The sequence below is a fragment of the Lepidochelys kempii genome, chromosome 7, assembly GCF_965140285.1.
Source record: "Lepidochelys kempii isolate rLepKem1 chromosome 7, rLepKem1.hap1, whole genome shotgun sequence".
Classification (NCBI taxonomy): domain Eukaryota; kingdom Metazoa; phylum Chordata; order Testudines; family Cheloniidae; genus Lepidochelys; species Lepidochelys kempii.
The window spans coordinates 97792931-97865019 of NC_136386.1; the positions used below are offsets into that span (position 1 = coordinate 97792931).

A 72089-nucleotide genomic window follows, 5' to 3' on the forward strand; every position below is an offset into this window, starting at 1 on the left:
GCGGGGCTCAAGCCAAGGGGTTGTTTAATGGTGGGGTAGATGTTCCGGCTTGGGGTGCAGGCTCTGCAACCCTCCCATAGTGCAGGGTCCGAGAGCCCCAGGCTCCAGCCTGAACCCAAATGGCTACACCGCAATTAAACAGCCCCTTAAGCACAACCCCTTTGAGCCTGAGTCAGTTGGCGTGGCGCAGCTGCAGGTGTCTAATGGCAGTGCAGACATACCCTTAGAGTCATTTCTTCCTTTGCACTTTGACTGGACAAACACCACAGAACAAATAAGACTGGCAACATTATTGGCAGAATCTTATGACTTTAAAAGATATCAGTGTCCTCTCAGTACACAGATGCACATAACAGCAAATTACAGCATATTGGTATTATTGCACAGTCTATATCTACATGGTCCCCAGCATTTGGGACCATAAAAGCACCTTAGCACATGCTTTTCATCTCTAGCTAAATCCACTACTGGATTTGCTTTTCTCCACACTGCAGCTTCTTGTGAGAAATACATAATGTACACTGATAATTCATCATCAGAACAAGCTGTCACTTTAATGATGTATTCATGTGATATATCATCATATATAGTGAAGCATACTGATGTAATCCAACGCCAATGCTGTCCAGGGAAGGAAAAATGGCGGAGCAGATTTAATAACCTGATCTAAAGCGGAGTCAGTTAATATTCAGCATCTGGAAAGCTACCTTTGCAGCATAAAACAGTGTAGAAATGTTGGCACATAATGACAGTAGCTTCTTGTAATATTTCTGGCATTTCATCACCAAGTAGTCAAACCAGTGCAGATTAATTCTACAGTCCAAAGCAGAAGCAAACAGTTAACTGGACAATAGACTTGAGAATTAAAGGAATAAGTTTTATGTCCAAGTTCATCTTTAGCAGTGTTCCAAATTTAAGCTGTTTAAAATAGACAAACCCAGCAAAATGTTTGTCACATTGGACATTAAAATGATTATAAAGTTATATATTAAAATTATTAGGCAGATTCCAATTATTAATAATACTTAAGAAGAAAGTATCTTCAAAGTATTCAGCATAAACTTATTCAGCTGAACTAAAAAAGGTACTTTGCCAAATATATGAAAAAGTACATGGGGCAAGTACATAGGCTCCTCAGTTGATAGATGTCTAAATAAATGTGGCCGGATGGGAGCTGGAGGTGTCCAGCATCCTGTAAAAATCCGGATTTTTATTTATGTGCCTAAATACGGATTTTAGAAGCCCAAGTTTGAAATTTCTGGAATTGATTATGTTTATAAATCTATGTCAGAGAATTCTTGTTGTTGTTGAGGCCTGATCCTGGGAGTTAGGCCACCAGGATTCAAAATGTTGGTCTATGAGTGATATTGAGTATATTTTATTTACTTGACTTTTATATATACCCCTGTGCTTTATGTACATTTGGTTTGTGTATTTCAGTCTGCAGTTGTACAGATACACAGGAAAAGACTGCTGGGACCTTTGCCCAGCCAGCTATTGAAAACCTGGAGACATTAAAAGGAAAGGTGGTTTATGCGATAATGAAATGGATTAGGCATCATACAAATCACATTTGTGATCCAAAAAAAGTCATAATCAGAAGACAGCCATGAAAATGTGCTCATTGTTTAGGAGGACATTTCTCTTTCATAAAGTGAGCTGTTAAATTAAATATGGACATGAATCACTTCATGTTGTTTCCAGTTCTGGAATCCTGTAGAGATAATTATCACCAAAGTAGTGTATGGCAGTTTAATCCTTGGCCCTTTAAATTCCAGGGATCCAAACATATGTCCAGGCTCAATGATGATAATTCCTCTGGATGCATCAAAACCAGCTGTTGCCAAAACTTCAGACGTCAAAGAGGGGAAATCATGCTTCCACAATATTCTTATTTATTTCATATCTATATAATGCATCTATTGATCAGCCTCATGGCATACTAACAATAAACAGCAATAAAACATCAGTACCACACAAACGATAATCCAATGTTAGCAGTACAACCAACTCGAATAAATAATAACACTGGGAGAGTTATATGCATCCCCTTTAGCAAAGTACATTTAGAGAGAAATACCGTAGGTTAAATATGACCGGTCAGATCCATGGGTCTGATTGAGCTGTGATTGGCATAGCATCCAAAGGGAGTGAGGGGAAAACATTGCTCTAAGCTATTTTACCACTCTTCTCATCTGAGTGCTAGCTGGAGGCTGTTTGGCCCTCAGTGTAAATTAGTGTAGCCTAAGGTCTGCTCTCAGTTACTCCAAGAGTAATAGTCCCTAGGGCAGGGGTCGGCAACCTTTCAGAAGTGGTGTGCCAAGTCTTCATTTATTCACTCTAATTTAAGATTTCGCGTGCCAGTAATACATTTTAATGTTTTTAGAAGGTCTCTTCCTATAAGTCTATAGTATATAACTAAACTATTGGTGTATGTAAAGTAAATAAGGTTTTTAAAATGTTTAAATAGCTTCATTTAAAATTAAATTAAAATGCAGAGCCCCCTGGACCAGTGTCCAGGACCCGGGCAGTGTAAGTGCCACTGAAAATCAGCTCGTGTGCTGCCTTTGGCATGCGTGCCATATGTTACCTACCCCTGCCCTAGGGATTGCTCTGCCAGAAAAGGATCACTGGAATGCCAAGTTCTCCTTCACCAACACACCCTCTATATTTGGGGTCCAAGAGCAAGAGGTGTAGAGCCAATTATACCAGATTTATGCCTCCTCGGGAATTCCTCTATGTTCCTGTTAGGGCAGCTTTCCAGCTGCTTTGCACCAGTTGAACAACAAAAAGCAGCCGGAAGAGGAGCTAAGAATTTGTTCCAGTATTTTCAAAACGACAAACAGAGTGAAATCCTGCCCTATTAAAATCAATAGTAAAACTCCCATTGACTTCAACAGGGCCAGGATTACCTGAGTTACTCAAAACCAAACAAACGTTACACTATTATTACAGTGAAATAATTTTAAAAATCTACTTTATTTTTTGTGTGCATTTTGTTATTTGTTTTTTTACTTCTGCTGTGGAGATATGTTTGTAGAAGATTATAATTTAGAGACACTCCTTCATAAGGGACTGTGTTGTGAGTATGGGAATTTGGAGATGTGTCCTGGAGGCAGGCAGGGAAGAGGAAGGGTAGTGGGAAGACCACATGTCTGTGTGCAGGAGCTCACTGCACAAGCTCTCCAGTTTGTTTTATTAAAGTTTTATTCCTTTCTCCTTCACTAGTTTGTTATTTAATGAACCCCAAGACTATTACATCTTCTACTTCATCTTTCACAGTGAAAGTAGATTAGTCAATTTCATCTTTCTGTTTAGTTTCACTTTCTGGCTTTCATGCACTACACATTCTTGCAATGACTGATTGCAAACAAACCATGTGGGGAACATTTATATCCCCAACAAACCATGCGATGTACGTTAAATAAGGCCTGGGCTATAAATTGAATGTTGAAGATGAAAGAAATCTTGACTAACCAGCTACAAAGTTACTGAATGAGGCAGGGTCCTGTGTAAAAATAGCATGTGATCATGTAATTAAAGATTGCATCGTAATGCATATGTACAAGTGGGCTGAATTAACCTTGCACAGAGAACCTTTAATCTGGCATTTCCTAACTTTTGAATGTTTTACTTTGCAACCTTAACATTCTTTTAACAGTTTTTCCAGATGTAATTATAATTATAATTATATTTGTAAAGAGACAGAAAACCTGAAACTTATATAGAAATTACAATAGAAATACCACAGGTAAGATTAAATATGGTAAAAAAAAAAAAAAAAGAGAGGTTTAATGAATGGATCAGAGCTTGTTTTATGCACAGTCATAAAAGACCTTGAAAGTCAAAGTGTAGTGTAGTCTGGTTCCTTAAGTACTTGTTTATCTTTGTGAGAGCGGTCAGGGATGCTGGAACAATTTGTATAGTGGGGGTGCTGAGAGCCATTGAACCAAACTGTAAATCCTGTATATGAAGGAACCACTTCAAGCCAGGGGGTACGACAGCATCCCTAGTTCCAGCACTTATGTCAGAGGTGCTACTTCTGTTTTGCCATATCCCCAGAAATGAGTATTTTTCAATTTGTAGGAATGAATTACAAGTCCAAAATGGTTATTAGTGCACCAAACTGCATCTCTGCTAACCATCATCACCGCCTGAACTGACCACTCTTTGCTGCCCGTACAAAGACAGAACATGATTCATTTTTGTGCTAGCACATCTTTCCCACAATCCCCCTTGGAGATTTGGTACTCCTGAAAAGGGAATAAGAGAATATGAATTCACTTCTGTTTAAGCAGAAAATGTCAGAGAAGATACAAATAGAACCCACACAGTAATAAATAATCTCATTTATATTTGTTCAAAATCAAATGAAAAACACTGCTGAGTCTCTACCTCCCATTAATCAGAATTATTGATCCAGAAGAGAACCACGCAAGACAAACCTCTCTTTGATAACTTTTAAAGCCTTTTAAGCTGCACATAACATGCAAGGCAAGAATGCCTAAAGTCCACCTACACCAGTCCACCTGAAAATGTAAGAAATAGATCTTGTGAGATATGTCATTTTGCACCTAATTTGTGATCCTGGCTCAGTGCTTCAAAGAAGGGGGAGGGCAAACAAACAAACAAACAAAAGACGAAGCTAGGTTCCTTTCTTAAATGTGCCCTAAAGAGAAGTTTTTTTTCCTAATCCAAATTTGTCAATCACTCTAACTCTGTACAATCTATTAGTAATCAATGCTATAGGGTTTTACATATTGAAAGAATAATAGAAACATTTGTTTATCCTCACCACACCTTGTGGTAGATAAGTACAGCTATCTCCATTTATAGAGAGAAGTGGCTGCAAAGTAACACATAGCAAGTTGGTGACAGAGCCAGAATTAGACTCTGGACTTCCTCACTCCCATGATGGCTTGCATCTGCATGTTGGATATGAGCAAGAACTTCTCAAAAGGCAGTTCACCCCCACATTTGGTGTTAATCAAACTCTACACTCTCATAATTCTGTTCTTTTCAATTCTATATTTACCTTACATTTTTCTAAATTTTGAAAAGTACCCACTGAAGTAAGACTTGTCTGAACTATTGATCACCCTTTACAAATATTAGGTATACTTTTAATAAGCTCATACCAGTTTATTCAAGATCACATTTAGACCTAATCTACACAGTTGAAAGTATGCTCATAATAAAGTTTCTTTGAAGGCAATGAGAACTTTGCTTCACTGAGGACTGCAGAATAGGGCTCTGACTTTCACTTTTTAAAGATTAAGGGCAGTTTCATGTAGAGACTTGCCCAAATAAAGTAGCAAAAGTTTACCTTCACTGCTCAAGGTTCTTCTCTGTTAATTTAAATGGCAAGATTTAAAATTGAAAAATTGAAAAAAATGGCATTGACCTGGTATTTATTTAGTGTGGAAACCACTTTATGTGCTAACCATAGTACCTAGAGGACAGTTTATAGATTTCAGACAATCAGCCTTGACTTTCCTGTTGATCTTCAGAACCTTGAAAATACATTGACAGCAATGTGAAAACATAAAGAAGAATATTGACACGATCAAGGACAGAGAAATCCAGAGTGAACTGCAGAAGGAAAACAACCTTCTGAAGTATCATTGAAAGCAAGACGTTCCACATTCACTGGAAGTCTACTTACAAGACTTGATATTTACATAATTCCTGGGACAACAAAAGTAAGAGACTATAAATTAAACAATGCTGATGTTATCTCACTGAAATTTGATGCAGAGGAAACATAAGTTTCAAGTATCAAGATATTTTATTCTTTTGTCCCCTTTTTATAAAATCCAAGCTTTCAAACAAATGATAAAAAAACAACCTCTACTTTCAGTTCCACTCATGTACATTCAAAGCAACTCTATGGACTTTATTTACACTGAATCTACATCAATGCAACTGACAGTAGATTGAGTGACATTTCTATTAAAAAGATGGACAAACAAGAGACAAATTTGGCCCATAATGTTTGTGCAAATTAAGACTGTGCAGAGTGGAAAGAGGGCACAAGGGGTTTTCCCCATTTGCACAAGGGGAGTGCTGGTATTGTGCTTGGCAGTAGCCAGTGTCACAACTGGTGCTAGCATCTTCAGAGAAGGCAGGGAAAGGCAGAATGATGGTGGAGCTGTGGCCTTTTCCCACCCTTGCACCAGCCAAAATAGTGACTGGGTGCAGAGGCAAGTGTATGCTGCACTGAGCAAAACAGCTTACAGTGCAGATTTTACAACAACAGTAAACTAGCCATTTAAATAATCTGGCCAGACCCAAACTCTTATACATCTTTATGCACTAATGCAATTTATTTAGGCAATGTCATTTAAGATTACAGTATGAACTATAAGTGTATTTAGAAGAACAAATTATTTTAATAATAGTCTTGAATTTAAAAATAACTAGTGCTCAGGTAAAAATAATTGTGTTGACTTTATATGATCACTTTATATTTAAGTGATTAGTATACAAGTGCTTTGTATTTTCTCTTCAATGTTAGCGTTTTTAACGGCTAACTGTACATTGCTACACATTTAGTATATATGGAAACAGTGAACAGAATGATTAAACAACATTTTACAGTGTTAGCAGTCATACAAAAAAATGGGCCAAATTACAATCTCATTTCCAACAGCGCCAATCCAGAGACATTCCATTGAAACTAAGCCCTGGTCTACACTGCAGGGGGATCGATCTAAGTTACGCAACTTCAGCTACGTGAATAACGTAGTTGAAGTCAATGTACTTAGACCTGTTCACCGCAGTGTCTTCACTACGGTGAGTCGACTGCTGCCGCTCCCTCGTCAACTCCACCTGTGCCTCTCATGGTGGAGGAATACAGGAGTCGAAGGGAGAGCACCGGGGTCGATTTATTACATCTAGACTGGATGTGATAAATCGACCTCCACTGGATCGATTGCTGCCCGCCGACCCAGCAGGTAGTGTAGACATACCCTAAGGGAGTTACTCTGGACTGTACACTTGTGTGAGAGCAGAACTTGACTCAGTAGGTATTGAATCCTTATTATTAATCAGTATTTGATTCCAAAATACGAACACGTAAAACTGTATGTATCCAGGAGCAGATTAAGACATGATCAAACTGGGCCACATATTCTGAAGTACCAGCAATACCAGCCACTCCTGGATTCTGTTTGCTAGCAACCCTTTCCTCTCTGTCCTCTCCATCCTCTTCCTCGAAAAAAAATTCCTCTACAGGATACCCCACAGGTTTGCACCTCATTTTCCCCACAGGAACCACTCCTCCCACCAACCGTGAATTCAACTCTTCCCCATCTAGCACCGCTTCCTGCCACCAGAGAGCTGTTTCATGACCCTGATTTTGTGCCCCAGTAGCAGGCCATATTTCAATCAAACTGTAATCACAGACATTTGGAGTTCAGGTAAGTTTTAAATTTACACCCTCAAGCTGGAGAAAGGTGAAAAACCCCAGAGAGGCATGGAGTGCAGCGGAAAGACAAATGACTCCAGAAACAAGGAGAGGAGGCTGAGAGGGGAGAAGCCAAAGACCAGACAGGGAGGGAAGACTTGTATTTCAATATATAAAATGAAATAACAGACATAATGTTCAGAAATTATTCACTGTTTCCTTCTGGGGTTCTCGTGATATTAAAGGGTCATTAGCACCATTTTAAATACTAAAGACTTCTACATTTAGGAGACTCCTGGGCATTAGTACAATAAATAATGGGGATTTTGCTTTGAAAAGAAAGGCAGAAGGTCTTCATACACTAGTGCGTGACTCCAGTGTTACATCTAGGTAACTCCACAGATTTCAATGGAGTAACACTCCTATACAATTGGTGTCACACTGTGGTGATTCAGGCTCAAGTGTTTTATTTTTACCTTTTCTCTTTCTCTCCTTTGGGAGGCCCCACTTTCTGGCTGCAGCCTGATATTGAAGGGATTAGATTTCAGAGGATGACAGCTCTGAAGGCATTTAGCAGCAGCCTGAGATAATCTGTCACTTGCTTCCCCTTCACTAGCAGGGTGATCCAGACCCTGACAAAGCAAGGGAGCTACTTAGAGGAATTTGCTGGGGTACTACAGACACAACTGCTGGGAGATTGGGGAAGGAATTGATTGATAATAGATCCCTTCAAAAGGACTGACTCCAGCCCTACTCCCTTCTTCCTTACCTCTCTACAGCTGGCTTGTTTGGTTGTCCCTTGTCCTCCCTATCCCAATCACTATCCCACCTATCTCCCATACAGAAGTGCTCTTCTCCCCTACTCTTGCTATACTCTTGGCTTCCTGCTCAGCTGCTTTCTATTCCTGGCTACAATGCTCTTTTAGAAGTCTTTCCTCCAGTCTTTTCCTGTCTCCTCTCCACTCATTCAAATGGGGGGAGGTGGGGGAGAGGGAAGAGGGGGGTCACTAGCTATAGCAGAATATTCCCAACACTTCTCCTTCTCCTGCTTCCTTCAGTGGTTCCCTTGCCTTGCCAACATCTGGATCTCCCTCCTGGACTAGAGGGCAGCAGGCAGCACATTCCCTCCAGCTGCAGCTGATCACTTTTGGAGCTGTTAGCTCCCACTGTCTGCAAACAGGATCCAAGCCCTATATCACTGTGCTGGAGACAGAAAGTGATGCCACCTAGGGGAAAGAAAGTTGAAAATAAAATACTTAAATGTTTTATTCATTGAAGAAAAACAAACAAACAATCATATTTCTAGTGCCCAGGATCTTCCTGCATTTGAAAAGTATCCTTAGATAGCAGAGCTGCACTATGACAATTACTCATGTGGTGGCTATGACACCAGAATCCCCTGATGCAACCGCAGCCTTAAGATACAGTGCGTAGTTGGGGATACATTATTCTTTACATTATTAATGTATATAGCACTGTAGGTGGTCATGGTATTTTAACTTCATAAACATACAAATAGAAAAAGTTTCTTGCCTCAAATAATGTACAACGTAAAGGATACATTCTGCAATTCCCACCTAGGCAAAACTTAAACTGAAGCATATTTCAACAGGCGGTTTGTTTGAGTAAAAATTGCAGAATGGGATCTTAAGAAGGTCAAAAAGAAATAGTAAAAGAAACACAATATAACACCCAAAACACTTTATAACCGTGTAACTATAAATCTACTGAAATTATGTTAGTTGAGTGGGCAAGATAGAATGATTTATTATCATTCTAATTTAAAACTTTGTTAAACACAATCAACAAAAATAGGTAATAAAAGGAGCACTTCTAAAGCCTACTGAAAAGGAGCTTTCCAATACAGATGGATACTGTAAGACAAATGTTCTTGAAAGAATTTCAGGCAATTAAAATTTCATGGTAGAAAAGATATTCTGAGGCTGCATTCTCGGTGAATCAGGAACAGGCTCGCCTGTGAAGGCAGTAAAACGATACTCCTGCTGAAGTTCTTGTTTGACTTGTGCTAGCTCAGCCTGAAGCTTTTCAGCCTATGATAAAAAATGAAATAAAATCACCAGAAAAAGTTTTTAAAAAGTCTAATTTATCTGAATTATATTATATATTTAACCGAAGAAGGAACTGCATAGATTTTTCGGGCCAGGTCTTCAGCAGGGTATCTAAACATTTTCCATTTGTGTGCATGCAAAACTGCATACACACATCCATGCACCTACACTTCGCAGGTAGAACACCTGTGTATACACTTTAAAAATGGCTTGTGTGCCAGTGTTCAGAGTTTGCAACCACAAAAGTCAAACATGGATTTGCAGATGTGAATTCTAATATTTAAGTTTGTGCTTGCATTAGGCAAGTTCAAACGAGTGCATACAGGTTTTTGCACCTGCAAAGTGTGGGTGCAAGTATGTGCATAGGCAATTTTGCATGCACACAAATAGAGGCTATGGCTGAGAATCAGGCCTATGATGATATGCATGATTCCTGTTAACAATAAACGTTATTTCTAGGTATTTTAATCCTCACACTGATACATACATTTACTCCTTTGCCAGTATAAGAAAAAGCAGGATTCATATTCCTACATATATATTATTCTTTAAATTGTAGTAAATCCTGAATTTTGAAGGAAATTCATGGTAGATGTTATAAATCTTCATAAAGTTTTTCATTCTTTAAAGATAGTACTTCACTTTTTGATAACATTTTCTTCCCTTTTGCTGTTAAGCACATCTTGAATTTTGTAAAGTGTAATGAAATGGATGGTTTTAATATGCCAGTGTAATACATCTGTAGGTTTCACAAATTCTTAGGTCTGGTCTACATTGGGGGGTGGGAGGGAAGATGCGATAAATCAACCCCTGCTGGATCGATCGCTCCAGAGGTAAGTGTAGACATGCCCTTAGACTCTCATCTTGCAAAGAATTATGCACTCACTTAATCTACAAAGTTTATAGTGAAGTATATGTGCAAATCTTTGCAGGATTGGGACCTTGGCAGTCTATTCCAAAATAGTCTTTTAAAAAATCTTATAAAAACCTATAAAAAATTAAACTAAATATATATAGAAACTTGGAAAATGAACTATTTGATTTAAATCAGCATATAGCAATCCCTCACATAAATGAACAAACAGACAATCTGGATTCGCCTAGCCTGCAGTTGCAGAATCAGTCACTGGTTAAAGAATTGATTTGGAACTGCTGGATTTTACTGAATACAGAAAACAAATTAAAAAATACAATAGTCTAAATGAAAAATAGAGGCCTATTTTATCATGAAGCATCTCATTCTGATTTTGGCTAAAATGTGATATTACCTAACCAATCAGGCCACTTATTTAGATGTCTAAATATGGACTTCTAAGTCCATATTTTAACTGTAGGTTCCCATTTCTGAAAATTTTGGATTTCACCTTTATAGCTACATGACAATCGAGGTGCCACAAGTACTCCTTTTCTTTTTGCAAATACAGACTAACACGGCTGTTACTCTGAAACATGACAATCATAGAGCAACTTGCACAGCACATGGTAGCTCTTATAATATTAAAATATCTGCATCACTTGTAGTTGCATTCACCTTTTACCATCTATTATGTCTTTCTTGGACTCTTTCCTCTATCTTGTTCAAGATTTTAGCATCAATCTTAATGAAACTGCAATTTTCTATACACAATCATTGAATTATGCAATAATAATCTTAATTAAAGTGACCAAAGTCAAATGTGAAATTAGTATTTTTAATATAAAGCGTTTGGTGCCTGAGGATTTGATCAAATTAATGAAAAATCAAATTAAACCAATGACTGAATTAAGTCAAAATGAAGCTATGACACTTACAATTTCAAAGTCTTGTTTTGCTCTCTGCATTTCCTCTTGGGGTGTCCCTTTTGACTTTTTTCTTCTTTCTTTCATCATTTGTGTATGTTGTTTGATGCGTTGTTCCAATTCTTTTACTCTGAAGGGTCTGAATAAACAGGATAAAAATAGATTGGAAGTGCAAAGGTTCAATTAATATAAAAGAACCAGAAAACTTTTTAAACCTTTGCTGCATCTAAACATAATCCAGGGGAACAAAAACAAAAGTTCAGTTCTCTTTGCATTGGTTAATATGGAGTTGTGCGACTGCATTATGTTATACTCTTCAATTACGTAATCACATACTATTTTATTCCACAGGGCCCCAGCTCATTCAGCACACAGGATGGATGGTCTCTGAGGATGAATCAGGGTTATGTAGGCTGTTGTCTGCAAAAGCCCTGTCTCCTTTGTTGCAGAAGTTGGAAAGTGTGCAGTGAATGAGGCAAAGGACTGCAGGAATAGAAAGGGTGGTTTCATAGTTCAAGCAGTTGAATGCTGCTCTAGAGAAATGAATTTGCCTCTGCCATAGAGTTCCTATGTAATGCTGGTCAAGTCACTTAAACCAAAACTTTTTAAAGCTGGCCTATAACTTTGTGTTTGTCATTTTCTGGGCTTGAGGCCTTGGGGTCTGATTGGGTAAGCGCTGACAGCTGCAACTGAAATCATAAGGAGCTGTGCTTTGAACATGTAAAGTGCCATGAAATGCTAAGTACTCTGAAAATTCAGGCTGTAGGTGCCTCAGATTGGACTCTCAAAATTAGTGGGCATTTTGATTTTAATCTTTCTGTGGCTCAGTTTTCTATCTGTTAAATGGAACTAATAATAACACTTCACCACACAATGGTGTTGAGAAAACAAATTCATTACGGGTTTGTGAAGCACTGAAATACTATAGTGATGAGCACCGAATAGCAGCCCATGAGGAAATCAATAATTCTATCTTCAGAGCAGGGTTGAATAGTGTGCAGTAGATAAGACATGGGACCACGCTCTGAACAACGAGGATAAAACAAACTATTAATTAGCTGATCATTTAGTGAGCACTGTCCATTCTGTGCACCAACTGAGGGAGGGGTTACATGGGGTAAAAAAAATGTGTGATTATGTAGTTGAAGGCTGTCATAATGCATATGCATAAGAGGGACAATTAAAGTTGCGCAGGCAATATTAATTCTGCCATTTCCTAATTTTTGAGTGCTTGACTTTGCAATGCAGTTTTTGGTGTGTAACTATATATAATTAAAATTATTTTGAAGAACTTTTAAATAAAGATAAAAGAACTGAAGGCTTTAGAACTCTGAGGACCTTAATGCTATAGGAGCTTAGTTTCATAGCACACTTTTAAAATGACACTGGTTTCATTGTTTTATTGTTTCTTTGTTTTATTATACAGGAGCATTAGAATATATGTGTATGTGGCTCAACCCCCTCTTGGGAGTAAATTACCATTTCAGTTGATGCTGCTGCAAGAGAGGGCAGCATAAACTGCCTGAACACAAAGGCCTGAATGCCCAGGGTAGAGTGGTGAATAACAGGAGAAACTGTATCTTCTTGAAGGCTTCCAGTAGTGAGGGAGGGAATTGAGAAGAAACACCCAGGTTCCCAGACCAAAGTAATTCAGATAAGCATGCAAACTTTTATCCCAGTTTAACCTTTTGAGAGTTGGCTATCAATTAGTTGGGATCCTTTCAGCCCAGATGACAGACGACAAGGACCACTTTCATTCAATCCCTGCCCAGTTCTCTGACCCACATTCATTGCCTTAACATGTACAAAGATAGGTTCATAAAGCTTGGTCTACACTAGGAACTTATGTCGATATAACTATGTTGCTCAGGGGTGTGGATTTTCCATGACCTAGTTATACCAACCTAACCCCCTGAGTAGACAGTGCTATGTTAACAGGAGGCTTTCTCCAGTGATCCTCGCTACCGCATCTTGGGGAGGTGGAGTACCTGCGGTGACTGGAGAAGCTCTCCCGTTGGTATAGGTAGTGTCTTCACTAAGTGCTAGAGCAGCACAACTGCATCAGTGCACTTGTGCTGCTGCAGCCCTGTAAGTGTACACAAGCCCTTAGTACAATATCATTATTATTATGACCACATGCTATTGCAGATGCACCATACATGAAGGATTCTGAAATGGATGCAGCTCAGATGCAGATCCAGTCTTGAAGAGAGAATAACTGTTCTTTTCATGAACCAATTTTAGCCGTTAAGAACTAGATTTTATTTTTTACTAGCTCGAGTTAATTTTGTTCTATAAAGATGAAAGATGTTTCTGTTATGTGGAACAGCAAAGCAATCTATTTATATCTTCACACTCATAAAACAGAAGCATGCCCCCACAGTGTTTTCTAAGAACAAATATTAAGGTTTATGGTATTTGTTACTAACCTTGCAGCTTCAGCATTTCTTATAGAATTTACTTTCAACATTCTTCTCACATGTTCATTTTTTTCAGGCGTGCGTTTCTTTAGGTTTTCACATCCTTCTCTCGTGTTGTGATAATTGATGTTATCAGTAGCATATGGTGCACTTTTTGATATCTATAAAAAAGTGCAACATAATATGGGACGGGCACATTTCATGGAAAGGCAACATCAATTAAAAACTATTTCAGTACTGAGATTAAGTGTCTGTGGAAAGCTATTTTTTAAAAATCATGCCCAGTGATCACCACTGCAAAATGTTTTTAAAATGGGTAAACATTTTTTGTTGAGTGGCTGGTGGTTATTTGAGACACCAGAAATGCAACAAAGTCTTTCCTACAAACAATATGCTTGATAGGGAGGGTTTCTCTAACAATCTTTAGGATTGATTTGATATTGTGGAGACATTTTCCATATTTTTAACTCCTCTTTTAATTTATTATGAAAATTATTCCATTACTACAAGAGGAGGATTATCTACAGTGTTCAGTGCACCAAGAATCAAGACTGTGAGAAGAAAGGTTTGGTTTAAACAACATCTCTTACGGATTATTTTGTCTATGATAAGGAAATTAAATAATTGCAAGGGAGATTTTCAAAGACACAAAAGGCACCCAACTCCCATTGTAAAGCAATTTCATGATACAACCAAGTCCCATGCGTGCACTGAAAATCTTCCTCTACATGTAGAGTATACAGTATACATATATCCATAAAAGAAAGCTCTTTCAGTCTCTAAAAATATAGGGAAGTTACTTACCATGTATAGTAACTGGAGTTCTTTGAGATGTATTGTCCACATGCAAATTCCACTGCTAGTGCGCAGGTTCCTTATGTACTAGAGATCTGAGTTATTTTGGTTAGCAGCACCTATAGGGTGTGCATACACTCTTTATCCTCTCTGAAGGCGTTCAGTTCCTTCTCACTGTTATAATAGGACTCCAAGGAAGAGGGGATGGAAGGGCAGGTTGCGGAACGTGCATATGGAGAACATATCTCAAAGAACTACAGTTACTGCACACAGTAAGGCCATATTTACACTAGTACTTATGTCAGCAAAACTTTTGTCGCTCAGAGGTGTGAAAAAAAACACAATGACCAAACGCGTGATGGCAGCCATTTCCATTGATCTGGCAGCCATATCTGCTGTACCAGGGCTGCTTGGAGGCTCATTCTGGCTATGAGCTGGCCCTCATTAACTAGTGACACAAAGTCCTCATAAGTGTTGTGGGAAAAGTTGTCGACAAAGGGAAGCAGCCTCGTATGTATGCAAAAGTCATATCCAGCTAATATGGCCTGATAACTGGCTACACAGAATTGCAGGCTTGCTGAGGAGTAGGCTTTCCAGCCAAATAAATCTGGGCTCGTTGGCTCTTTTTCCTGTGGTGTGGATCTGAATTGTTTTGCCTTTTCATTTTCTGCTGTGACTACAAGGGAGGATGGGATAGGATGCGTGTAAAATAATTTTGCACCCATAGAAGGCACTTGATATTTCTTGTCTGGATATCTGTGGGATGTAGGTGGTGCCAAAGCAGGTGTCTGCCACAAAATTCTGGCTGGATGTATAATGTCCTCATTAACTTGGAGGGCCATCTTCCCTACTGCGGAGCCTTGAAATATGTCTGTCAGTTTATATGTCTGTTCTTCCACTGCCTCAACAGGGATTTGGAGGATCTTGGCCATCCTTTTAATGGGTCTTATAGTTGTTCATTTGTGGGGCCAGTACCTCCTCCTCTACTGTGGTTGTGTAGGTACTGGAAAAGGGTGGTGGGGCATCTCAATGTGTGGTGCTCTGGAGGCGGCAGCTTTCTGGTGGCATGGTTGCTCTCTGGGGCTGAAGTTGCTCTGAGCTGACCAGGGTCCCCAGCAAGGCCACATGGGCATTGGTGGGTAAGACCCTGGTGGAGCCTGGATTCTGTAGGTCCCAATATCTTTCCTGTGAGGTGTGTCTGGATCCTCTATAAGAAGGCGACAGTCTGGGTAAGTATGTTGTGGGGTGGAATTTCTCATCCCCCAGTTCTGAAGATGATTCTGAGGAGAATGCATAGCTCAGATCCATGATGGTGCTGTAGCCTTCAGAGTGTTAGGGACTAATGGTGCCACACTACTAGATAGAGTCGGGGCTGACTGTAGTGCAGAAGTCAACAACAAGGAATATTGTGATTCTTGGTGAATCTGCAGGTCCACTGATGCCAAGCATGGCAGTGTGGATGGCTGCATGGGAACCAGGTTTTGTCAAGGTGGTGTAGGAATCTCTGCAACAGTGACAGTGCACTGTCCTGACTGGCTTGGTTCCAGAAGAGTTGGTACGGGGCCATTGAGGTAGACTGTGTTGGGGTTAGTGCCATTCTTTTTCCTAAGGTTCCAGTTTCAAGTACCAAATGCTTTGATGCTGTATGGTTGGAACAGGCTCAAGGCTGAGCTTCAGTGGGAACCATTCTGAACAGCGAAATCTGCGTCCAGTGCTATAAGGAGGTTTTCCTATTAGAGGATGCTTTGGTAGGTGACCTGCCCCTCAGACTTCTAGCTCCCTGTGGTCTATCTGGGGATGATGCCATCATTGTACTTGCAATTTGAGTCAGAGCTCTCAAAGGCAAAGAGCCCACACTCTGATTCAAGAGGTCCCTGTGCATGGGGGTCTAGTGAGCCCAGTTCAGAAGCAGGGCTCATTGACTTGGTCATTAGGAAGACCTGAAGGAGGGCCGCTCTATCCTTTCTAGCTCAGTAGCTGAAGGACTTGCAGATCACACCTTTACTGGGAATGTGCGATTCTCCCAGACAATAGAAGCACTTTGAGTTTCTGTCCGCCTCTGGGATGCTCCCTTACACGAGAGGCAGTGTTTAAACCCAGACAAACCAGATGATGCTATACTGAATGGACAAGTTCTCACAACTGAAGATTTAGACAGGCAACTAAACGACTAAAAAGACTAACTATACTATAAAACTAACTGTAAAACTATTAGCTAAAGCCATAAGGAGAGGATAGGCTCCATCTCTAACCCATGAGGCAGGAAGAGGAACTGAATGGTAGTGGGCGTGCCTTGTCCTTATATGCCCTTGCAGAGGAGCAAGAAGACTGAAGAGCACATGCACACACTAGGAGTACTGCTGGCCAAAAAGACTCTGACTGCTAATGCACAAGATGACTGTGCACCATCAGTGGAATGTACATCTGGTCAATTACTCAAAGAAGAAAGTAAGATTATTTCTTCCTTAGATTTGACCTGTATTAAATATAAATATTAATTTCCCACTTAAAATTAATCCAGGCTACAGATAAACCTTGTAAAGCAAATTATGAACGGAACATTTTTTTAAACGTAATCTGTTCATAAAGAGAGAAACAAACTTTTAGGGTGAAATCCTGGCTCCACTTCAGTCAAAGGCAAAGCCCCCATTGCCTTCAGTCAGGCCAGGATTTCACCCCTTATTCTCTTAACATCACTGATGATATACAAACATTTTTCAAATATTGCTTCTTTTTGAAAAAATGTATGTGAATTTAAGATTTATGAAGGTGGTATCTTGTCTGAATAGGAGACTCATGTACTCTTTGGTTTCATAACAGGTACAAAACAAGCAGTGGTAGTACAAGCTGTCTCACACAAAGTCATATTCCTCAAATCATGATTTGGAGTGTCCATATTTTACTAAGGAAGCACCCCTTCTCCTCTATTTTAGACAAGTGATACTCAGACAGAGGCTCAAGAGCTGCAAGTGTCTCTTTAATGTGTCTCCCGCAGTTCTTTGCAGTACATGATATTAAAACACTGTGTGAATTAGTTATTAACCAATCAGGATACTTTTACTATGTTCCTAACCAACTGCAGTTGATAAGATAATACCTGGTCAGTCATTTGGCTGTGAGAATAATATATACACATATAAAGAGATATATGTATATAAAAATGGTAAATGAAACTATGAATTCACACTATTGTGGCTCTTTTGGATAATGTTGATTGCTAATTGGGCTCCTGAACCACTGAGGTCTGAGTATCACTGTTTTAGAGGTTCACGGTGAAATTCTGGTCCCACTAAAGTCAATAGCAACTTTTGCCATTGACTTCAATGGGGCCAAACTCCTCTTGACTTCAGCAGGACCCGGATTTCACCCCAAGGGCTAGATTCACAAAGGGGATTTACACACTTACCTGCCAACATTTAGACACCACTAGGATTCACAAAACCACAACTCAGCTGCCTCCTAACCATGTACTGTAGTGCCTAAATTCATAGGCACCTAAGTTTCTACCGGTAAAGTCCCCGGTGGGCATACATACAGCTGCTTAAATCCTGATTTTGCCAAGCTGCTCAGTGCCTAAGCCCCAATGGTATTCACAAAGTAGGTGCTTCCCCCACCCAGCTCACCTATAGCCCTCATCCATTAGCATGCCTACCCACACAAAAGACAGCAAAGTGGTGGTGCTGCCCCTTCCAATCCACCAGTCAGAGCATTTCTCCCCAGGATGTGGGAGACCCAAGTTCAAATCCCCACTTTGCCTGATTAAGAGTAGGGACTTGAACTTGAATCTCCCACTTCCACAGAAGTGCCCTAACCACTGGCTTGTCTACATTACTCTCAGGCTCGACGGGCAGCCATCGATCCAGCAGGGGTCGATTTATCGCATCTAGTCTAGACACAATAAATCAACAGTTGAGTGCTCTCCCGTCGACTCCGGTACTTCAACAGAGCGAGAGGCACAGGCGGAGTCGACGGGAGAGAGTCAGCCATTGACTCACCGCAGTGAAGACATCGCGGTGAGTAGATCTAAGTATGTCGACTTCAGCTATGTTATTCATGTAGTTGAAGTTGCGTAACTTAGATTGATCCCCCCCAGTGTATACCAGGCCTTTAGGAGCATATTGTAGGGTGGGTTTCAGAGTAGTAGCTGTGTTAGTCTGTACCCGCAAAAAGAACAGGAGTACTTGTGGCACCTTAGAGACTAACAATTTTATTAGAGCATAAGCTTTTGTGGGCTACAGCCCACTTCATCGGATGCACAGAATGGAACATATAGTAAGAAGATATATATACATACAGAGAAGGTAGAAGTTGCCATACAAACTGTAAGAGGCTAATTAAGATGCGCTATTATCAGCAGGAGAAAAAAACTTTTGTAGTGATAATCAAGATGGCCCATTTAGAGAGTTGACAAGAAGGTGTGAAGATACTTAACATAGGGAAATAGATTCAATATGTGTAATGATCCAGCCACTCCCAGTCTCTATTCAAACCCAAGTTAATGGTATCCAGTCTGCATATTATGGTATCTAGTCCATTTATTCTTTTGCATAGAGACTGTCCGGTTTGGCCAATGTACACGTACAGTCTCTATGCAAAACAATAAATGGACACAAATCTGACATCAGGAATCATAACATTCAAAAACCGGTAGGAGAACACTTCAACCTCTCTGGCCACTCAGTAAAAGATTTAAGGGTGGCAATTTTGCAACAGAAAAGCTTCAAAAACAGACTCCAATGAGAAACTGCTGAGCTTGAATTAATATGCAAACTAGATACCATTAACTTGGGTTTCTTATTGTAGGGTGGGTCTTTCTCAATCTCTCCTGCTGAAGCTCTTCTACTTTCTATAAAATACTTAAAATAGTCATTGGGACAGAGAGAAAGTAAGAATGGCTTCATAGCCCAGTGGTTAGATTTTTTTGAGAAGGGCACCTAAGTCACTTCAGCCCTAATGCTAGAACATGGTTCACATCTGTGAATCCCAAACAGAGATAGGTGCCTCCCTCTAGCCTGAAATTAGGGGCCCAGCTCCCTTTTGAAGGGTAGGGCTTAGGCCACACCCTCCTCCTTGGAATTTCCTACTGTGTATTGTAGGTGGCTCCTAACTCAGCATGCTGCCTTCTGTGATTCCCCTTTTTAGAGACCTAAGTCTCCCCATGCATTGTATAGGGAGCCTGGCACCTAACTCAGAGTTTTGAATTTCACTAGGTGACGGGACACCCAAAAGTTATGTGTTGCAACACTGAGTGTGTGGCAACAAGTAAGGCCCCCTTGTAAATCTAGCCCTAAATGCTTGTAACTAGTACACTGATCCTAATGATTTTTTGTATATGATGTTAGAGAGAGCAAGTCTGTTTAAAAAAAAAAAAAAAGGAAAAAATATGGTACCAATGCTGGGAAACTGTTAAGAATTTACATCTCCTATAACATTTAACCCAGATAGGTAGTAATGTTAGTACATGTTCCTCATGTAAAATCCTCTCCAGAGAAAAATACACACTACTTCTGGAATGTTTCAGAGTAACAGCCGTGTTAGTCTGTATTTGCAAAAAGAAAAGGAGTACTTGTGGCACCTTAGAGACTAACCAATCCGATTGCATCCGATGAAGTGAGCTGTAGCTCACGAAAGCTTATGCTCAAATAAATTGGTTAGTCTCTAATGTGCCACAAATACTCCTTTTCTTTTTACTTGTGGAATATTCAAGTTGCCCAAAGAGAGTGTTTGTTGGTTGCACAGAAAATGTAGAAGGCAAAAGTTCTGCCCGCTCAAAAAAAGTAAGAAAAAAAATTTGCCCCAAGGTGTTGTAGAGAGCAGAGCTCATATAAATGAGCTTCCAGCCTCCCTTGCACTGCAGCTCTTTGTCTTTGGTCCAGCCTTCTGTCTGCTGGGGCCACACAGCTTGTGGGACCTTCTGCAGCCAAATAACTGCAGTAAAAACATGACATGGGAGGTGACAGGGAGAGTACTTGGTTACTGTTATGTGGAAATCGAGAGAGTTGCATTGGAAATGCTGTCTCCCCCACTAAAATCTGGATATGCCTCTGATCATTGACTTCCTTCCTGATGTCTATGGGAGCACGCCAACCTCCACTCTCCCTGCCTCAACTGACTGTATTACTCATTGAGCTAGGAAAGAATTTGCCCCTGCATTAGGGTACCAGGGAATGCACGAAGCATGGTCAGTGAGTCTTCCAAAGTTATTTGTATTATCCCGACTGGAATATAGGAAAGGGCTGGTTTTGGTAGTTGCATAATGTAAAAACTGGCATTACAAAATCTTCCAAGGGAGAAGTAACCACTAGAGGGAGTACAGCTTCAGAGGCACACAGAAAGTTCTTGGGTCAGCATCTAGATGCTATTTTGGACTAGCTAGAGAGCCTTTACTCATATCTATGAATATCTGTATGACACAAAAAGAAAAGGAGTACTTGTGGCACCTTAGAGACTAACAAATTTATTTGAGCATAAGCTTTCGTGAGCTACAGCTGACTTCATTGGATGACACAGTGACTTAGAGAATAACCTTCAAATATGACATTAGCTTACACTTTTTAAAAAGTCCTTGCCCCTTATAAAGCAAACAGATAATATAAAATAAATCTCCATCAACTTGTAAGTAATTGCCTTAAAGAACAAAATCAGTGACATTCAGAGTGAAGGTCTGAGATAAAACCAGATTTATTGCAAATATATCTGCTGATGAAGGCCTCTCAGATCATCCAGGCAGTTTCTTTATTTTCATAAAAATGTGTTGTGTAATCAACTTGGTCTGAGCTCATTGCAACACAGGAATAGAAAATGGCTCCAATTTTAAAAGGTTCTTTTGCATTTTCCAAAGAAAACAGTTTCTCTATTTTAATAATAGGCATTCTGACAAGGACTAAGTGCTTTAATAACAGAAAAACAAAGTGGGAAATGTTAAACAATCTTTTTGTTGTAAAAGTGAAAGGCTGATAAACATTTTATACACATAATATAAACACATCTGTTTTTGTGTTATACATGTAGGTTTTGACTTGGCTAGATTACAAATATAAATTTAGAAAACTAGTAAGCCATCCTTTAATACTATATTTCCAGAAAAGGTCCACTGCAGCTACATGATTCTGCTCATCCATTTCACTAAGCTTACTGTGGCTAAAATCATGGCACCATACTTGAAATTTAATATAGCTCAAGCATAGATTTTTCTCTCTCTAAAATTAAGGGTTGGGTTCTGCATCTTGCACTTTTACATTTTTGTTGCATTTAGTTAAGCCATAGCATTTACAGATAAAAGCCATTAGAAAGTCCAAACTTTAAAAACTGGAAGTATCAACTTTAACTCTGCCACTGTATCCCCACCCACACTACAACCTGAGCCAGGAGACCTTTGCCAATGAGCAGAGGAAAGTTAAGTCTGTCCAACAGCAGGCTACTGAGTGTCTGATGATATAGCTCTTCCCCCCTCCTCCCCCATTCTTTCAGTCTATATTGATGAAAGGAGGCTCTCTGCTATATATCTAGTATGTCAGGGTAGATCCTGATGTCCCTGGGAATCAACCCTTGTGATGTAAAGAGCGCCGAAATCTGTGAGGAGACAGTACACAGTTGATTGCTGATGGCCAAATACCTGCTGCTAATGCAAGATACAGAACCCAGCCCAACTATGCAGATGAGCAGGAGGTGCATGGAATGCATCTCAAACCCCTTACGGTTTTTTCACATGAAATGGTAACTGACCTGAGGGATGAGAGAGGCAGAAGGAATCTGGCGGTTGCATTGCTAGTGGTGCAAAGATGCTACTAAGCAAGGTCTCTGTGCTTGCTGACTCCCGCTCCCCTTCCCTTTCCCAGGTAGAAGTAAACCTACATATATATTGATACTCCAGTCATTAGATGTACAGTGGACTAGAGCTGTGTGAATAACCGATTTCTTGGTTTACTGGCAATTCTGAAAAAAAGTTGCAACCAACGTTTTTCACAATTTTCAGCAAATCAAAAATTCAAATTTGTTTTTGGTTTGGCTCAAACAAAATGTTTTAACAAAATCAAAACATTTGAATTTGACCACTTCTAAACTTCAGATCTTTTAAGTAAAATTACAGGAAATTTCAAAACGAAGTCACTTCAAAATGAAAAATCAAAATGGTTTATTTAAAATTTGTCAAAATGTTTTGATTTTTTCTGTTTTGTTTTTTCCCCCTGACTGAAACAATTTGGTGAAAGCAACTTGAATTGCTGAATCTGCATTTTTTGCTGAAAAACATTCAGACAAAAAATTTTGGTGAGCTTGAGAGCAGACAGACTAAAGTTGGATTTTTTAGAATGCATTAGATGGTTTGGATTTTTTAAACTCTTGGAAAGACCGTGAATCACATAGGCAGTGAATTTTCAATATATTAAAATGAATTTTGGGGGATTTCCTAGCCCCTAGTGGGATGGGTGATGCAATTCTGGACTATATGCACTGTTTTATGATGGGGAAATTTCTTAAAGCATTCTAACCATAATTAAAACCATTTGGAGCCACAGCGCAGTCCAGCAGGTTTTAAAATCAGCTTAGTAAAAAACAGTTCAGAATGCCTAGAGTATGGTGTTTTTAGTATTTGTTATTGATTTAAAAATCTATAACATTTCATTAATGTTATTTTAAAGGGCTGAATATTTTATATATTTTCAACTTTAATTCTAGCTTCAAGTTTTCTATTTGAGTATATTTTTAATTTTTATTAAAGTTAAAAAAATATTTGCTTATGCTCATATTAGTCATGAAGAGTGAAATAAATTTTTGCTTGTAACTTCAGTACAACTTGTATTTAGTTAGTAGTGCTCATAAGAATGCCATACGTGTATGCAAGAGAGAGAGCGCATAAGAGTTACAAGCACCCATGACTGTACTAGTAGAATTTACAACAATCAGAAAGCTGCAAAAATGTAGGCTATGGCTACACTACAGTTTATGTTGGCATAATTTAGGTCATTCAGTGGTGTGAATAAACCTCCCCACCCCCAGCGACAAAAGAAGTTACACCGACATACGTGCCGGACAGCACCATGTCAGTGGGAGAGTTTCTCCTGCTGACATAGCTACTGCTGCTTGTGGGGTAGTTAAGATGATGGGAATAAGCTTTCTCCCACCGGCTTAGAGCGGCTACATTAAAGAGTTTACCACTGCACTTAGTTCCCAGCAGCAGAATTGTATCTGAGACTTCAAAGAAGTTATAAATTTCACCAGCATAACCGGTAGAGCTTGTTACTGCCATGGTCCCATTTTCAGATTCACTAAAAGTTAAAAGCTCCATAAACCCAATCCAGGGGACTCATGGAAATTACAAGTAGAGCTGGTCAAAAAATTGTCATTTTTCGCTGAAAAAAGTTTAATTGACAAATGACATTTAATCAAAATGAAAATGATTAGTTTTTAAGAAGATTTCTCAGTTCCAGGATGGAATGTCTGGTGAGGGTGAGACACACATATACACACATCCCTGACCCATCCAAGATAGCCAACAGCTTGGCAGTCATGGCACTCAATAGGGATGTGGAAGGCCCAGGTTCAAGTCCCTCCTCCAAATCATAAAGAGCAGAGATTGGCGTCTGTCTCTTTCTCTCTCTGGAAAAAAAATTAAAATCTCATTTTCGTTCCACATCAGAATTGCAACAAATTTTGTAATCTTAAATCTTTTGTGAAAAGAAATTTTTGTTTTCCAGCCAGCCATACTTAAATGCTTTGCTGGCATTATGCTCATGAAGCTTATGACTTTCCAGCAAAGCTCAGCGTTTAAAAAGACACAAAAATATTTCACATGTTGAGAACTAGAGATGGTCAAGTTATTTATTCTGATCAGTTTATTTGGTGACTTTGGCTTACTTTCTGTTCGTCAATTGTCTGTTAACACATTATTATGCATTTGCTAATCACCTGACAATTTGTCAGTTTTTGCTGATCCTGACTGACCCCCTTGACAAGACTCGTCCTGTGGTCCTTGCAAAAGCTCATGCTTACGGATCCTGTTAAACTTCCTTAGCAAGCAAACATCACTTAAGTTATATATTTAGGATGTAGGGCAAATACTTTACATTAACAACACTATATGCTTTTTCTTACTGTTAAATTTTACAAAGTCTGCAGGTTTTGGTTAATCCAAGTGTTTTCTTATGTGAAAAGGGATGAACCTCAACTAAATTAGTCTTTAGCTAGAATAATTTGAAAGTAAATAAATGCCCATGGTCACTTAAATCGGTCCTCATGCCATGTATAACAGCATTCACTGGTTCATAAGGGGAGACAAAAAGTTTCATTAGAGAGTCTGCACTCTCTTGTGGCTCTCCCCAAAAGGCCTTAGCATGTTTGGTAAAAAACAGTTTCTACACAATTACCAGCTTTCTGTTGAACAGATCATTAAGGTATAATGGAAACGTATTTCACAGACTTCCACAGACAAATATGTACATGCACAGGCTGATAAATAAACACATGAAATAATCTTTAAAAATGGTCAACGTAGCAGGAAATGGCTATGTGGCTATTTGAGGACTTCACTTTAATTTGGGCAGATCGCAATTATTAAATCTTTATTTGTTCATTACTTAGCAAGTAATATTCTCTGCAATATGCAAGAAATGTGAAACCTCTTTCCACCCTACCTGCAAAACCAGGATAGGATAGAATAAGGACATACACTGCATATGTGACAAAGTAAAAGACAAACGATCTAAAAATGAGTATGAAAAGGTTCTCCATCCAGCCTTTTATATGCTTTGAATTTTGCTAAATATTGCTAATATAACCTGTTTACTCTATCACTCAGTAACAAGAGAGTTTAGCAGCCTCACCACTATGGAATACATATATGGTATTACAGTGCCCTCTTGTGCTTCATATATATATTCAACAATGCCTAAACAGAGGATTTAAAATGTACAGTATTAAATATAGTATTTACTTACAAATGACAGAAAAATGTGGAATTCAAGAACTGTGCTCTCAGACTGAACACATTCTCTCTTTTGTATTCATAAAATTTGGGAACATGGGCAAGAAAAACAGGGGGCCTTCCTTGGCAAGTATAGATACTGTACTATTATCACATTGACAGGTTTCAGAGTAGTAGCCGTGTTAGTCTGTATTCGCAAAAAGAAAAGGAGTACTTGTGGCACCTTAGAGACTAACAAATTTATTTGAGCATAAGCTTTCGTGAGCTACAGATCACATTGTCAGATTTACTCGCATCACACATGATCCACCTAATTCTCAACTATTTTAATCAAAGCTACACATTCTAAAAAATACCCCAGTCAGGTTAACTAAAACAGACATCCCTACACAGAGAAAGCATGCTGCATTTACTCTCAGAGGGATATTATAAACAACATAGGTGAAATCCAGATATCCCTTATCATTTTTTAATTAGGAAAAAATATATTGCTAAATAACAAGTGTGTATGCACTTTACAATTTTAATACCCATTACTCTCAGCAGCAAGAGAAATTCCTTCTGACTCATTCTTCTCATGCTAATGCTGCCCCTTTGGAATTACTCTTGCTGTTGAAAATCCTATAGCCTTGGCATGAAATCCTGGCCCCACTGAAGTCAGGGGGAGTTTATCCATAGACTTCAATGGGGCCAGGATTTGATCCTTGGTATTGATTTCCAGCCTGCAAGTAAGTCTTCTGTGGCAAGCAGTTGTGTTTGCTGTGCTCCCAGTCTCACCTATGGAATGGGAGTCATGCTGTAAATCTACTGCCGCAATGTGAGCAGTTTTGGAGCTGGAGTTGTGTTTTTTTAAATTGGCAGAAGAATTTGACCTTACCTACTTTCACAAGTATCAGCTTTGTCACATCATTGTTTTCAACCAGTCACGGAGCCAGGAATTTTCACTTATTTGTAAAATTGCTTAAAGTTCCTTTATATATTTCAAGTGTTACTTTTACTTTCCATTTCTGAAACCAAAAGCTATTAATAAGGGTCTGTTCAGCCTCTCTGAGACGGTAATACTCTTCCTCACAAGTTAAACTGCAATCAGCAGAGCGCAGAGGCAGGGGATATTGACCAATTTCAATGTTGCCCATGTTTTATTTTGTTTGATGAAGAACATCACACTATATTATCAGTTTAATGATAGCAGACATTCCTGGAATCACTGACACATTTAACGTCATAAATTGGCTTATTTTCAGAAGTATCAGTCTGAACAAGTGAATAATTTAAAGACATACAGAATAGAGAATAATGTTTCAAATACTCCTCTCACCCCCAACATATACACTATAAATTAAACAATTACTAATTGTAATTATTTTATTATTTATTTATTATTTTAGTGCCTTGAGGTTGGGGCCTTCTTGTGTTAAGCACTGTACAAACACATAGTAAAGGACAGTCTTTGCCCCCAAGAGCTTACAATCTAAATAGACATGACCAAGGATGGAAGATGAAACAGAGGCACATAGAAATGAAGTGACTTGCTCATGATTACAAAGCAAGTTATTGGCAGAACTAAGAATTGAACCCTGGGCAGAACTAAGAATTGAGCACCACTGAAAAACAGTGGATTTTGCTCCAGGGGTCCTGACTCCCATCCTGTGGTACCATCATTTTAGTGTGAAAGTAGAATGAATTATATTGAAATTATAATTCATTAAAGAAATGCTACTTGAAGGGTTTGTTGAAATATAGTGGTCAGGAAAAGAAACATTAAGGAGTGTGAGACAATGGGTCCTCAAACTAATTAACTTAGAGCTCCTACTGAGCTAGGAGATTGGTAAAGGTTAGTATGCAAATAAGATATGTATGTATATTTGTCAGTTTCTGCTTCCTTTTGTCTCTTATGTTAAATTGGCTTTGGCTTATCTGTATAAATAAGTTAGCTTGCGCCTCAGAGAGGGGCTCACATATCTGGGTGCATTGGCAAAGCGCTTTGCTAATAAACAGAGTGGTCTGACAAATTATGTGAATCCTGAATCTGACTTTGACATTAGTAACTACCTGACTTACAAAGTATTGTTTTAAAAAGTAACTTGTGCCCTCATTTGCTTCTGTACGACTTACAATGAAGGCCTAAATAGATATTGTTTGGGTTTTTTTAAACTTTCACATTATTTTAGAAATATCAGCAAAGCAAAGCCTGCGCTTTCATGGGTGTATCAGAGAGATGTGTATTGTGAGCTCTCATATGTTTTCGGAAGGAGTGAGGGTGTTTATTCTTTAATGAAGATGTCCTTTTAACCAGATGTTTATTAGACATTGCTAGACAGGTGTCAATAAAGCAAAAACATATTAAACAACCTGACTAAATTCCTTCCCTTTTAATTGTACCTCATTTTAAGAGTTGTCATTTGTTTTAATTCAAAACTTATCTATGTTCCACACAAGTTTGTTGTCCCCTGATTTTTGATGTTGAAATTTTTTTTCCATCAAAAATAAAGAATCATGAAACTGAGATTAAAGAAAGAGTTATTTACACTAACAGAATGAATCCCATAGCATTTGAAGTTTTCTGAATGGATACTTTTTTTATGTCCCTTATTTTGTGTCATGGTCACAATGAGTTCCACACGGGAGCATTTGAGAGGTATGATTGTTCAGCTTTCAATATCTACTCTCTTGCAATGTCATACTTAAACAAGGCCAGAATTTCTATTATAAAGAAACAACAAGAATTTTGGTTTTTTTATTTGTGTCATTGGGAAACACTTTTCAGACCTTCTTTATACTTCAGAAAAAGCAAATATGGGCACAAACCCAATTTTTCTTACACATTTGAGTCTTTTTTTTTAAAAAAAAAGATGCCTCCTTTTAGAGTGCCAGAGTTTATAGACTCCTGTAGTAACCATAAGATCCAGCCCACATCAATTTCAGTCTGGCAGAGGCAATATCACCAATTGGAGGCGTTCAATAATTTAAAAAAACCCCAATATTTAAATATAAGTACTTCTGTTTTAACATCTCCAATAGCCTGATATTGGAACTACTACAGATACTGAATAACTGTTTGCAGGGTCTCGCAACTCCTCCGTTGCACATTGGTCCACATCAATTCACACGGGATCCATGCTCAATATAGATATTTCATGTGGGGGCTGTAGGTCCACGTAGCTTCTCAAAGTGATAACATTTTAAGTATTAATTTTTCTATTTAACTGTATCATCATCACTAGAAGCCTTTATCCTAAATATACAGTTCACAGAGAAAAAGGTTCAAAGCGTCTTGTCAATGGATTATTTACCTGATCCAATGCTGTCTTGCTATTCTCTATTACATACCATGTCTGCTCTTGTAGGTGAATAATTGAACAATACTTCTTTCTTCTCCTTCATCATCTTGGCACGCTGTCTCCATTCCTGAAGCACTTCTTTATCTCTGAAAAAATTTAATTTCTATTAAACTTTTAAAACCATATTTTAAAAAGTGAATGTTATTCCTTTTTTTACCCAGTCAACCATTTTACAGTGGAATAATGTGCCAGATATGTGGCACAAAATGCACGTACTAGGGACATCTTTGTGAAGCACTAACATTCAAATGGAAGATCAGCACTTGAAGGAACACCACTGCATTAAAGTGCAGAAAGAAAAAATATAGCAGTAAAAGAATTTACACAAAAATTGAAATGGCTACAGGACTGATTACTTAAATGTTTGTTAACTGGCTACAAACCTTTCATCTCTACATGGCTAATCTGGCTAGGTCAGAGTACCGAGTATGGATGGAGGTGCCTGTATATACAGAAGTAGACATACCAGAAAAAGATCACTTAGGTCATTTAATCTAACCTTCCTCCCTCCAATATTTTGTAGGGATTCTCACTAAATAATTCTCACTAATATTTTATTTTATTTGATCTTGAATATCTGCAGAGATGGTATTTCAGTTGCCTATGTTGCTAATCCATTCAATTGCTCAACTGCTCTGTTAAGAACTTTTCCCTAGTTTCTAACCTAAGTTTTTCCTTCCTAGCCTAGTTTCAGGTTATATCTCCTTGTCCTACCATTGCCTGATACTATAAATACAATAATCCTCTTCCTTCATTTACACTATCTCCTTGAAGATATTTATCAACTGTGATGAAGTCTGCTGAGTGTATCCTTTTAAAAACTATATAAACATAGTTCCCTCTGTCTCTTCTCCTAAATTCTTCTAAGTTCTGTGCACAGATAGAGCAGCCTAAGGACTATTCTAATCTATATTGGCTGCTAATGGCTCCAAGAGGCTGAAATTGCAGCTGGAGATTATCATGGTGTTGAGGTGTCCTAGCCAGGTATATTTCCTCTAGTCTTTTCCTTGCTACACCAAATACAGGGATGTGGAGAAGTGACAATGCTAAGAGAGAATCCCCCTTGCACTGAGTTGATCTTCCTGGGATTAGATGTGCCGGTTTTATGCTTGTGCTGGTGGCATAATGCACACCAGCCACATCAGTCTGAACTGGGTTTCTTGGAATCTGAACCACAGTTTTTGACCTGAAAAGCTCAAAAGTGATCAAAGAGAGAAGAGCTATAATGAAAAGCTGTGTGAATTAGTGGAGAAGTTTAGCAGGCGTTATATTAGTTCCACAATTTTTGTTGGCTTTTTTTTTTAAATTATCATCCTTTCAGGTACTTACTTTGTTAATGCTTCACTATGGGAGGGATTTATGGGCTTCAAGCATAACGACTGTAGTAACTCCCTAGTTTTACATAAGATTCATGTACATATACATGATTAACATAGTCACACAGCAAGTCATTTTTTACAGCAGTGCACACCAATGCTATGCTAGTGATATGCATTGGTGCATCTCCATCATCGTTAGACCACTGCAAAAACCCCAATATAGATAAGCCCCTGGTCCGACCATGGAGGTAAGTTAATTAAGGGAGAAACAAGAACTAGGGGATTAATATCTACAAAGGGCAAAACAAGAATTAAGGTCAATTAATTATTCAAAGAACTGAAGAGCTTATTTTACTGCCATTGGCCCAAATAAGTATCTAGGCTAGGTCCCCTAGGAAGGGAAGGGTGCACAATGGTTGAAGTAGTCCTCCACAACCTCAACATCCCTATACAGGCAGGAAGGAAAGGTGGCAACCAGAGGATCCACACAGTGGCAGAGCCTCTGCTCCCATCCTTACTCTGCCCAGTCCCCCTCTCTTTGCATTGATGTGAAGACAACCCCAAAGAAGCTGGGCTCTGCAACATACGGAAGTATACCTTCTGTGCACTCCTCCAAATCCTGCTAACTGCAAGATGTGCAAGATCTTGTGCTGCCAGGCATACCTCTGCAGAGACAGGACTGCATTTGCCCCATTATGCAAAAGCATGAACTACATTATAGACATATGTTGGAAAATTTAAGACAACGTTATAAAATAGACCTAACAATCTATCTGCTTTCTTTTGGGATAAGTTCCATGGATAGTGTGTTGGCTTCTGAATATGATTCAAAATACATGCACCTGGTAGAACAAAAGGCAGAATGTTAAACAATTTACAATTCTTAGAACAAAATTTGTTAAATGTACATACTCTTTATACTGAAAAATGTCAGCATGTTTTATGACACATAATAATGTCTCTAGTAGATTCAGTGGCAGATTATCCACTGGACCAACGGGGCCCCGGCAGGAGCACCAGGCAAGGTGGGGAAGCAGTTGTCTGATTTTAGGAGGCAAGGCCAGATGGCTATAGGAAAGTAGTGAGAAACAGGTATGTTAGCCCCAGGCTAAACAAATCCCTGTTACCATGGTAACCAAATGGCAGTTGCTCCAGGTTAATCAAGACACCTGGGGCCAATTAAGATTCTTCCAGAAAGCAGTGGAAACAGCTAGGATGATTGGGACACCTGAAGCGGTCATAAAAATAAAGGGAAGGGTAACCACCTTTCTGTAAACAGTGTTAAAAAATCCCTCCTGGGCAGAGGCAAAACCTTGTCACCTGTAAAGGGTTAAGAAGCTAAGATAACCTCGCTGGCACCTGACCAAAATGACCAATGAGGAGACAAGATACTTTCAAATCAGGAGTGGGGGGAAACAAAGGGTCTGTCTGTCTGTGTGATGTTTTTGCCGGGAACAGATCAGGAATGCAGTCTCAGAAACTTCTTTAAAGTTAGTAAGTAATCTAGCTAGAAATGCGTTAGATTTTCTTTTGTTTAATGGCTGGTAAAATACGCTGTGCTTAATGGAATGTATATTCCTGTTTCTGTGTCTTTTTGTAACTTAAGGTTTTGCCTAGAGGGATTCTCTATGTTTTTAATTTGATTACCCTGTAAGGTATTTACCATCCTGATTTTACAGAGGTGATTCTTTTACCTTTTCTTTAATTAAAATTCTTCTTTTAAGAACCTTTGATTGATTTTTCCTTGTTCTTAAGATCCAAGGGTTTGGGTCTGTGTTCACCTGTACAAATTGGTGAAAGTTTTTATCAAGCCTTCTCCAGGAAAGGGGGTGTAGGGTTTGGGAGGATATTTTGGGGAAAGACGTCTCCAAGTGGGCTCTTTCCCTGTTCTTTGTTTAACACGCTTGGTGGTAGCAGCATAGGGTTCAAGGACAAGGCAAAGTTTATACCTTGGGGAAGTTTTTAACCTAAGATGGTAAGACTAAGCTTAGGGGGTCTTTTATGCAGGTCCCCACATCTGTACCCTAGAGTTCAGAGTGGGGAAGGAACCTTGACAGAAGCAAATCAGGGGCTGGCTGAAAGTAGTTAAAAGCCTCCCACTTACTCAGGGTGTGTGTGTGTGTGTGTGTGTGTGTGTCAGGAGCTGTAGAAGAGAGCTATGCTGCTGGAGAAATGGAGCAATACAAACCTTATCAGGCACAAGAAAGGAGGCCCTGAGGTAAGGGTGATGAAGGTATTGAGGAAGTGAGGGCTGCTGTGGAGAAGTGTCCCAGGAAATTGTACTCATCCTGTTTCCAAAAAATCAGCTACCAAGAGCTGCTACTATCAGGGTCCCTGGGCTGGACACTGGAGTAGAGCGTGGGTCTGGGCTCCCTGCTCCCCAACAGAGACTGTGTGAGAGAGGATAACTTCTCCTCACCTCCCTTGCTGGTTTATGAAGAAAATGGCTCAGTAGGCTGTGACCCTTGCCTCTGAGAGAGAGAGAGGCTATGTGGAGGGTCACAGTGAGCCTCTGAGGTTAGTGAAATCCACCAGAAAGCGTGGGACCCACTGAGACAAGGTTAGAGCTTTGTCACAGAGGTTAATATTAATTTGGATAATATGGGTTATAGACTTGCTAATTAATCTGATCAGAAGATAATAAGGTGAAAGTTCTCAAACATATGTGCTAACCTTGCCTTAGCTCAACATACAGGATGTGGCCTGTAGTTCCCTTGCATTACAGCCAACATATACTCTATTATAAACCTATAATAAAACATAGGCAAGCAAACAGGCTAGCCCTATAGGCTACAAAGCCCCTGCATCCTGACCTAGCTCCTCAGCAGAAGCACTGGGCGGAGCAAGTCCCCGCACCCTGACCCCATTTCCCTGGCAGGAATGCGGGGGGGGGGGGAATACGAGGGGGGAGGGACTTCAGGCAGAAGGGGTGGAAAGGGGCTAACCCCTAATCCGCATCTGAGTACCCTGCCATTAGTAAAGATTAAAAAATGTTATTTAAATACTTCTATCATATGAAGTAAGGAATAGTGAAAGGGAACATTTTCCCCACTAGATGGGAACAGGAACTCACATTTCCCCAGTGAAATCAATGAGAAATTCAATAGTTCACACTCCTGTCCCCTAGGAGCACTGTGCTTTGTGAAGGAAAGTACCCCTTACATTTCTATTCGTAATCCAGATAATTTGTAATGATTTTCTTTCCTTACAAATGGTAACATGGGTGATTTGTGAAGGGGAAAAAAGTTACAATGTGTTAAGAACGGCTGAACAACAACTTAAAAAAGACAGCATTGTCATTAAGCAACATAACCATAAAACTTACTTTCTGTGCTGTTCAATTAAAGCCTGCCTCTCTTTCAGTTCCTTTTGCACAGCCAATCTGAACTCTTCAGCTCGTTTTGCTTGAATCATCTTATCATATGATTGAAATTCAGAAAATGTATTCTTCTGTGAGAACTTCTTCCTTTTTAAAAATAGGCAGTTTGATACAGTTAATTAAATATTGCATGAAAGGGCAAGCAGGTGAAAATATTAATGATAGCGAGGCCCGGCCTTAGGGAAAATGGCACCTTGCAGGCTCCCTGGGCAGATACCCTCATTGCCCCTGGCACCTGTGGGCTCCTCCATGTGCTTAATTTGTAGCGAAAGAGATGCCAGGGTTCAGCACCAGCGGGCACTGGCACAAATTAAGTGCCTGCTAGATGGCCAGACAGGGGTGGCTGCTGGCCGGGCACCCACCTCTGAAGACAGCACTGCGACTAGCAGCAGTGCAAAAGTAAGGGTGGCATGGTATGGCGTATTGCCACCTCTCTCCGTGCTGCTGGCAGCAACACTGCCTTCAGAGCTGGGCAGCTGGAAAGTGGCAACTGCTGGCCCAGCAATACATCCCATGACCACCGGGCCCATGGAAAAGGGGGACCCAGGGACTGGCCCGCTGAGCCTGCAGAGGCGAACAATGAGGCTTGCGCCTCTCTGCCAGGCTGGCTCGCCGGCACTCACCCCTACTGACCATGGCGTCCTGGGCGGTTACTTGTGTCATACACTCCTAAGGCCCTTAGGGATAACTAAATTCACAAGGCAGATGTGTGTGGGTTTGATCCTTGGCCAAACAGAGAATAAGAAAACACAGAAATCAAGGCTTTTTTCCTTCTAAACTTTTTTAATAGGCACAATAGATCATTGACATTCCAACAACATTTAGGCCCTGATTCAACAAAGTGTCTGTCTAAGCATATGAGTAGTCCAAATGGTTTCAATAGCTTGCTAAATCAGGGATTTAGGGCAATGGCTCTCCACCTTTCCAGACTACTGTACCCCTTTCAGGAGTCTTATTTGTCTTGCATACCCCCAAGTTTCACCTCACTTAAACTACTTGCTTACAAAATCAGACATAAAAATACAGAAGTGTTATAGCACATTATTACTGAAAGTGCTTACTTTCTTATGTTTACCATATAATTATAAATCAATTGGAATATAAATACTGTACTTACATTTCAGTGTGTAGTATATAGAGCAGTATAAGTCATTGTCGTATGAAATTTTAGTTTGTACTGACTTTGCGAGTGCTTTTTATGTAGCCTGTTGTAAAACTAGTCAAATAGCTAAATGAGTTGATGTACCCCCTGGAAGACTTCTGTGTACCCCCACGGGTACACGTACTCCTGGCTGAAAACCACTGATTAAGGGTATGTCTACACAGCAACTAGACACCCGCAGCTGGCCCATGCCAGCAGACTCGGGCTTGCGGGGCTCAGGCTGTGAAGCTGTTTCATTGCTATGTAGACTTCCAGGCTTGGGCTGAAGCCTGGACTGTAGGACCCTGCAAGGTGGGAAGGTCCCAAAGCCTAGACTCCAGCCCAAGCCTGGAAGTGTACACAGCAATGAAACAGCCCCAACTGCTGAGTCGGCTGGCACGTGCCAGCCGCAGGTGTCTAGTTTCTACATAGGCAGAGTATATACATTGCATCTTCATAGCCTAAAGGGGGCAAAAGTTTGTTTAATCATAAAAGTGCTGTGGGGAGGGAAAACTTTCACAAAAAATGTTGTGAAAATTTCTCCCCATTTTTTCTTTGAAATGTGAAATTTCATTCAAAGACTAAATTAAAAATAACCCATCTCTGTGTTTGCTCGAAAACAGGTGGCGGGGAATAACGGTAAAACTTTAGTAAAAAATGTTCCTGATTTCATTTTTAAATTTCAACAAAACTTTGAAATTCAAAGAATGTTCACTATTACTAATTCTTAGACTTAAAGTATATATTTGCAGTTCCATAATATTGTACTTTGACAAAACACTATAGTGACTCAAGAGAAAATATATACTGGAGAAATTTGCTAATCCACACACTTAATAATGTGAACAAGTATATTTCCCCTTTTCAGCATAGAATCAATAATAGGTCCTCTAGTGAGGGATTATTACCTAAAGTTCATTACTTTTACAAAAATACCACCCTATTTTTCATTTACTAGCATACTATGAAGTTTCATAGGCATCAGTTAGCAAAATACATGAACTAATTACACTGTATCATGCAATAGCCTTATCTGCTAAAAGTGCAATGGGTCTTCTAGTCTCTAGTGTGCATTAACAGATTTTACTACTTTCAGTCAAGCATGTTCCAAAAGCATTTCCAAAAGTGTAATTATTAAAATATGAATTGATAAAGTTTTATATCTGCATGGGGATGGCAGTTTCAACCAGTCATCTTTCCTTTCTCATGTTTACAAAGTTGATAGCGCTTGCTGTTTCCTAGTTTTAGAAAGAATGTAGTTATTTAGGGCCTTTTTGTTTTCTTTCTTTGTTCTAAGCATCACTAATGCATCATCTGGGCACAGATGGAGTGTTTTTAATCAGGCTGTATGTTAAAATGCTTTTAAATCTTTCCACTTAGATGTTTGGTTATTCATCACCTGCCCAACCCATAGCATTCCATGCTGTTTATCATTATATGAAATTAAAATATATATAATACTTTCTTTCACCTGGAAAGAGTTGCTGACTTGTGGTAGAGCCTCTCTTTCTTTCTGCCGTTTTTTCTGAACTCAGCAAACTCCTGCATAGTGGCTTTAGGATTTAAATCCTGGTTAGCAAGAAATTCTTCCTTTTCATCTTTTACCATTTCCTCCCTCAGCTTCTGAAATCGTAGCATTTCTTCTTCATTCGGCCACTCATCTGACAAATCCAAACTGGATTTCATCAACTCAGTTAAATTTAACTTTTCAACAGGTGGCATTTCTATTGGAGTAAAAAGGAGATTACTATATACTCATCTATCAGACCAATGAAGTTACTAGATTTTGTTTGGCAAATTTCTATTTTTTTCTCCTTAGGAATGTGTCTATACATGTGAAAGAGTAGCTTGTTGTTCTCATACTCTGGCTTTTCCCCTTCATGAGTAAACTACAACCATCTGAACAAGGAGCAGTAGACAATGCATTAAAATGAATGGAAATATTTTTCTATAACGGTAAAGTTAACACATGACAAAAACGTGAGGTCTGTTATTTTGAGATTGTCTCTTCACTCTGCCACTAAAGAGTAACTCTAAAATAATAAATCTAAACTTTTCACCATGGTGCATTCTCTGTACTGTGTAGGTAGTATATGTAGCTGCTCAACTGCTAAGTGAAGTCAACCTATAGGAACATGTTTACCAATAGCAGCACCTCACTTCCCATTCACTTCTGGGTACAATTCAAAAGTAAATTTTTGGTCTATAAAGCTGTATCTGACTTGCTGTCTAAGGCCCAATGAACCAGGCACGGAAGCATGTGCTTAACTTCAATGCAAGTGACTTCACCCTAATCAGCAAAGCATTTAAGTGCATGGTTAACTTTAAGCACATGTTTAAATCCCACTGATGACAATGGAATTTAAACATATGAATAAGGGTTCTGCTAAATCAGAGCCTAAGACACCTTTGCTCGTAGTTTGCTGTAGTTGAGACCAGCTGGGACATCTGAGCTAATAACCATACCTCACCTTAAATATTGTGAGTTTGGTGTATGGATGTTCTCAGACTATGCTACAGGATTCTGAAATTTGCCCCTGGAACTGGTGCCAAAGACTTCTAGCCATTAGGGTGCAGTCGTGGGCCCATCTCTTAACTTAAGCAATGCATTTGTCACTTTCTTAGTGGTTAACCATGCAGTATTTATATTTTCTTAACGTAGTTTTTTGGCTAGTGTAAATATATACTACATAAACTATGTATGAATAAAGAGTAAATGAATGCATGTACACTCTATGCATGATGACCAGCAAGTAAGATATTTGTACCAGAGAAATATCAGAAGAAAGTAAAAATGCTAAGCACTAAGATACATAGCATGGAATAAATGCCGAGGTGCAAATCTGTTAGTCCAGTTGGGAAAAACCTTTTAACATAGCCAACATGAACTTGAAATCTTTATGAAATATAACATTAAGGAAAAAAAAAAGTTATGCATGAAGTCTAATCTCTGAAGGCCTGGGTTTCAAATCTCTGTGGTACCCCAGTAAAAAAAAACAACCCTGTCTCAAATTATTCTATTATGTACATTTGTCTATATATATACACACACACAACTTGAATATCTTTTATATTTACATGTCAGGACTAAGATGCATTAAGGTTTGGTTTGGCTGTAGCTGCAGAGTTGGAGGTTCCTTGAATCCCAGAGAACTAAACAGCTATATTTCATCTCTCTCTTCTCCTCAAGTTTGAGAGGAAATGCATTCTCCCATAGCACATTCTATTATATTCACTGCATGAAGTGTATATATACTACCTCTTACATACTGTTCATCCAGCATGAACAGATGGGCTATGTGGGAGGGAGCAGAAAACTCTTGAATATTACAGAAGGTTCCCAAATGTGGCATGCCCACAAATTCTGAAAATGAAAGTCTATTGGGAGTATTTTTCCTTAATTATAACAGTATCTAAAGTAGAATAGTATGATATTGCAGTAGCTTGAGTTATTAAGCTGTTCCCATATACATTTTATAATTATTTTGTAGTTAAAATATACTGTCTTTGAATGAAATAGAAAATAAATAGCATGCAAGGCTACCTTTTTATGTAGTTATATAGTGGCAGAAAAACAATCTATAAGATTTTCAAAATCATGTATGTACCAAAGAAAGAAATTAGACAAGAAAAGAGACACTATAGCATTTTAAAAATATAATTTATTTGGCTTACATTTTAATGTATAACAAATATTTACAGGGATCTCAGGAAAAAATAAGTATACTAGTCCATATTGCAACAAACAACACACAATCAAATGATTGTTGGAAACAATTGTGGTGATTTCTAAACTAAACATTTACTTGTTACTAGATATGTATCAAAATTACCTCATGAAGTGATTTTTAGATAAAATCTGATAATTCATTGATTTTATTCTCACTATTTGTTATAGCTGATTATGCAAAAGTGATTATCAGAAACATTACAAGTTCTTCTGCACAGAGTAAAGCCAAAAGAGTCTATCTACAGAATACGGACTTTTTACAAAAAAAGATCAGTCCTTTATTTAATTCTTAGTAGTGATATCAAAAATTGAATTTTAACAGATGCTGAATAAGATTTACCAAATAGTCCTCTCTACGGGACATATTATCAAGGATTTAGGAGTTTTATTCCTTCTACTTAACAGAAAAGATGATTCCATGGCTATTTTAAACTTCTTATTCAAGATAATGCAAATAATTCTCAAAGGCTAATGTACTTTTCAGAATAAATAAGAGTTCATTATTAGAAAGAATTGTTCTATCTTCTTGAACAGATTGTTTTGCTTCTATTTTTCATGATCAAATTTATTTCTTATTATAAGGTCCATTGAAAACTGTAAAAAGCCCAATTCCATTTAAACAAAGGCTTTCTAATATATTTCAGAAATGGAAAGGACTTATTACCCAATTACTTCCAAAATCTATAACAGGCATCATTTTTTGAATATCTTACATGGGACATAAATTCTGGTTCAAAATTAAGGGTAAGTATTTGTTTTTTCTTTCCTGCACCTAAACTTCCTTCCCCCATTTCAGCTCTACAAAGGATCATGCTGTTGATGGAAATGCTAAGTACACACCCATTTACAAGATAGCCATAGATCGCAGGTATATTAAGCACAAATGTAATCTATACAAACTATTTTTTCAATTTGATTTCAGAAATTTAAATATGAAATTTGATATGCTACATTATTAAACTTTAATAGCAAGACTCAATAATATATTTTGAGATTACACGTTCTGTGGACACTACAATGTATGTATACAAATGTATGCAATTGTTAGTATGTTCCTATAAAACATAAAAAGTTATTTTCCTCTAACAAACATTCTGCTAAACTCACTAATGAAGCTCATCTGTCTCCATGGACCAGTGAATGCTTTCCTAAGAGCTGGGTATCTCTTTGACTCTCTCTTGTACTCTTTAACAATGGCCTTTGCTTCTTCTTGTAGCATAGAAGGCAATTCTGTGAAATACAGAACTTGAAAGTATGTGCATAGTCTACTATATTAAAGTCTAAACTAAGACTAGACTAGACAAAAGACTAGAGAATATATTATAAGGAGCAATCTTGCATCCTAAATGGTCTTCTCTATTTGCAATCTAGAATACTGACATATGGCAAATAGTATGGGGGGGGGGGTAATATAGAAGACATGCATTTTCTAGAAGACTGTTAATTTTCAAAAATGATCAGAACAGAGTAACTTTGAGGCAGGCATAAGGAGCACATTGTGCAGGCAGGTGCTGGGCTCACTTCTTCAAACAGATTTTTGAATTAATCTCATCCTTGACCTACAATAACTCTTTTGTTCTAGTATAATCCTGTCTTGAGTAGATACTAAAAAATGTGCCAGATTGTGGATTGGGTTCGTGATGTAGTTAAATAGGACGAGGCTACCAAAACTCACTGACTCAAAGCCTAATCCAAGATTTGAGAACTCAGCCCTCCAGACAAGTCAGTTTAATTCACTAATCCACTATGTTACTTAGTCTCTCTCATAAGGTATTTGCATCTGTCTACAGTCAGCACAAAAGTAACTACCTGTTGCTAGTAAATTAGCTAGGTGTTACAGAACAGCATAATACTGATAATACCTAACCTAAAATTCTTAGTGTTGATAACATAAAAACATAAGTAAATGCATTTTGTGTATTTTACACTAAAATGTACATTAATGTGGAAAGAATTTAGTCCAAAGGTTTAAATAAGTATGCACAGTATCATATAAAACAATATAGTCCCTTTACTTGAAAGAACACTAGTTTATTTTGGTCTTTTAATGTAATGAAATCTTCAGAAAAGTTTGCTTCAAATAGATCTACAATGATTTTTGAAAAAATAGTTTATATTTGTTATAGGAATTTATACAAACACTGTATGGATTCTTGAATACACTTAGATTAGCTATTCTATAATCAAGTTGCAAACAGATTTCCTTTTTGACCATTCTCAGCAGGGTTAGGCAGAGGTATTGCATGCAGAAAGTGGGGCTGGCAATTCAGTAATGATATTTTCTTTCCTGATCAGTGCTGAAGCAGCTCCACAGCAAATTGATATGGAGCACAGTGCTGCTAGAGATATAGTCTACCACATGAGATGTAAAACATAGATCCTGAACACTTGTGGTCACTGAAACAAACATGGCAATATCTCCTTCAGTGATTCTTCACACTCTCTGCTCCCCTTGGTGTCTTTCAGATTTCTGTCCCTTTGTCTCCTTACTCTTGCTGACTTCATCTATTACCACAGTTTCAACTGTCACCTATGTGAATGATTCCCAAATCTACCTCTTTATCCCTGATCCCTCTCCCTATGTCTATTCTGCATCTCTTAATGCAGCTCAGACATATTTTTGGATGTTCAATCACCATTCTGAACTCAACATTTCTAAAATTCAACTTTTTATTTCTCCTGATAGGAACATCCAGTTACATTAATAGGATAAATATTTATAAGCAATATAATCCTTTATGCTTTAGGACATATGCTAACCACTAATTGCCTGGGGTTAAAGAAATCTGTCCTATGAGCAAGTTATTCCATAATTGTTTATTATGGGATTTCTCAGACCATTCTCTGACATACCTGGCCACTATCAGAAAGAGGACCGTAAAACACTTGTGGGATTTGTTATGATTAGGCCTATATTTCCTCTCCTCTGTCTCTTGGAAACTCTACTATCCTTACCATCTCTGAGGGTCTCAACCTTAGTATATAATCTCTGTCCTGATAGTCAGTTTCTCACCAAGACCTGTTACTACTACTCTTTAAATATCATCACAATCTGGCTTTTTCTTTCTACCCCCCTTGCTAAAAAATCTTGTATATGTTAGTCATTTTTCATGTTGATTAATGCATGTGTCCAGCCGTCCCTGTTCTCATGTCTCCTCTATTATCAGAGCTGCCTTTTTTGAAGACATCTTCCACTCCTGTTGCTCCAGCCACATGAGACATCTTTAAGTCCCTTCCCTGGATTTCTCTCTTACCACATAAAAGTAGAGATCCTTTTTTGCAACGTCAAGACCCTAAAATATGTTTTAAAAACATCATAATACATTTCTGTTTCTATTTATATATCAGGACTTGTCCAACTTTTTTTATTCAAGAGTTGATGGTACTACTGACACAAAGCTATACAGGGAATGCATTGTTTTAGTCACTTTTTTTGAAAAACTACTAATTACAATTTTAATAAATATTCATAAATTGTCCTACATACCTTGAGTATCTGGCTCTAAATTGACAAGTTTTCTATTACCAACATTCCGGAGAAAGCACAGAATGGACTGCAGTCCTCTTTGTACAACATCTTTAGGTGGAAACTCCAGAGGGCAATGCCTTAGATTCAATGCTGTCAGTGAAGTTAAGTTACCTGCAAAAATAGTTTAATCTGTAAAAATTTTGGAAGGAAGTTATCTGCAGATTCAGGACTCAAATATGACTAAGTTGTAGACATTTATTTTCCATTACAATTTTTATAGCTATTTCTATGGAACTCATCCTTAATACATCTATTGATATTGTGTATTGCCTTAAAAAAATTGGGACGAGTCTGATTTCCAGTCTGCTGGTTGCAGAAGTAGAAAATGACTAAATTTATTTTATATACTCTAAAATATCTAATATTACATATGTAGTTCTTAGAGGCAGACATCTCATTTCTGAGCTTTTTGATATTCACCAATGAATGTAGACTAACTGAGGCTCAGGTACATCAAACGTTCTGCCTCCCACATGAAAACAAATTAGGTGTCTCTAGAACACAGCCTCTTTATCAGGGACTACCATGCCACACCAAGATCAGATTTGAACTAAATGAGGCAAAGATATACCAAAGATACAAAACTTCAAACACACTTGTACTGTTCCCATCAGACACACTTACACAGATATAAACATGCAAAAAGACAGCGTCACTAATGCAATGATATATAAAAATATTTTATTCCTAACCAAAACTATTTTTCCTTATCAAGGTAGTTCTATGCCCTCTCCCATATTTAGGAACACAGCTCTTATGCTCATCTTGCAAATAAAACAGATTTATCAGATCATCCTCACACACTTATGTTACTTGATTCCTGACAACAAAATTTATTTTTGTTTTTTGACATATTTTGGCACCAACAGTTATATAAGATAAAAAAATGTACTCTCTATTTTTGCCTTTGTTGCTCCCTCCCTTTACCATGTCTTCCCATTTTCTATTCTAGTGCTTAATATCTTGATTCTCATTTTTGTGTAATAAGTGAATAGACTTTGGATTGTGGGCAGAGCACTACCACTTTTTTCTTTTTTTTTATTCCTTGTCCCCCATTCATCTAATTTCATCCATCAACCCTTTTTTGGTACTTTGCTCTGCATTCCTTCTCTCCCAATCTTTGTCTCCCCACTGCTTTCCATTTACCACCCTATCACTCCTAAAATGCTTGGCACCACTCTTGCAAAAGGAGATTGACGTTTCCCTCCCCAATGACAGGAGATAGATGCCACATACAGCTTTCCCTCCTGAAAGGGTCCAGTAAATGTACGCATCCTGCTTGCATGCCTCAGCCTTCTACCTTGCTTTTAAGCAACAGTGCAGGCAGCACACGACAGCCAGCGATGGAAAGAGCCACTGTGTTAGAGCTGCAATTAGCAGTGCATCATATGTTATCAGATGTGCACTACCCTGCTTCCTGACAAGTATCCTTAATGCTGTGGTTGAGCTGGGGACAGCTGCCAAATGTGCAATGTAGGCTGCAGGGATCTTTGACCTACCTCTATCCCCACTCCACAACAAGGCCTAAATTAGTAAAAATAAAAGTGATCAGAACAAATATTTCCCTATTAATTGGACCTGCAGAATGAAATCATATTCTAAGCCAGGCCATTAATAATGGAATTTATATTTTTTATGGATTAAAAACAAACCTCAGAGTTAAAACCTATTTTATAAAACAAGTTTATTCAATTTCTAAAAAATTTTATCTGTGATGACAAATATTTTGGCATGGCATGATTGATTGATTTTAGGTTAATAGTTAATATTTGGAAGCACAATGTGAAAAATGACATCTTGAGTCTAGTCACTGAAAACAGATTTTTCATGCTATCTTGACAGAATGGCACTTTAAAAACTTCATTCACAGCTTGACTGAACATCAATTTATTTTGTCTTGATTTGTAAAGGCATAGTACTTAATATTCTGTGTGAGCTTATTTTATGCTTTACTCTATTAAGCAGTATATTTGTACTTTAAAAATGTTTTCAGCCAAACCTTACTAGCAGGAATGACAACCATTATTTATAGCACAATTATTTGATTCCAAATTATTAGTAATTAAAGTTGAAAGGAATGTTGCAAAACAAACTTTGTAGCATGATTAACAATTGTACTGATATCACTCCCCTAGAAATGGCAATATAGCAATATTAACGGCTCACAAACAGGAAAAAGAAAAATGCAAAATAAGATGAGAAATTGGGCTAAGCACTGGGATTCTCCATGAGCACAGGGTGTGGTGTGGAAGGAAGGATTCCTCAACTCAGGATGGAGTAGACTATAGGATGCTTGTGTTCTCTGCTGCAGGCATGAGCCTGTGGAAACAAGCAGTGATGAATCTTCCAACCCAAGGAGAACCCCGACAGAGCCAGGGCCTTTGGTACACAGGAAATACTCAGGCTCTGTGCAGGCTCCCAGTATTCTAGTCCCTCCCCTGCAGAATAGATTGGTCTTGGTTCCACTGTTATTTTGGTCCCACTGCATCCAGAAGAGGACCAAGATATAGTATTTATTTTCAACTAAAAGAATGTCTTAGCCGTTAGGCTATTTGTCAGATATCTAGTCTTTTGATGATCAGTCATGGGCTTATGTCTGTACTCTGTCAACTACCAAGGTTTCTTAAAGTTTTAAACAAAATGAACCAAATTCAGACCAGGCGTAAGTGGGTCCAACCCCGCTGACATCAACAGAACTGAACCTACTTACATCAAGTTTTCTGTATTAAAATATACACTAAAGTAACATCTTACAGCCATTATTATTTATTTCAGATATCATAGGTGTGCATGACACACAAAAATAGAGAGACATGGATACTAACCTTTAAACCTATGCCAGAAATAAGACAATAACATGAAGATAAAACAGTGGACACAAGAGAAGGTGGAAAAACATACCTTGACATAGATTTACCTGTATTGCGTGAGAGGCAGAATTTGTTTCCTCACATTTTATTAAAAAAAAAAAAAACAGTAACCAGTGAGATATTCAACTTGCAACCAATGTAAGATTAGAATTGATAAGTCTCCTGAAAGGAGTAAAGTTCTGAGGTAAGATTTGAATGGAGAGACCGTGTAATCAGTTGGCACATAGAGGTTGTTCCAAGCACATTGGTTGGCATGAAGAAAGTTTCCTTCTTCCACCCTCTTCAAACCTAAGCAAGCAATTCAGCCACCCTTCTTGGTGTTGAAGTACTTCACTTTGAGAGCAGGTCCACTGAACTCAACAGCACTAGTGGCCAAATAAAATGCCACTCAAACTGAGAAAGATTAACAGTATTGGGCCCTCAGTGAACAGAAAAATGTCAGGCTTAGGAACTGCAAAGGAGCTTTGAGGGGAAGTAGCTGGAAACAAGACTAAAGATACAAGTGTAGAGTGAAGTTATACATGGCCATGAAGGTGAGGTTCAGGAGCGAAATTAATAAGAAAGATGATGGGTAGTCAGTAAAGGGATCTGAAAAGAGAAATGACTTGAGCCAAGTGGTAGGCAAGAAAAATTATTTTGGCAGCTGTGTTTTCTATGGAGGTGGAATTTAATCAGCAAGTGCTTTACATACTAATTACAATAGGGTCATAAAAGAGGGAAATGAGTGGGTGAATCCACTCGCCACTGGAAATGTCTATACACCAATTCAAGGGCTATGGGGAATAAACACTAAGAACTGGAAGTATTAGTACATGTAACCCCTTTAGAGAGGGTGCTCCTGAAATACCACACTGAATTTCTAGGGGACTCCCCCATGACTACAGAAACAACAACTAGAGAGGTTCAGGACTCGATTTCACAGATAGAACTAGCTTGCAACACTACCAGAAGCAATCATAAACCAGAACTCCGAGACAAACTGTTTGGTTTTACTTTGAGTTTTCATTGTGTTTGGAGTGAGCACAGCCAGGCAGGACATTCCTACCCCAGTGAAAACTGAGCCCTTTGAGGATTTCTGGGACATTGGACAGTGTCATCTCTGCCAAGTCCAGAAACCTAGGAGACTGAGGAGAGAGCCACAGTCAGGCTACCAAGAGCCAGCCTAACCACACATTTGAATCCAGACCAGAGAGCTGCAAAGATGATCTTCCAATCGTTGGTGTGGAGACCTTGTCAGAAAACCCCTGTATTTATTTGATATTGTGTTTTAAGACAGCCACCAATTTCAGTGTTACCCACCGATCAAAGACTGAGCCTAAATTCATTATTTGTCTGAGGAGGTGCTGAAAGGGAGCACAGGGTGGGTTTGTAAGTGTTGCAAGAACTACAGACTATGTATTGTTTTTGTCTTTTATTCTCCTAATCTGCTTTTCCATTTTTCCCTGTCCTGAGTTCTCCATACTTACTAAAACCCAGGTTATGATTTTATTACTCTGGGAATTGTAATAGCTATTTTATTTTACTGTGCTCTGGTTGACACGGCTCTGTGTGAGATTGGGTGATTATTTTCCCAAATCACAGGCTGTTCTCTGCAATAGGAGGGGTTTCCTAGGGTGGAGGCCTGAGGCACTCTCACAGGCAAACCCAGGATCCATACCCTTGAGGAGGAAAAGGGAGAAGGCTGCAGCCACACCTCAATACTGGGTTACACATATCAGCTAAATGACTTAATTGGGTATAACTTGTTCAGGAAGGATAGACAGTGTAAAAAGGGAAGAGGTGTTGCATAATGCATCAGTATATACACTTGTTCTGAGGTCCAGGAGGAGGTGAGAGACACAACCGTTGAGTCTCTGGATAAAGATAAAAGGGGTGAAAAATAGGGGTGATTTCATGATAAGAGGTCTACTACAGACCATCAGGACCTGTAGTAATGGTAGATTAATTACCCTGACATTTCTTGGAAAAGTAATATGGCAAAACACAATTTCCAACAAGTCCTTGAAATGTATTGGGGACAGCTTTTTGTTTCAGAAGGTGGAGGAAGTAACCCGGGGACAGCCATTTTAGACTTGATTCTGATCAACAGGGAGGAATCGATAGTGAATATGAAGGTGGAAAGCAATGTCAATGAAAGTGATCATGAAATGAGATTTCATGTTTCTAAGGAAATAAAGGAGTAAGAGCAGCAGAAAGGACAACGGACTTCAAAAAAGCAAATGTCAATAAACTGCAGAACTAGGTCCCATGGGAAGAAAATCAAAGGGAAAAAGGAGCTCAAGAAAGCTGTCAATTTCTCAAGGAGATAATATCAAAGGCAAAACTGCAAATGAGCCTGATGTGAAGAAACAATAGGAAGAATAGTAAGAGGCCAATATGGCTGTATTAGGAGCTCTTTTTGATTTTTCAGTCATTAAAGGAATCCTACAAAATTTGGAAACATGGACAAATTGCTAAAGAGGAGTACAAAAGAATTGTACAAGCATATAGGGACAAAATCAGAATTTAAGGCACCAAAAGAGTTACACCTAGCAAGGAACATAAAAGGCAATAAAAAGAGGTTCTTTAAATACATTGGGAACAGGAGAAAGATGCAGGAAAGTATATATCTTTTACTTAGCGGAGAACGCGAGCTAATAACTGACATCAAGAAGGCAGCGGTGTTTAATGCTCATTTTGCTTCAGTCTTCACTAAAAAGGTTAATGGTGACCAAATACTCAAAACAAATATTAAACAATAAGGGGAAAGAAATGCAAGCTAAAATAGGGAAAGAACAGGTAAAAGAATATTTAGATAAATTAGATATCTTGCAGTTAGCAGGGGTTGACAAAATTTATCCTAGGGAACTTAAGGAACTAGCTGAAGCAATCTCAGAACTGTTAGAATTATCTTTCAGAACTTGTGGAGGACAGGTAAGGTCACAGAGGACTGGAAAAGGGCAAACATAATGCCTGTCTTTAAAAAGGGGAACAAAGAGGATTCAGAGTATTACAGACCAGTCTGCCTAACTTTGATACCTGGAATGATACTGGAACAAATTATTAATCAGTCAATTTGTAAGCATCTAGAGGATAATAAGAGCATAAGAATGGTCCTACTGATCAGACCAATGGTTGGTCTAGCCCAGTATCCTGCTTTTGATGGGATGAACAAAATGGGATGGATCACTTGATAATTACCCTATCGTCCAGTCCCAGCTACTGGCAGTCAGAGGTTAATGGACACCCAGAGCATGGGGGTGCCTCCCTGACCATCTTGACTAATAGTCATTTATGGACCTCTCTTTTTTTAACCCAGTTGTACTTTTAGCCTTCACAGCACTCCCTGGCAATTAGTTCCACAGGTTAACTGTGTGTTGTGTGAAGTACTTCCTTATGTTTGTTTTAAATCTATTAATTTCATTGGGTAATCCCTGGTTATTGTGTTATGTGAAGGGGTAAATAACACTTCCTTATTCACTTTCTTCACACCATTCATGGATTTTATAAACCTCCATCATATCCCCCCTTCATTATCTCTTTTCTAAACTGAACAGTCCCAATCTTTTTAATCTCTCCTCATAGGAAGCTGTTCCATACCCCCTAATCATTTTTGTTGTCCTTCTTTGTGCCTTTTCCAATTCTAATATCTTTTTAGAGATGGGGTAACCAGAACCACACACAGTATTCAAGGTGTGGGCATACCATGAATTTATATAGAGGCAATGATATTTTCTGTCTTATCTATCCATTTCCTAATGATTCCCAACACTAGCTTTTTTGACACATTTTTAAAGTAAGAGAAATTGTCTCCTGCTGATACGTAAATATCATCCAAAACTTAGTTGTTCACTGTATCCTTATTTACCTGCTGCATTCTAACGATTGAGAAGACATACTGTTTACATCAGCCTAAATCTACAGTTAAATAAGTATTCTGTCCATTCTAGCTTGAAACAGACTGTATAAAATGACTAGTGATACCCATTTAGCAGCAGGAAAAACAAAACAAAGAAGATTTAATGCACTATCCCCAAGTACAGTTTTCACCAGATGGTATCTGGTGTCTGTTGTCATCAACACATAAGATAGACAACATTATCGAGGCAGAATCAATCCATATTCATATTTGTCAAGGAATATTTCCATCATAAAATATTTGTAGTTGTCAAAGACATCATAATATTCAGTACTAGTAGGAAATTAGAATTTTATAATACACAGGTTTATCAAAAACTATATTTTTATACTAGAGTTGCCTGCCACCTAATAAAACGCAAGTCTTTAGTATTGTAGTATTACAATGGATACTACAAATTAGTATACTGTAATGTAAATTAAAATACAAATGTTCAGTGATATGTCATAAGTGTGAGATATAATTAACAAAAGTGTATAAAACATTTAGCGCACAGAGACTAAACACTGTGTTGTGCTGTTGGCTTTGTGAAAAAATATACCCCAAACAGCTGAAATATCTGCATTTCTGTTTCTCTAACAAACAAGCATTCCCAAACCCCTAAGCAACCATACTGACTGCCTTTAATACTGCACTGATAAGTAATACTGAGATTTAGATAATACAAAACATTTTATATATGTCTGAAGTGTTGTTGTAGCTGTTTTGGTCCCAGAATATGAGCGAGACAAGGTGGGTGAGGTAGTATCCTTTATTGGACTTTCTTTGACTGATGGAAAGGACAAGCTTTCAAGCTTCACTGAGCTCATCTTCAGGTCTGGGGAAGGTAACCAGAGTGTCCAAGCTAAATACAAGATGGGACTGATTGTTAAGCATGGTTCACACATGTTATAGGAGACCACTTAAAATGAAGTGGGCAATTAACACCTCTGCAGTCATAGTTCAGTGGAGATTTAGTAAGCAGCAGGGTGTGTAACAAATTGTTGTAATGTGCCCTGTGACAAAGCAGGACTCACCACAATGGTGCCTCCTGCTGGCCATCCTGGGAATTAGCTCTCGGCCCTTCCAGTCCACCTTCAGCTAGTGCTATCACATCTGCCCTCACTGCTGTCTCCACTCTTTGGACCTACATCGATCCCTGGCCTGCAGCGCCCTCTTCTGGCAAGGACAAACTGCAGTCTGGATACTGGCCACTCTCTTCATTGGCAAGTGGGGTGCAAGCAGGGGGGACCCAGGCCTGCCTACTACTCTGGGTCCTGACCCAGGGACCCTATAGCCGGCAGCCACATACTGTACTCCTCCAACCTGCTGCCTATTTTCCCTGGGACACTTCCCCTGTAGACCTAGCACCCTCTCAACCCTTGTAGCAAGGCCCCCGCCTGGCAGTGGTCAGCCAGCAACTTACGCTCACACTCTGCTGCCCCTGCCAAACCACTGTGTCCAAACCATGGTGTCGTCAGATGTTGGCTGTGTGTGTGTTCCCTCTGTGTACTGCACTGGCTCTGTCCAGATAGCCCGGACAACAAGCTTCAATCGAACTGCCCAAAAGACCCAAGACTCAGTTTCAGTAACGAAGGCACATGGCCAGGTTTACTGTCAACAAAGCACGGTTTCTAGTATCATGTAGACTTTACAGGGCCAGTAACCTATGTATGCCCGTTTGTAGTGAGGTCGAGACTCACCAGCATGGCACCTCCTGCTGGTTGTCTTGGGAATTAGCTCTCCAGCATACAGAGAGCCTCCTCCTGGCTGGTGTTTCGCCTGCCGCTGGCCCCCTTGTCTCTCCTGGACCGCGGTGCCCCTTTACCGCAGGGTTCTGCCCTAGCAGTACCCCCTTACTATGGGTCTCCCCTCCGGGGGAATCTCCAACCCTCTAACCCACCTTGCCTCAGTGGCTACTGCCAGTCATCATCTAGCCCCAGCTCACTGGGGCAGACTGCAGTCTATAATGGCTCCTCATCATTGGCAAGGGGATAGGACCTGCTGCCTTTGCCTATTCCAGGCTACACCTCTGCAGCCCCAATACCTCTTCGTAGGCCTTCACCAAGGCCTGCAGCCTAAGGATTTACCAGGCTGGAGCTCCTCAGCTCCCCTTTGCCCTTCCCCAGCTCTGCTCTAGGTACCTTGCTCCTAGGCAGCTAGCCTTTCCCACTCCAGGGCTAGAGTAAGACTCCTTCAGCTCCTGGCCTCCAGCCCTCTTATAAGAGCCAGCTGGGCCCTGATTGAGCTGGCCACAGCTGTAGCTGCTTCCCTAATCAGCCTAGGTGTGCAGATCTTTCTATACAGTGCAAGACAGTATTATTTTGGATTTATCTCCCAAAAGGGGTGTGCATGTGAGTGCTGGGGGAGTCCTCTCACACAGAGCCCCTGCAGTCTATGGCTGCAGGTGTGTGTGGCCCCACCTGTGTGTGCGTGTGCACACTGCAAGAGGCCGGAGAGCCTAATTCAGCAAAACAGAAAGTGGGAACCCAGGCTGGTGGAGCAGGAGAGGCTCAGTGCAATCCCAGAACATCAGGCAGCATCCCAAAATGGGGTCCAACACATCATAGAGACAAAAAATCCACCACAGTTTTGTTCCAATGGTTAATTACTCTGTTAAAAATGTACATCTTACCCACAGGTACTGGGGTGGGTCAGAAGGGTTGGAGGAAGTAGACAAGTGAGCCACTAATCACTGCACTGATCACTATTTCCTGAACTTCTTTCTTGGATACAGTAGTTATACAAATTGCATGTCATCTACAAAAGTGATGATTTGCTGATGTAGAAATATCATTTAAACTAACATTTTCAAGAGACAACATATCTTAAAATGACATTTCAACATGGCTGCTAAGCAAGTACTAATGGAAGTGGAATACTTGAGGTGCAATATGAATATTGGGTTTACTATTACCTGCATAGCCAAAATATTCCCACCAAAGAAATACTATTTCATACAAATCACACTAACTAGACAGTGGAAGCCGATACATTGTCATGCATATAATAGATATTTTACATGGTTTACTGTTTTTGGTTTCTGTATGTTAAGCTATGGTAAATTACTGAATCCATATATACAGAAATATTTCATATGTAATAAATGTAGCCTTCAAAGAATACATTTGCTTAAATTTCAAACTCTCTCATTCTGTTAAGATTTTTCAGTCCTACTGTTCTTCTAAAAGCATTCCAGGTCACTTCCTCCCTTTTTCTGATGATGCAAGTTAGGTAGATATATAATTACTCAGTTCGTACAGGATCTTTGCACATGCAATCTTGTGGGTACAATTTTAGAGGTCACTTTTGAAAATGTTTGTCATCATTAAATTGCTGTGCAACAAATATTCGCTATAAAACTAGAAGCTTTCTTTGGTTATATTTAGATACTTTGCTATACAGTTTTAATCTTGACTAGAGCATTAAATGGAAAAAGTCTAAGTCTGCTAGGACTTCTGGGGGAAAAAATTACGTACTTACCAAGCTCCACTGGCAGCCTTTTTATAGGATTTCTTTCTAAAAGTAACGTTTTCAATTGCCTTTGTAATAAAACAAAAATAGTAACAATTGTAAAAGCAAAATTAAAGTGCATTGTTAAAACACAAAAACATATGCCTTTGTTTCCTACCATACTAATGATATCTGAAGGAAATGGGTTGCTTCTCCACAGCTACCATCAACTACGGCTTGTGTATCTCAGTGGTTCAAGGTCTGATGGCCTGAAGTCTGCTTTCAAATGGAAGCTATTGTTGCATACCATTTCAATATTTTATGATGTTTCCTGCTTTTTTTAAAAAAACTGATTATTATTGGTAGCGCCACCTACTATTAAGGTGTTCGGACACTTCCACTATAAGATGTGGTTTTCAAATGGTTATAACTTTGCCAAAATTTAAACAGACATGTACAGGTAACCTTAATTCTGGCATTTCCTAACTTCTGATTGCTTGAGTTTGTAACCTTAATAACATTGTTTTAACATAGATATTACGTACAAACAAAACTAATAGTTTCTTAGACTACTTTTTTTCTAATAGACAAGGGATTATCAGTACTCTATTTTCAATGGGTTTTCCATTACAAAATTGACAGCAGAAATTTGATAAAAACAGATTCTGAAGCATGGAAGTAATTTCTTTTGAAGTTTGATGACTGGAAATGATAAAACTAAATTATATTGTTAAGATACGACAAAACAAAGTTTGGTGGTTTCAACACCACCTTTGTTTATCTCTTTAAAAAAAGTTTTAATTTATCATATGCATTTTTCACAGCCAATTAATTTGAAAGAAAAATAAATTAAATTAAAACTTTTACATATCATACCCTTTTACATATTATTTTGTTGAATCAGAATATTCAATTCAGTTAAAGACAATCACGTTCTGTACTCCTAACACATCCATGATTCCCTATGATTATTCACTCAGGGCCTAATCCAAAACCCACTAAAGACAATGGAAAGACTCCTATTGGCATCAGTATGCTTTGGATCCTGCCTCAGGATCAGAAATAGACTTTGTTAATATGTCTGAATCCATTAAAATGATTAGAACAGAATACAATTACATGGATATAGTTGTTTTCCATATTTCCTATCAAATATGGAAAACGATAAGCTTGTCATTCAGCATCCAGAATCACTGGCAGTATTTGACTCAGTCTCAGTTTAACCATGCAAGATGCTCCCACTTTTGAAAATAAAAATAATTTCTTAAAACAGCATTAAAAGGTCAATGTTACAACTTAATCCAGGAAATATAATGAAATCAATTAAACAAAAACAAAAAATCAAACCTCTTACAACAAAAGACAATAGGGTGTGTAATGAAATGCTAAACTGTATTATATTGTTCAGCCACTAAGTGTATTATACCATTCAGCATTAAGTGGCGCTACATGTAACATACCTCACCTAAGAAAACAACAGCTATACCTCGCCTTGCATTAAAGTATCTTAAAGAGAACACATCTTTATATATCTCCCTGGGATGGAAGGTCTGGTACCAGTCCATAGCTGGCACATGAAAGGGTGCACCCTGAATCCATCCATATGTAACATCTGTTTGATTCTGGTATGCACTTCCATGCTTGTTAGCTTAAACTAGAAGCTTAATTTTTTTATGTGTGTAAATTCTTCAATGTTATCATATAGAACAGGTTAGAGACAAAATTCTCTTTGAAATTAAAAGGGCTGCCATAAGGCCTGGTTTTGTGACACTTGGTCACAAGGATAATTAGTATCACTTTTGGTTTATACTTTGTTTAATTGATTTCTGAGGTTCTCTGCTCCTTGTGAGGTGAAAAAAAATTGAGCTTCCCTCACACCATAAGGCCAGATTTTGCAAGTTGAGAAGATCCTGGACCCAATAGAAGGGCTGAATACATCCTTAAAGTGTTGATGAATTTATTAGGTTTTACACTGTGAAAACTAAAAACTAAATCTAAAATTGGTTTTGGTCACACAGATTTTTAGTGAAATGGTAGTAAATGAACTGCTTGGTGTTAATATTTATAAATTGAAATCATAATTTTTAACCCTCCACTTTATTGTTCATACATGCAATATTATCTCCCTCTAAACCATTATCTTTCAGTGATTGATCTGCCTCACTGACATGTGCAACATACAAAGTAATATGAGAAACTGTCATACTTACTTTAAATTTTACCAGTTTTTTTAAGTCATTCAGTATGATAATCTAAAAGCTACAGTATGCAGCTTTTTCATTGCATTTATTCTTTCTAGAGTGCTGTATTATTTCTTAATCTCAAACACTAGCTACTGCACATAGCCCTGAATAAATAGACTGCAAGCATGGGAAGCCCAAAGTGTTAGTGAGGGATAAAATCTTTCCTCCTGCTCCTGCACTGGCCTTTCCTGCAGCTACTCTTCCCTAAAACAGAGTTTCACTTACTGGATCCACTCAGCATACACTCTCCTCTCAACTGGGGCATACGGAGCAACAGATAAGATTACAGTCTCATGTGACTTCACTATTCATGTCATCCAAATAACCTCCAATAAATAATCCTCCAACAAAAGTAGTAAATGAAAGCCTGATATTCTTGAAAAATGAGGGGAGGGGAAAAAAGCAAGCAGCAAAAATTGTGAAAACAAACTGTAAAGCCATCTTTGTAAATCACAGAGAAAATGTAATGGGAAATTGGAATCTTTGCAAGTTTCCAGTAAAATAACCTTTCCCTTAACCATTTGTCTCAGTGGTTATTGTGACCTGCCAGGACTAGCTGCTGAAGCCCCTACGGTGCTTGCCTCCATGTCGTGGTACAACTGGCACACTACTGACACCCTAAGGGTTTGGTGTACTCTGGCACCAATCAGCAACAATAATTACAACAAATTCTACTATAATATGGGATTATTGTTTAAAGGATTAAATGAAACTCTACTAATGTAATATCACTGAATGTTTTATGCTGGGAGTTTTCAAAAAAAGTTAGCACTAGTGAGTGGTATATTACTTATATGAAGATAAATGCACATACAGAGTTTACTAATCTCAAGACTCAAATAGAGATGTGTACACTGATGCATGGCAAAATTACATGACAGAAAATACTATTAATCCTGTCTTCTTTTTAAAAAAAAGTTATAATTTTAAAAAGGTACAAAACTTGACAATTTTCAGAGTCATCTACTCATTTTTTGATCATAAATTGATGACATAATGCTATACAAATCACAAAGAATAAATTATGTTAAAATATCATTGAGCATCTTGTTTAAATAAAAAAGTCATGAAACTGTATTTTCCCTTTGGAAAATTCTCCAGTATCTCACTATTTTCAGAAGATGCCTCTTCCCCAGTAACTACAGTGTGGAAGCTAAGATTCCTTTTTGACCATAATAAGCAAATTTAGCCCAATATTTCTTTTAATACAAAGATAAATTTAGTTTTTAGTTCATGCCAATTTCATTGGTTTAATATTGCCAAAACTGTGGTCTTTGGCCTTTTCCACCACTAATACCTCAGCAAGTGACAAGGTGTTACACTACTTATCTCATACATGGAACTACTACAATGATCTTCTCACTGCACTCATGACTTCCTGCCACTGTAATCATCATTCATTTCAGTATCTAGCTGCCAGGTTTATTTTTGTGTCCCCGCTCCACAGTACTCTTATGTCTCACCATGATTTACTTAGTTTATTTGGTTGCTAATCCATTTTCACATGACCCAAGTTAGGATTTGAAACTATGGGCTTGATGTATCTCTCAATTTCCTCCTCCTCACAGCAGTGTAAACCGATGGAATTAAAATGGTGTAAAATTGAAATGAAAGAGGAATCAGGCCATATGCCTCTGCAGGTAAAAGGGTTTGTGCACTAATCTACTGTACTAGTTAGTCGTACTTGCTCATTTAGTTGAGCATTATTAAATATAATTCTCGCTTACTGTTCTTCAGTTCTGACGTCAATATAGAACTAACCTGTTCAAGAGTCTGAGAATAAGAAAGTTACATGAGAGACAAATAGAGGAAGAATAATTTTTTGTTATATTATCAATACAAGAAATGCCTTACTTGTGACATCCAATTCCAGGGGGAAGAGTTTTAATTTTGTTATGCCGGAGATCCAGCCAAACAAGATTTGGCAGCTGCTGAAATAAATCCTTAGGAATTATGGCTAAAGCATTTCCTTCCAGATGCAAATGCTAATGTAGAAAAAATAAATATGTTTTAAAACCAGAATTAAAGTAGAATGCCTGTTCCCTTGGCATGAAGAACATTACTGTGAAAATCCCAGTAAACTGAACTATAAACTATTCTAAAAATTACATTCTCATAAAACCATGAAGGAGATGATTGGTACAATCAGTTATATAAATTACATAAATAAATCATTTATTGAATTTAGTACTAGTTTTTAGAAAGCAGGGGGGAAAAATCATAGCTAAGAATCTGTAGATTTTCCAGTACTTTAATGAGAGCAGTACTGGGCCCTTAATTGGTGCCTACAAAATTTAAGTCAAGTGTGTAATTAACAGAGTTACTCACAGCAATTTACTCACTTTAAGGTTGGGTATTTTGTATATTTCCTCAGTAAGATGCTGAAGTTTTTTCCTACTCAAATCCAGAGTATTTGAAGGAGTAGACAGTGTATCTTCAACTGCCTTCCTAATATATTTTGATGAACTGGAACCAGATAGGTTTCTCTTTTTCTGATAGTCATTCTCTAAGTAATCACCACCACTACAAGATTCTTCAGAAAAGCTTTCATCCATTTGTTAGCAAACCTAAAATACTGATCCCACATGCAAACTGATCATCTGAAGGTAAGTAATAAGCTGAGAACAAAAAAAAAAAAAATAATAATAATAAAAAAGAACACACATAAGGCAGGTTTCTTTTTTTGTGATACTTATTCCCCACATCCTCACTAGTGCTATGTGATAATTTAGAAGATCAGAAAATAATGAAATTATTCTATATTTTTACATACATTTAAAGGTAACAAAGGAAAAAACATTGGGTTCATGCCACTCTCATAACTGCACCCCTTATATCCTTCTCCCATACCCTTCCTTATATTTTGAATGGGTTCACATTTCCCATGCGCCACTTGATCTCCATCTCCTCCAATGCCTTCTCAAAACACATTTCAAATCTGAGTACAGTACCGTGTTTTCAGGGATGGTACTTGGACATTAGGAAGCATATAGTAGCGGTTTCCCAGTGCCCTCTGTCCCCTCCAACTTTCCTTCCTCCCTCTGCCAACACCCACTTCTCCCTTTCTTACTAGTTCTAACTATCACAAAGCCATAAGCATTATAGGGTGCTCAAAATCCCTAAATGCGTAAAGTGCACCTATTTTTCTCTTTCAGGTGGTGCAGAGTACTTTCTAGTCCATCTTAAAGTAGACCCAGAACTCAGTGGACTTTTCTGATTAAATTACCTCATCTGTAAATTGGGAACAATAATGCTCACTCATCTTTGTACAGATCTTTGAAGTCCGTGAATGAAAAGTATTATATAAGTGCAATGTGATGTTATATAAAATTGTTTCCAACATCTTGTGTCTAACTGGAGGAACATCTTAAGTATTTCTCTTAAACTTCTTTAAATATCTGTGTATATACAAGGCCTGACCCAAACCTGTTTATTTTAATAGGAGAAACATGATTCAGTGACTAGAATGCTAGCGTGAGACTTAGTAGACTAAGGTACAATTCTCTAGTCTGTCACAGAAGTCCTCTGTGACCTTGGCAAGTCACTTGGGAAAATTTTCAAAGGTGTTCAGCCACCAAAAGAGGCAGATAGACACCTACTGGGAATTTCAAAAGTGCCTAGCCAGGTTAGGTCCCTCCTTTTGAAAATCCTATTAACGCCTATCTGTATCTTTAGACATGTAAGCACCTTTGAAAAACTGCTCCTAAGTCTGTGCCTTAGTTCCACATCTGTAAAATAGGGATAATAATACTTCCCTACCTCACAGGGTCTGTGTCAGGGTGGGGATGATAATAATGCATTAAATGACTGGGAAGTGCTCATATACTATGGTGATGGCAGCCAAATAAGTACCTAGGACAATGAGAGCTGGGTTGACCCTATACTAAAAGTCCAACAAAGGGATACAACTTAACTCTGTGTATATACAGTCTTTTGTAGAGCCTGACATTACATGTTGATAATAATAAAGGTGTTCTCATAAAATAATTCTAACACAATTTTTGTGATAAAATTGTTTCTGTATTTTTTTTTCTGAAGCCACAGTTACATTATACAATTCAATTGGGTTAATTTAAATCATTTTGTTTGCCTAAAACAGGTTTTAAATATTTATAGATAAATTCCTGGGATTTTTATAATTGTAAACAATTTATCATTTAGGACATTTGTTTACAACATTATGTATCCTCAAAGTTGAGTGTTTTGATTTAAAGAAAAAAAAAAGCTTCAATTCGCAAAGCTTTTCCTTGTACCTCTTCCTCTTCCTCAAATGTCTGTGGCAATATTACATCATCTCCCATTTCTTATTTTATTTGCTTGTTCATTTTTTTTGTTTATTCATTGTTATTGCCATTGCAAAGTTGCTTGTATGTAGTTGTAATGCAATACTAACTGGCAGTTATAACAATACAAACCAAAAACCAGATCCTGCAAAACACATATGTGTTTAACTTTATTGATGTGAGTAGTCCCATTGAAAGGAAATTAGCTCAGCATGTACATATTTTAAGGACTGAGGCCTACGTATCTGAACTGTGTAATTTTTTTCCAACTTCTGCTCCTTAGGAAAAAAAAAATATGAAAAGGGCAAGATAACAAATATTGTGCCCCTTACCTAGAAATGCCACAAGCTACACTCATAGATTCATCTGAAAGTTTCCGTTTCTTGTAATGAAGGATTTTGCTATGAGATTTAATAGATCATTTAAAAAAAAGCCTCATACAGAGCCCTTATTTGTTTCCTTACTCCAAATACAGGCACAGAAACACAGATGAACTTACTCTCCTCTCACACTGGTAAAAATCAGGACTAACTCCACTGGAGTCAGCAGAAGTACACAACTGTAAAACTGGTGTAAAGTGAGACCAGAAGAGATTCAGGCCCAGAGAGTTATAAGCCGTACTGGCTTTTAAATTCACAAAAACCCTAATACTGTACAGTGGCAGGTTAAGCTGACCAACACCAGGACAATATTACCTCTGCGGTTTTAATACTTCATTTGCTAAACTGTGACCCTGAACTCAGCCCCACCCAGTAAGAAGTCTCCCCTTCAATTCAGGGCCAGGATTTGCCCCATAAGGACTGGTTTGCTCTCTGGGTTCCCAGCTTTTAAATTACCCGCTGCAGGGCGGCCCCGCTGGCCTAGGGTCACAAATGTCGCCCTATCAATAGCATCACCTTGGGAAGCAGAACTCGCCAAACAAAGTCCTCTGGGATGTTTCGTTGGCCTGACTTTTTTGGGGGGGGGAGAGGGGGGCAGACAGCACAGCACCCCAGGAGAATTTGTTCGCCCTGTAGAAGATCCGGGGATGGGGAGAAGTATGGAGGGGAGGGCAGGGGAGGGGGACACCTTACCGGCATGACTGCAACAGGGATGCAAACCACCAAACGGGCCTGCAGGCTCCCCATCGGAGGAGTGGGGCAGATTCCCCACCAGCAGGCTCCAGCCAGCTCCCCTCACCCCGCAGGGCATCTTCCTGTCCCCTTCTCCCCCGAGCGTCCCCGCCCCCGAGTCCATCCCGGGGAGCTCTTACCTGCCGCCGCCCCGCGGCTGCGAGAGGTGCCGGCTCCCCCGCTCCTTCTTTGTGCCGGGACCAAAGCGCAACAAACAGGCCCGGGCGGCCGCCGCAGTCTCCATAGCAACAGCCAAGCGGCGGGGAAGCGGCTACCAGGGCCCAGGGCCCCGGAGCTGGGCTCAGGCCGGCGGAGGCCCTCGCACCATGGAGACTCGCACCCCACCCCAACCCTCCCTATCCAGAGCCCGCACAGCCATCCCAACCCTCTCTGTGCCCCACAAATACCCCCTCCCCTCAAACCCCACACAGCCCCCATCCTCTCTGCATCCCACAAATCCCCCCTCCACCCAGACCCCACACAGCCCCCTTCCTCCCTGCACCCTCACAAATCCCCCTTCACAGATCCCACACAGCCACCGCCAACCCTCCCTGTGACCCCCAAACCTCCGCCCCGGGGCCCCACAAACCGCCTCCCCTGCCCACACCCCACACAGCCCCCATCGTCTCTGCATCCCACACAGCCACCCCAACCTTCCCTGTGCCCCACAAATCCCCCATCCTCTCTGCATCCCACACAGCCACCCCAACCCTCCCTGTGCCCCACAAATCCCCCCTCCACCCAGACCCCACACAGCCCCCTTCCTCCCCGCACCCTCACAAATCCCCCTTCACAGATCCCACACAGCCACCCCAACCCTCCCTGTGCCCCACAAATCCCCCCTCCACCCAGACCCCACACAGCCCCCTTCCTCCCCGCACCCTCACAAATCCCCCTTCACAGATCCCACACAGCCACCGCCAACCCTCCCTGTGACCCCCAAACCTCCGCCCCGGGGCCCCACAAACCGCCTCCCCTGCCCACACCCCACACAGCCCCCATCGTCTCTGGATCCCACACAGCCACCCCAACCTTCCCTGTGCCGCACAAATCCCCCATCCTCTCTGCATCCCACACAGCCACCCCAACCCTCCCTGTGCCCCACAAATCCCCCCTCCACCCAGACCCCACACAGCCCCCTTCCTCCCCGCACCCTCACAAATCCCCCTTCACAGATCCCACACAGCCACCCCAACCCTCCCTGTTCCCCACAAATCCCCCCTCCACCCAGACCCCACACAGCCCCCTTCCTCCCCGCACCCTCACAAATCCCCCTTCACAGATCCCACACAGCCACCGCCAACCCTTCCTGTGACCCCCAAACCTCCGCCCCGGGGCCCCACAAACCGCCTCCCCTGCCCACACCCCACACAGCCCCCATCGTCTCTGCATCCCACACAGCCACCCCAACCTTCCCTGTGCCCCACAAATCCCCCCTCCACCCAGACCCCACACAGCCCCCTTCCTCCCTGCACTCTCACAGATCCCCCTTCACAGATCCCACACAGCCATTGCCAACCCTCCCTGTGCCCCCCAAACCCCTGCCCCGCATGCCCCACAAACCGCCTCCCCTGCTCACACCCCACACAGCCCCCATCGCCTCTGCATCCCACACAGCCACCCCAACCTTCCCTGTGCCGCACAAATCCCCCATCCTCTCTGCATCCTTCACAGCCACCCCAACCCTCCCTGTGCCCCACAAATACCCCCTCCCCTCAGACCCCATACAGCCCCCATCCTCTCTGCATCCCACAAATTCCCCCTCCACCCAGACCCCACACAGCCCCCTTCTTCACTGCACTCTCACAAATCCCACACAGCCACCACCAACCCCTCCCCACGCATCCCATAAACCCCTCCTCTCCCCTGCCCAAACTCCACACAGCCCCCATCCTCTCCACATACCACAAATCCCATCTGCACCCAGACCCCAGCCAGCCACTCCAACTCTCCCTGTGCCCCACAAATCCCCCCTTTACAGATCCCACACAGCCACCCCAACCTTCCCTGTGCCCACAAACCCTCTCCCCCACCCAGACCCTGCACAGCCACCCCCAATCCTTTCTGCAGACTTTTAATTCTCCCTTCCCCCCCATACAGACCCTCCACAGCCACCCCTCAGTCTTTGCCCCACAGACCTTTCATCCTCCCCTCCCGGAGCCCTACAAATTTCAGCCTTATAAGCACAGCTATACTGGATCAGACCAATAGTTCATCTAGCCCAGCATCCTGTCTTCTGACAGCAACCAGTGCCAGATGCTTCAGAGGGAATGAACAGAACAGGGCAATTAATGAATGATCCATCTGCTGTCATCCAGTCCCAGCTTTTGGCAGTCAGAGGTTTAGGGACACCCAGAGCATAGGGTTGCATTCTTGACCATCATGATGAATAGCAATTGTTGGAGCTATTCTTCATTAACTTATCTAATTCTTTTTTGAACCCAGTTATACTTCTGGACTTCACAACATCCCCTGGCAATGAGTTCCACAGGTTGACTGCATTGTGTGAAGAACTTCCTATTGTTTGTTTTAGTTCTTCCCCCTCTCTTTCTTCTCCTCTCCCATGTCCTCTCTCTCAGTTCTACTTCCAGCTTCTCCTTCTCTAACCTCTCTTTCCCCTCTTTAATCCCACTCAGCCTTCAAGGTGCAAGAGTCAGATCAGAAGACTCCCAATGAATGTTTTAACTGGGATTTTTGGAGCATATAATTAACAATTTCACCATGAAATAAGTCACTGTCACTGATGAAAATGATTTGTTTTTATCCTTGATAAACTTGTAAATAATTATTAAAAGAAAAATCAGTATTTGTATGCAATTAGTCATTACATGAAAAGTTTCACACACCAGGCTATAGAATAATGATCTGGGTCCCAGTCCTGCAAACATTTTACTTCATATTTAGTTTTGTTGATCTAAGTGAAACTACTTGCATGATTAAGATAAGCATGTACTTAAATGTTTTCAGGATTAGACCCATAGTGGTGGTAGAGTTTTCCAGATAGGCAAGTCAGATCTTGCACATTTTTTATTAGTTTGGAATGGCTTAATGTTAGTCATTGTTTTCTCTCTGTGGGAAAGTTAAACTCACAAAAATGAAGTGTCATTTCACCATGATATATTGTATATAAAACTACACACAATTTTTTCTAGCTCCCTGCTTTTATGCTACAATTAGGCCCTTGTTTAGATAGCAATATGCTATAGTTCTTCTATCACACTGTAGTGAATAACTCCACTGGAGATTTAGTGAGGGATTGTGTCAATCTGAAATAAAAGATATACTTTAAAGAGGATTTGTAGGGATTGATAGAAATCTGTCATGGGGCCATAAATAGGCAAAAAAGCCCCAACATAACAAACCTAATTTAATTCTAGAAATGCAACCAGACATATTAGAGCCCTGTAACCTGCCCAATAATTTCATATGTACCACCTGTACAAAAAGTATGAAGAATTTTGAAAGCTGGACAATTAAATTGACAATATTATGCATATAATTTTTTTTTGCTGACAAATACTGTATCAAACTGGCTCAAGAAAAAGAAAATATTTCTTCAGAAGATGTTTCTTTCAAAAATACGTTTATCTTTTTACATTTTGTAATAGTACATAAGCCAAATTATTTGCAAAACTTTCTGATGCACAATCTTTGTAATCTATATTATACACTCACTTGGGGTACAATACCTCATATCAGCATCAAGAATTTACACTTAAATTAAGAGATCTAGAATTCACAGGCCTTTTTATTATAGAGCTTGAGTCAAAAAGTGGAAACAGTACCATGCATATTTTATTTTGTTTTCCTTCCCCTACAAGCCATTCTTTCATACATTTATGATTTTACAACCCATTTTGGCTTCTGCTCAGTTATTTTTTGCAGATTTTTGCCTTGTCTGGAATTTCATGGTCACCTACATCAAAGTCAAATGAAGAACAAATAATAAAATAAAAATGTTCAGAAAACCATGGCATACATACCTTTGATTCCAAGACAATTAAACAACTTTATGTGTGTGTTGCTCAGAATATTAAAAAAGTATGAAGAATTTTGAATTTATTTCTCCCCCCCCCCCCCCCCGCAATATCCCTAAACACTAGGTTTGATTAGAGAAGGGGGGTGGCTGCATTTTTGGCAAATTGCAGCATGGTTACATTTTAAGCTGTCTCCAAAGATGACTCCAGGAATTAAGCAAGTTGAGCAACCACTTGCCCACTGGGAAGAGGAGGCTGCAGTGTGGATTGAGAAAAATTATATGGAAGGGATTCCTCTTCTGTGCTTAGACTCATAGCAGCAACACTCTGGGGTAGCAGAACTGTCTAACACCATGGTGCCATAAAGCGTTTCACAAAGTAAAATGTAGCAATGTTTCCTAATACGTTTGCCATTCCCCAAATATTTTTAATATAATTAATAATAATGTCTGGTCTTATTATTTATCCGACATATGCAGTGACTAATCCTTATTACAGACAAGTGAAAAGTTTTAAAGTTCAGTTGCTTTGAGTTATTTGTAAGAAACTATTTTCCAGTGGAAAAATGTACATATTAAATTAAGAAATGGCTGAATGGTCTTGACTCAGATCTTCAAATAATATTAATCTTTGGGCTACGTGTCTATGATGGTCTAGAGCAGGGGTTCTAAAACTTCATTGCACCATGACTCCCTTCTGACTGCAAAAATTACTACACGACCCCAGGAAGGGAGACCAAGTCTGCCAGAGCCCTACCATCCCAGGTGGGGGGGCCAAAGCCCAAGCCCAAGCCTCACTGCTCCAGGGCCAAAACCGAAGCCAAAGGGCTTCAGCCCCAGGCACCTGAGCCCCACCATCCAGGGCTGATGCCCTTGGGCTTTGGCTTTGGCCCTGGGTGGTGCAGCTTGACCCCTGGGTGGTAGGGCTTGGGCTTTGGCCCCAGAACCCAGCAAGTCTAAGCCAGCCCTGGCGACCCCATTAAAATGGGCTCACGACCCACTTTGGGTTAGGGTTAGTCATCTAGAGTGTACTTAATTTTGCCTCAGTGCAAGGGGTTGGACTAAATGACCTCATGAAGTTCCTTCCATCCCTCCATGTCTATGGTTGTGTGTGTCTCAATATCTTCTACTGGCACCACTGTGAACAGAGACAATGCAGAAGCTATGACTTTCCTTGCAGAGTTTATATAAAACAGAAAGCAAATATAGTACCTTTGGGGATTGGGAAGAGAAAGAAAAAATGTAAAGCTGTATGAAAGAAAAAAAATAGTGTAGAGAGACAAAAAAGAAAAACAAACGTTGGACACTTCTGGAACATCTGTGGAAAAATTATCTTTCCTAATATGCCAGGAATAATGACACAGGGTGGGTTTTTGTTTCAACAGTGCTTGTTGCAGTGAATTAGCAGTTTACTCATACCGTGTGAACTTACATTGACTTGGAAGTCATTTGACTGCCATGGTAACTAAATGAAAAACTGGTCTGAAAATATTCATGATATTTGGGGCCTGAATTAAAGCCCACTGAAGTCATAGTTGTAAAACGGACCACTATTTACCTGCATTTTTATCCCATGCTCTTCACAGTGGAATAGGGTCACCATAAAGCTCACACATTTGTGTGAATTATAACTTTGTGGAAAGTGGACTGTGGATAATTTTATCTGATATTTACTTTGCAAAGGAAGCTATTATCTTCATTTATGCCTTAGGGACAGAATTCTTCCCTCATCTATACAGATGCAGTTGCTATTACCTCCAGTGGAAGTGGCACATGCATATAATCAGGCAGATATACCTCTGTTTTTGATAGTTTACTAGCTCATGCATAAAACTTATTTGCCCATCCTCATGATGAAGTTGGGAAAGCTAATATACTTAGCTGTAAAAAAAAAACTGCTTACACTTGCACATCACATGTTCTGTGCTCTTTTCCCTTTCTTAGTCACAAGGACCTCTGCATTCTAATAGCAGTTTTGCCTCAGAGGAGCTAGAATCACTGCTATTTTTTTCCTCAACTGAAGTCAAACTTCTCTGTCTGTAAGTTCACAACTGGTTGCTGTGGAAATTATTGTGATGACTCAAAGAAAATTGTGACTTCAGATGCTGAATAAGCAGCAGGAGTAGATGAGCTCTTAGAAGGGTCCTGTTTTCGTACAGATATCTTCAGTAATAAAAAACAGGAAAGACAGAAAATGTATTGTGCACAGGAATAATTATTTCTAGAGTGAATGTTCTATAAAGTTTTCCACAAAGCATTATCAGTTCTTTATCCATTTGATTGCACTGAAGTTTCCGGGTATACACAGACACTGTTTTTCCCAGGAATTGAAATTAGGGGAGGGGGGTGTTTGAATTTACGGGCAGGAGGGAAGTTAGGGATGATGAGGGGTGAAACTGTGAGGGTGACAGTGGACTGTATGGCACCACAGTAAAAACTGAAAAATGTTTCATGACTATTTTATTAGATTTGACTCAGGTTTTAAAATCATCACACAAATTAAAGTTAGCTACTCAAGCCTTCTGTGAAGCACTACATCTACATCTTTCTTGGTTTCTTGTTATAATTTTGCACAACTCTGTTAATGAACTTCTTGAATGCAATGTGTTCATCTTTGGTGACTTCTCGTGTGTCCAGTACTTCCATTCCTTCAACTGATATGCTCATTAGTTCATTCACATGATCAGGCAGAAGGTGACTTCTTTCAGAACACAAAATTCTATTCAATGATGAAAAAGAACGCTCAACTTTAGCTGTTGTGACTGGGAGTAGCAAGAGATGAATTCCTACTTCTTTCATCCCAGGAAACATAACACAAAGATCAGTTCGAGCCACTAGTGGTGATAAAAAAGAAGTTGAAGTAAAATCTTCATTCATTTGTCGTATGATATTCCACTCTGTGTTCAAATTCTCTCTTCTGTCCTGAGTACATTGCAGCCCCATTTCTGGTAGTGCCTCACTCCGCTCAGCTGTTGGTGTTTTATTGGACAGGGATCTGTAAAAGCTACGTAGAGGTTGAGTAGTATCTAGAAGTTGCTGTTGTAGAATTTTAAGAATCAATTCTGTGTACTCTTTTTGTCTTAACAAACACTTCTTGTCCTCTTCACTAAAGGATTCGGTATAAATGCCTTCATTAGTCAACTTCTGGACTGAAGTCTTTGCTTCTTCCAGTACTTTTTCAATGGATAGCTCTCTGATTGTCCAGCAATAGAAGCTACATTTGGATCAAAGATCTACTACTGTTGTAGTAGATGCCTGGATGGCATTGTTTAATGACCCAAGTGGTCCTTCACCCACTTACTTCCCTGGTCCTTCTCACATGAACAGAGAGCAACAATACCCAAAGTCCAAAGGTGCAAACAATTCAATGTTTATTGGGGTGAACTTCCAGCAAGCATGATTCCAGTTTCCTTCCTTAGTGTCCCCCTTCCCAGCTCTGACACCACAGAGCCTTACACCTGTGTCCCTGTTCCCATTCCTGCCCTTAGCCAAACATGATTCCAATTTCCCCACCCAATTAAGACACCTGGGGCCAATTAAGATCTTTCCAGAAGGCAGGGAAGACAGCTAGGTTGATTGGGACACCTGAAGCCAATCATGGGCTGGCTGAAACTAGTTAAAAGCCTCCCAGTTAGTCAGGTAGGTGTGTGTGTGTCAGGATCTGTAGGAGTAAGCTGTGTGGTTGGAGGAACTAAGCAGTACAAATCCATATCAGGCACAAGGAAGGAGGCCCTGAGGTAACAGTGAAGGAGCTATCGAGTGGGGGCTGCTGTGGGGAAGTGGCCCAGGGAATTGTACTATTTCCAAAAAGTCAGCTACCATAGCTGCTAATATTAGGGTCCCTGGGCTGGAGCCTGGAGTAGAGGGAAGGCCTGGGCTCCCCCCTCCCTTCCCTTCCCTTCCCCTTCTCTCCCTGATTAATCACTGAGACTGGGAGACAACAGAGACTGTGCAAGGGAGGGTTGCTTCTCCTCACCTCCCTTGCTGGCTTATGATGAAAATGGCTCAGTAAGTTGTGACCCTTGCCTCTAGAGAGAGAGAGAGAGAGGGGCTACGTGGAGGGTCACAGTGAGACTCTGAGGCTAGTGAAATCCACCAGGAAACGCAGGACCCACGGAGACAAGGACAGAGCTTTGTCACAGTACACAGTGACTTAATACTTGATGCCCATTTGCATCGGTGCATTCATCAGCCATGTATGCAAGTTTTTTAAATGTGGTCAGAGAGTACTTCACTTTTTCAAGTGTTGAGTCTTTCACTGTTGCACCACATGCATCTAGCCAGTCAGCTGAGTTTCTTGCAGAAGATAGTGAGCATTTGCTGGTCTTGTTCGGAACCAGTGTTCAACTTCAGGATGAACAAGTGACAATGCACTTAACATTGGCCTCCAGTTTGTAGTGTGTGGTATCTCTTGCTTAAATAGGAAGTATGATGCCACAGCCATGTTTGTTCATATGAACTGTGTTGTGTCTCCAGCACTCTTTACAGCCTCATTAACACTCACCGGTCTTGTCCTTGGTCAGTGGAGACTCAGAGTTTAGAGGTGCTTTCACATGAGTTCACCTCCCAGGTGTGGGGCAAGAAGGCACCTTGCTCATTCCTCCAGCTGCTCACTGTTCGTTCTGGCCACTGTCGTTCTTTGTGCCACCATTCACTTCATCGCTCTGTTGCCAAGGCTCTGCACCGTCACTTTCTGCTGCCACTGTGACCTCTGCAAGTTGGTCTCTTGAGGTTCCACCCAGCTCTCAATGATTTCAGCTGAGCTCTCAGTGGGGGAACCTTGCTGCTAGTGCAGACTGGGCCATCTCTTCCACAGAAACACTGTCCCACAGCAGGCCTAAGCACTTAGACCTGATTATCAGTGATTTCAACTGTAGTGGTCACCTAACAAAACAAAAGACTACCTATGGCAGGGGTGGGCAAACCTTTTGGCCCAAGGACCACATATGGGTATGGAAATTGTATGGTGGGCCATGAATGCTCACAAAATTGGGGGTTGGGGTGAGGGAGGGAGTCAGGGCTCTGGCTGGGGGTACGGGCTCTGAGGTGAGGCCAGAAATTTGGAGTTCAGGATGCGGAGGGGGCTCTGGGCTGGGGCAGGGGGTTGGGATGCAGGTGTGGGGTGAGGGCTCTGGGATGGAGGAGGGTGGGACTGAGGGGTTCAGAGGGTGGGAGAGGGATCAGGGCTAGGGCAGAGGGTTGGGAGGGGATCAGGGGTGCAGGCTCTGGGCGGCACTTACTTCAAGCAGCTCCCAGAAGCTGCTTGAGGTAAGTTCCTTCTCTGGCTCCTACATGGAGGCGCAGCCAGGAGGCTCTGTGCACTGCCCCGTCTGCAGGCACCATCCCTGCACTTCCCATTGGCCCCGTTTGCTGGCCAATGGGAGCTGTGAGGGCAGCGCTTGTGGCGGGGGCAGCGTGCAGCACCCCCAGCTGTCCCTATGCATAGGAGCTGGAAGGGGGATGTGCCATAGCTTCTGGGAGCTGTGCAGAGCAAGCCCCCGACCCCACTCCCTGTCAGGAACTCGAGGGCCAGATTAAAATGTCTGAAGGGCTGGATGAAGCCTCCAGGCTGTAGTTTGCCCACCCCTGATCTATGGAGTCTAATCAGCTTGTCTTTAATCAGTGGAGAGGGGCAAGTCAAATAGCACTTGTGACTCAGGCAGACCATCAAGCAAAACACCTGTCCCTAGCCTCTCTCTTGATGCTCTCAATCAGCACAGGCTAAGTACAGTTCTACTGCCCTTTACTCATACAATAAGAATAACAACATTTCATTACCCTCCCTGCATTCAAGTGATTTGTAACCCAACTCCAGCCAAAATCTATCATTTGTGCAACACAGCTCTGTTTGCTGGATACTTAGGTAGATTCGGTGTGAATGTAAATACAATCTGGTCCTGAAGCCTATCCCCCCCACCCCTAGCTCATCACTAGCTGTCAGGGAGAGCTCATTTAGACTTTGCTTACAAATTATCATTTGAAATTATTAGGTTGGCCAACATCACTGAAATGAATGCACTGACATTGTATAAGCTGTATAAGGAAGCTAGTCTATGTTCATACTTTTCAAATCTATTATACTTTTTTCAGATACACATATTTTATCATACACTTTATATGCTTTTAAAGTGTGTATTAATGTTTCAATTTCAATTCTGATTTCCAAACAATCACTAAATTGGCAACACTGCATATAATTAGTTCACAAAACTGGGGGAGAGGGGAGTGTTGGGGAAATTCAGGGGACATGTAGGGAAATCCCTGTCACACAGATAGAATACACTGGCTGTCCTTCTGAATGATCTGTACCAAGTAGGTCCTATTTTTGGAAATTTGGTATGTTTCGATTTCAGTGGAATGTTAATGGACAGTAGCACTTCAGCACGGATTACTAATATCAAATTGAAAAGAAAAATCTTTACTTAAAGTAATATCCTTAATCTTCATTTTTTCCTTAGTGTTGCAGTTTTAATGTCTTCATTTCTCAAGAACTATTAATTTGGTGCCAGAAGTATGGTTGAGAGGATTAATAGCTATTTGTGATATGTTAGAGACATAGATTTGGAAAAACTACAAAACTTTTTATCTTTGCATCAGTGCTGAGGACATGTTAGAAGTCAAGCTTGATGTCTCTGCGGAGAGGAGATGGCTTTCAACGTGACCCTAAACTCCTAACTTCACCTTATGAAGGGAAACCTCTTTCCCTTGTAGTCACGTGGGTGGGCATGATGTGTGTGTAGATGATAGGGAGTTAAAAAAATCCAGTGAAAGGGGAGGAGTGGGTGCAAACCCTGACTAAATAGGCCCAAATTCTCACTTTCATTGCCTTACAGGGATGAAAGCCTCTACAAAATCTCCTTATCTTGGTTAAGTAGGGTGAAGAACAAATGCCCAGCAGTTTGAAGACCTCTCTACTTCAAAAATATAAACACACAGTACTAATTAGGCTGTTATTGCTAATTGTAAGACACATCGTAGGTCTGATTAGCAGTATTTTAAAATCTTTTTCACTTAATATCCATTTTTAAGCAAGTTGTATGACTAAATTATAATGATAAACACAATTTATAAAACAAGAAGGCAGGAGAATAAAGACATATGCAAGAGGAACTACATACAGAGAAATGGTGAGGTACCCAAACAGCTGTTTTAATTTAAATTTAAAAAACATTAAACATATTTCTATTAACATTGAGTTAAAAAATAACCCCCCTTCCCCTGAAAATAGTTTTGGAGTCTAAACTACTTGACAGGACCGCTTTAATAAAAACAATATGCATTTCAAGAACATCAAATGAATCCTGAATGCTTTCTGAATTAACTTAACCACAACCTTTAATAACTCTAAATTATTATAGCAACATGACTTTCCATGCTGATTGTTCAAATCCATATTCTAATTACCCAGTTGGGTCTTTTCAGTGACATAAATCCTCTGTGAAACATGGACATGATGTCACAATATCGTTTCTTTTACATAATGAGTATTTAGATGGTTATTATGTAAATGAGAGGAGGGAAGAAGGGAAAATAGAGGAAAAAGCAATAAACATATCCCTTCCTAGTTGGATTTTATTTTCAGCAAATCAATGTTTCAGGCTTTAGCAGCAAAGGCATGAAGTGTGTCTAATATTTCCCTCCACAACTCTTCCTACATCCGGCTGGTCACTGCACTCTGCCAGTGGCTGACCTGCTTTTAAATTTTACCTTTTATGTAAAGAATTTGTTAACTTACCACCCCACACTGGAACCCTTATGGGGCATCAAACAACTACAACCCTTACTTGATGGAGACCCCATCCTGAAAGAAATCTTTCTTGAACACCCTCTCTGGCTTTCAAAACAGCCCCCTAATCTCTCCAAGCTCATCATCAGAAGCTAGCTCCCCATTGACCAGAGCACACCAACTCAAAGTGGCACCAGATGCTGCCAGAACAAATGCAAAACCTGCAGACATATCTCCACTGCTACAGTGATCAGCACCCTTCACAACGCACCTTTCAAAATCCATGGGTCCTAAACATGTCTATCACAACATGTGGTATACTTCATCCAGTGCGCTAAATGCCCCAATAGCAACTATGTGGGTGAAACTAGACAATCACTATGCTCTTGAATGAACTCACATGGGAAAATGATAAAAGACAAAAACATTCCATCACCTGTGGGTGAACACTTCACAGAACAAGCATTCTATATCTGACCTATCAGTCCTCATCCTCAAAGGAAACATGCACAACACCTTCAAAAGATGAGCCTGGGAACTTAAATTCCTAACTTTGCTAGACACTAAAAACATGGACTGAATAGAGACACTGGATTTATGACCTATTACAACAATCAATAACCCACTAACAATGCCCTGCCCCCATCTGCCCTTTCTCCTCTGTGACTGGAGGGGTAGTAATGGGCCACTTCACCTTGAATGGTTCCTTGAAATGTGA

The 72089-nt window shown here is 39.8% G+C and overlaps 1 protein-coding gene across 2 annotated transcripts; it reads right to left on the reverse strand.

Moving 5' to 3' along the window:
* Positions 1-5784: 5784 nt before the first annotated feature.
* LRRC27 (leucine rich repeat containing 27) lies at positions 5785-59992 on the reverse strand. Of its 2 annotated transcripts, none has more exons than XM_073353973.1 (11): positions 59810-59992; positions 56617-56892; positions 56129-56259; positions 52062-52120; positions 41790-41942; positions 36044-36296; positions 33378-33518; positions 28723-28819; positions 13686-13837; positions 11269-11395; positions 5785-9459 (listed from the first exon to the last, which is right to left on the reverse strand). In XM_073353973.1, exons 2-11 carry the CDS (start codon positions 56827-56829, stop codon positions 9319-9321), a joined length of 1467 nt encoding a protein of 488 aa, XP_073210074.1. In that variant the 5' UTR covers positions 56830-56892; positions 59810-59992; the 3' UTR covers positions 5785-9318. The 2 variants fall into 2 exon arrangements, with proteins under 2 accessions (XP_073210074.1, XP_073210075.1); XM_073353974.1 differs by lacking the exon at positions 59810-59992 and adding an exon at positions 59631-59729.
* Positions 59993-72089: the final 12097 nt, after the last annotated feature.

Excerpts from the sequence above, each read along its gene's own strand:
- LRRC27 (XM_073353973.1), bottom strand. The coding sequence starts at position 56,829 with ATGGATGAAAGCTTTTCTGAAGAATCTTGTAGTGGTGGTGATTACTTA. Across the intron at positions 56,260-56,616 it reads ACAAAATACCCAACCTTAAA|CATTTGCATCTGGAAGGAAA; the intron begins GTGAGTAAATTG and ends TTTCTACATTAG. Across the intron at positions 9,460-11,268 it reads CAAAACAAGACTTTGAAATT|GCTGAAAAGCTTCAGGCTGA; the intron begins GTAAGTGTCATA and ends TTTTTATCATAG.